This window comes from Prunus mume, linkage group LG5, assembly GCF_029339155.1.
Source record: "Prunus mume cultivar Tortuosa linkage group LG5, ASM2933915v1, whole genome shotgun sequence".
Classification (NCBI taxonomy): Eukaryota; Viridiplantae; Streptophyta; class Magnoliopsida; order Rosales; family Rosaceae; genus Prunus; species Prunus mume.
In genome coordinates this window covers 9,778,872-9,850,960 of record NC_142702.1, presented here as the reverse complement: position 1 = coordinate 9,850,960, position 72,089 = coordinate 9,778,872, and the positions used below count along the sequence as shown (strand labels likewise).

The window sequence follows — 72,089 nt, the reverse complement described above, 5'->3', positions numbered from 1 at the left end:
CCAAGTTTTGGACTCAATCCGATATCGATTGGTCCATGAAAACGGACAATTCAAGTTCGTACGAAATTCGCTCTGAAATGGAGTGGTTGGTGTATTGCATAGTTTTAGCCATTGGATTTCACTCAAAACACACCAAATGACCCCTCCCACAACATTAGGATTTGCCCCAAGTTTTTGACTCAATCCGATATCGATTGGCCCACAAAATTGGACAATTCAGGTTCCTACGAAGTTTGTTTTGAAATGGAGTGGTTGGAGTATTGCATAATTTTAGCCATTGGATTTCACTAAAAACTCACCAAATGACTCCCACAACATGATGATGTTCCCCAAGTTTTGGACTCAATCAGATATCGATTGGTCCATAAAATTGGACAATTCAGGTTCGTATGAAGTTCGTTTTGAAATGGAGCGTTTGGTGTATTGCATAGTTCCAGAGATTGGATTTCACTCAAAACCCACCCAATGACTCCTCTCACCATATTATAATGTTCCCCAAGTTAAGGACTCAATCCGATGTTGATTGGTCCGTGAAATCGGACAATTCAGGTTCGTACGAAGTTCATTCTGAAATGGAGTGGTTGGAGTATTGCATAGTTTTGGCCATTGGATTTCACTCAGAACTCACCCAATGACTCCTCCCACAACATTATGATGTTCCCCAAGTTTAGGACTCAATCCGATATCGATTGGTTCATGAAATTGGACAATTCAGGTTCGTACGAAGTTCGTTCTGAAATGGAGTGGTTGGTGTATTGCATAGTTTTGGCCATTGGATTTCACTCAAAACTCACCAAATGACTCCTCCCAGAACATTTTGATGTTCTCCAAGTTTTGAACTCAATCTGATATCGATTGGTCCATGGAATTGGAAAATTTAGGTTCGCACGAAGTTCGTTCTGAAATGGAGTGGTTGGTGTATTGCATAGTGTTAGTCATTGGATTTCACTCAAAACTCACCAAATGATTGTTCCCACAACATTATGTTGTTCCCCCAGTTTGGGACTCAATCCGATATTGATTGGTCCATGAAATTGGACAATTCTGGTTTGTACGAAGTTCGTTCTGAAATGGAGTGGTTTGTGTATTGCATAGTTTTAGCCATTCGATTTCTCTCAAAACTCACCAAATGACTCCTCCCACAACATTATGATGTTGCTCAAGTTTTGGACTCAATCCGATATCGATTGGTCCATGAAATTGGACAATTCATGTTCGTACGAAGTTCGTTCTGAAATGAAGTGGTTGGTGTTTTCTCATTTAGTATTTGTTTATGTGATGGGCAAAGTTCCCCATTGCCTTTAAAAGCATTGATTGGTCAACAAATCAACTTTCTTTAGTGTGCAAGCATGCCACTGCTAGCAATAGCAATTCTAGCAGAGTTCTTAAAATATATAACTTGCGCCCCAAGTTTCTGATTTCTTAAACAAACGATTGTGAATTTAAGCAAGGAATATCTTCCAAGTAAGTTCTTTTCCTGCCTCAGACTGGTGAGGACTTCACAATTTGTCTCAGTACAAGATTGGTAAAGACTCTACAAAGACAAAAAGGTGGTTGAAATTCCATTTCTGCTGATGAAAGCTTCGATCCGGGGGTATGTCTATCTTTGGTGAGCTATCACAACTTCAATTGCTTAGCTTCACTATAAATCGATACCAAAGTTCAATTTTGCAGAGCTTTCTTATATTTCAAGCCCCGAAGGCTTTTGAGCAGCGATGCGGCTTCTTTGGTCTAAAAGGGTAGAAGTGGTGGACTTGAGGATTATTTAGGAGCTGCGCTATAATGGTACTGTTTTGCTTGATCAGGGATCTCTATAAATTTTTTGAGGTTTTCATATTTGTGAAAACTCAAACTCTGCTTGTCTTGGCTTTTGCTAAACCAAATCTGTAACGAGAGAAGTCTCGTTTTGAATGACTTATTTCTCTAAGTCTGAACTTGGAAGTTCTGATTTATAGCTGGCTTCTCTTATGGCTCAAAATGAGCTTCTGGTTTTTCCAAGTTGTTTTGAAGGTTCTCAGTGATCAAGTGATCATTTTGAGTTTTTACCTTTGGTTGATTTTTGATTGTTTGATTGATTGTTTGATTTTTTGGGGTCCTTTGCTCTGTTCACCCTCTCCTATATTTATAGAAAATGCTTTGGAGTAGGGTTTCTTTCTTTTAATAATGGGCGGCAAATTTCTCAAAGATTTATTTTAAATGTAAAAGAAAAAGGGGTTCTATCAGCTCTCGCAGATAAGCTCTCAATAGTCAGTTTTTAAGACAAATCACTTCTCTGTTTTTGAAAGAGAACCTAACCCCTCTTTAATTCTAACTGCCCTTTATGAGAGCTAAAAAACCGTGATGGCTAGTTTGATTTTCCGGTTTGAACAACTCCTTGTTTTCCTGCTTATCTCTTTTTGAGAACATAGCCTACGTATCCCTTGAAATCCTTGGAGTAAAAACATTATCTCTAAATGTATAAAAGGGTTTTGATGTTCTGATGGTCAGAGATTGAGAGATGTCTCTTCCTAGTTTCCTACATTTGTTAACCTTTCATCAACCCAGTTGAGAATTTTGACTTTTCTAAGTCAGAAACATCACGTGGGTCTGTTCTTGTTTTGGACTTTTTCTCTTTAATCATGCCAAGCCTAAGTTGATAAATGGGCTGACTTCTACCTTTTCTCTATTTTTCCGAGGCCCAAGTTTTATTCTTTTACGTTTTTAGGCAGATCCTGGGCTAGGCTTCCTTTGTTTTGGGCTTTTGACCCCTGTTTATTTCACAAAGTCTGCATGCTTGGGCCTTGTGGCCCCATTCTGGGTTTTTCCGTGTTGGGCAAGGGGCGCAAAATTTTGCCCCAAACAGTTGGTGCATTGCATAGTTTTAGCCATTGGATTACACTTAAAACTCACCAAATGACTCCTCCCACAACATTATGACGTTCCCCAAGTTTTGGACACAATCCGATATCTATTGGTCCATGAAATTGGACAATTCAAGTTCGTACGAAGTTTGTTCTGAAATGGAGTGGTTGGTGTATTGCATAGTTCTAGGGATTGGATTTCACTCAAAACCCACCAAATGACTCCTCCCACCATATTACGATGTTCCCCAAGTTTTGGACTCAATCCGATATCGATTAGTCTATGAAATCGGACAATTTAGGTTCGTACGAAGTTTGTTCTGAAATGGAGCGGTTGGTGTATTTCATAGTTTTGGCCATTGGCTTTCACTCAAAACTCACGAAATGACTCCTCCAACCATATTATCATGTTCCTCAAGTTTTGGGCTCAATTCGATATCGACTGGTCCAAGAAATTGGACTATTCATGTTCGTACGAAGTTCATTCTCTAATGCAATGGTTGGTGTATTACATAGTTTTGGCCATTGGATTTCACTCAAAACTCACCAAACGACTCATCCCACAACATTACTACTGGTCCATGAAATTGGACAATTCAGGTTCGTACGAAGTTCGTTTTGAAATGAAGTGGTTGGTGTATCGCATAGTTTTAGCCATTCGATTTCTCTCAAAACTCACCAAAGACTCCTACCATGATATTATGATGTTCCCCAAGTTTTGGGCTTAATCCAATATCGACTGGTCCAAGAAATTGGACTATTCATGTTCGTACGAAGTTCTTTCTTTAATGCAGTGATTGGTGTATTGCATATTTTTAGCAATTGGATTTCACTAAAAACTCACCAAATGACTCATCCCACAACATTATGATGTTACCCAAGTTTTAGACTCAATCTGATATCGATTGGTCCAAAAAGACAATTCAGGTTCGTACGAAGTTCGTTCTGAAATGGAGTAGTTGGTGTATTGCATAGTTTTAGCCATTCGATTTCTCTCAAAACTCACCAAAGACTCCTACCATGATATTATGTTGTTCACCAAGTTTTGGGCTCAATCCAATATTGACTAGTCCAAGAAATTGGACTATTCATGTTCGTACGAAGTTTGTTCTTCAATGCAGTGGTTGGTGTATTGCATGGTTTTAGCAATTGGATTTCACTAAAAACTCACCAAATGACTCCTCCCACAACATTATGATGTTACCCAAGTTTTAGACACAATCTGATATCGATTGGTCCATGAAGACAATTCAGGTTCGTATGAAGTTCGTTCTGAAATGGAATGGTTGGTGTATTGCATAGTTTTAGCCATTGGATTTCACTAAAACCTCACCAAACGACTCCTCCCACAACATTATGGTGTTCCCCAAGTTATGGACGCAATCCGATATCGATTGGCCCACGAAATCGGACAATTCAAGTTCATACGAAATTCATTCCAAAATGGAGTGGTCGGTGTACTGCATACGTTTAGCCATTGGATTTCTCACTCAAAACTCACCAAATGACTCCTCCCACAACATTATGATGTTCCCCAAGTTTTGGACTCAATCCGATATCGATTGGTACATGAAATTGGACAATTCAGGTTTGTACGAAGTTCGTTCTAAAATGGAGTGTTTGGTGTATTGCATAGTTCTAAAGATTGGATTTCACTGAAAATCCAGCAAATGACTCCTGTCACCATATTATGATGCTCCCCAAGTTTTGGACTCAATCTGATATCGATTGGTCCATGAAATTGGACAATTCAGGTTCGTACGAAGTTCGTTTTGAAATAGAGTGGTTGGTGTATTGCATACTTTTAGCCATTGGATTTCACTCAAAACTCACCAATCACTCCTCCCACAACATTATGATGTTCCCCAAGTTTAGGACTCAATCCGATATTGATTGGTCTATGAAATTGGACAATTCATGCTCGTACGAAGTTCGTTTTGAAATACAGTGGTAGGCGTATTGCATAGTTTTAGCCATTAGATTTCACTCAAGACCTACCAAATGACTCCTCCCACAACATTATGTTGTTCCCCAAGTTTTGGACTTAATTTAATATCGGTTGGTCCACTGAATTGGACAATTTACGTTCGTACGATGTTCGTTCTGAAATGGAATGGTTGGTGTATTGTATAGTTCTAGGAATTGGATTTCACTCAAAACCCACCAAATTATTCCTCTACCCATATTATGATGTTCCCCGTCTTTTGGACACAATCCGATATCGATTAGTCCATGAAATCGGACAATTCAAGTTCGCACGAAATTTGCTTTGACATGGAGCGGATGGTGTTTTGCATAGTTTTGGCCATTCGATTTCACTTAAAACTCCCTAAATGACTCCTCCCACAACATTATGATGTTCCCCAAGTTTTGGACTCAATTCGATATCGATTGGTCTATGAAATTGGACAATTCAGGTTCGTACAAAGTTCATTCAGAAGTGGAGTGGTCGGTGTATTGCATAGTTTTAGAGATTGGATTTCACTCAAAACCCACCAATTGACTCCTCCAATCATATTACGATGTTCCCCAAGTTTTGGACTGAATCCGATATCGATTGGTCTAGTAAATCGGACAATTTAGGTTCATATGAAGTTCGTTATGAAATAGAGTGGTTGGTGTATTGCATAGTTTTAGCCATCGGATTTCACTCAAAACACACCCCTCCCAGAACATTATGATGTGCCCCAAGTTTTGGAATCAATCTAATATCGGTGGATCTATGAAATTGGACAATTCAGGTTCCTTCAAAGTTTGTTCTGAAATGAAATTGTTGGTGTATTGCATACTTCTAGGGATTGGATTTCACTCAAAACCCACCAAATGACTCCTCCCTCCATATTATGATGTTCCGCAAGTTTTGGACTCAGTCCGATATAAATTGGTCCGTGAAATTGGACAATTCAGGTTCGTACGAAGCTCGTTTTGAAATGGAGTGGTTGGTGTATTGCATCGTTCTAGAGATTTGATTTCACTCAGAACCCATCAAATGACTTCTCCCACAACATTATGATCTCCAAGTTTTGAACTCAGTCCGATATCAATTGGTCCATGAAGACAATGGCTCCTCCCACGGTATTATGATGTTTCCTAAGTTTTGGGCTCAATCCGATATCGACTGGTCTAAGAAATTGGACTATTCATGTTCGTACGAAGTTCGTTCTTTAATGCAGTGGTTGGTGTATTGCATAGTTTTAGCAACTGGATTTCCCTAAAAAATCACCAAATGACTCCTTCCACAACATTATGATGTTACCCTAGTTTTGGACTCATTCCAATATCGATTGCTCCATGAAGACAATTCAAGTTCGTATGAAGTTCGTTCAGAAATGGAGTGGTTGGTTTATTGCGTAGTTTTAGCCATTGGATTTCACTAAAAACTCACCAAATGACTCCTCCCAGAACGTTATGATGTTCCCCAAGTTTTGGATTCAATCCGATATCGATTGGTCCATGAAATCGGACAATTCAAGTTCGTACGAAATTCGTTCTGAAATGGAGTGGTTTTTGTATTGCATAGTTTTGGCCATTTGATTTCTCTCAGAACTCACCAAATAACTCCTCCCACGTTTTTACGTTGTTCCCCAAGTTTTGGGCTCAATCAGATATCGATTGGTCTAAGAAATTGGACTGTTCATGTTCGTACGATGTTCATTCGAAAATGGAGTGGTTGGTGTATTGCATACTTTTAGCCACCGGATTTCACTAGAAACTCACCAAATGACTCCTCCCACAACATTATGATAAGTTTTGGACTCAATCCTACATCGATTGGTCCATGAAATTGGACAATTTGGTTTCATACGAAGTTTTTTCTGAAATGCAGTGTTTGGTGTATTGCATAGTTCTAGAAATTGATCCTTGAAATTGGACTATTCATGTTCGAACGGAGTTCGTTCTCTGGAGTGGTTGGTGTATTGCATAGTTCTAGAGATTGGATTTCACTGAAAACTTACCAAATGACTCCTCTCACGATGTTGTGATGTTCTCCAAGTTTTGAACTCAATCCGATATCGATTGGTCCATGAAATTGGACATTTCAGGTTTATACGAAGTTTATTCTGAAATGGAGTGGTTGGTGTATTGCGTAGTTGATGAGAATCTAAAATTACATCTTTTTAATATTATTTTGGAGACTTTGTGATATAATTTTGGCTTAATAAATATAATTTCACTTCTTGTTACATTTTATTCTCACCAACCAGATTTATGAATTTTCTATATTAATTTGGTGAACTTATTAGGTGAATTTATCTTCTATAGGAAGTTAGAAAGCCAAAAGATGAAGACATACATTTGTCCAAGTTCAGGCTAGGTGTGAAGAGAATTGCTGGTGGATTTTATTGAAGAATTGATTGAGGGATTATTGTGATTATAAAGAGAAGTAAAGAGGGAGAAGAGAAGACAAAACCGTTAAAGCTAAACAGCTTATTTCATGTCATTCATTTTTAACGTCCACCTACCTCACCGTTATTTCTTTTCCACTAACTCTCCACCCTCAACACATGTTTAATCCAATTAATCCCTCAATTAAACCATTCATCACCCACCACGAATGTATTAACTTCCCACTCACCTCATTGACTACTATAAATCACCCATCAACTTATTTGGCAGGGGCACCCCTACAACAGATTTCTTTATCCATTTAGTTTATATTTTCCTTTGTAATGAGTTGCTAGAACTCTAGCTAAGGCTAAAGGGAATGTTCTTTGAGTAAGTTTGTGAATTGTTATTTACTCCAATTGTTTGGGCCAAAAGAAATCTCACGATCGGCCCACTTCTTAGAAAGGCCCATGAAACAAAAAGAATAAAAGAGCTGGGCTTGAATTATCAGATCAGGAGTGAGCCCAACCCACGTCTTTTCAGAAGTGGCAGAATTGTAAAAAATTCCAAAATAAATGGCAATTACATTTTAGGCAAATCAAAGAATTAGATTGGGCCAAAATCTACTACCATCTCAAAGGCCTAGGAGCAAATCAACAAACCTTTTTGAAGGAACTATTCCCAAGGGAGCCCACGAGAAGTCCACAAGACTATCTAAAAACCTTTGAAAGTCAACAATATCAACTGAAAGTGAAAAGAGAGCTAAAATTGGGACAAGTACAGAAAGATGACATCTCTGAAAAACTTTGTCAAAACAGAAGATCAATATATATATATATATATATATTCAGAGATATTTCTTCTACTTCGAAGAGGGTGATTCTCCCAAAAAGATAAGCAGGAGAACAGAGAGTTGTTCAAAACTGGAAAATCAAACTAACCATCACGATTTGAGCTCTCACAAGGGGCAGTTGGGATTAGAAAGGGGTTTGGTTCTCTTTCAAAATACAAGGAAGTGATTGCCATAGCAGCTGACCGTTGAAAGCCTATATGCCAGAACTGATAAAATCCCTTTTTCTTTGTATTTAAAATTAAGAGATCTTTTGAGAAATTTTGCCGCCCATTATTAAAATAATTACCCTATTCCTAAGCATTTCTTATAAATATAAGAGGGAGTGAACAGGGGAAAAAAAATCATCAATCAATGAAACAATCAAAATCAACCAAAGGCAAAAACTCAAAATGATCACTTGATCACTGAGAACCTTCAAAGCAAACTGAAGCAACCAAAAGCTCATTTGAACCAAGAAGAAGCCAGCTATAGATCAAGAAACCTCCTGGTTTAGACTTAGAGAAATAAGTCATTCAAAACGAGAATTCTCTCGTTACAAATTTGGTTCAGGAAAAGCCAAAACAAGCAGAGTTCGAGTTTTCACAAATATGAAAACCTCAACAAATTTATGGAGAGCCCTGACCAAACAGAACAAGTACCATAGTGCAATTTCGGCTTAGTAACTCTCAAGTCCAACCATACGCCTGCCTCGGACCAAAGAAGTTGCGATTCTGCTGTTCAAAAAGCCTTCGGGCTCGAAATAGATTGAAGCTCTGCCAAAATCAAACCTTGGTATCGATTTGAGAAGCTTAGCGATTGAAGCTCGAGTTTAGTCCAAAGAGACATGTCTAGTCCAGCCCAAATTAGAAGCTTAAAGCGAAATGGAATTTCAGCCACCTTTTTGTCTTTCTAGAGTTGATTTTTCCGTCTCTAGTTTTGTAAAAGGCAGTTCTGCTTGAAATAGTCCATTTTATTATAATTTATTTTGGCCAGAACTACCAATCTTGTACTGAGATAAATTGTAGTCCTCACCAGATCTGAGGCAGGAAAAGAACTTACTTGGGAGATATTCCTCACCCAAATTCACAATCGTTTGTTTAAGAAATCAATAACTTAGGGCGCAAGTTATCTATTTTAAGAAGTCTGCTAGAATTGTTATTGCTAGCAGTGGCACGCTTGCGCACTAAAGAAAGTTGACTTGTTGACCAGTTAATGATTTTCAAGGCAATAGGAACTTTACCCTACCATAACATGAACAAAAACAAAACGGGTGAACCATTTGACATGCCCAGTAGGACTTCTCAGTAAACGTATTCTTAAAGAAATTTTCTAAAAGTATATGAATATTGGAAGTTCTAGCAGAACCCACGCTACACAATGGAAAGAGATCAAGCAGCTCTCAGAGAAGGTGAGTCGGAAGAAAGTGATTCTAGGCAATCAGCCCATGGCGATGCAGTAGGCGCTCTAGGGTGGCTCCGGGAGGTTAAACCAAATGCAGAAGTGTATTTCGACATGAGGCTACACAAAGAGCCAAGACACTTTGAATAACATAACAGCCATGATGCGGTGGCAAGTTAACAGGCGATTCGGGAAGGACCTTGAAGCGGCTATGGCTAGAATTCCAAACTCGGATGTTGTGGTCCGTGGCTAGACCTCCCTTATGGTCCTCCACCGAGGATTGGCATGGCCATACCAAGAGAATCCCCTCATTGCGCAGATAGATGGAATGCCAAGGCATGGAGAGATCCAAGCTGGGACAGAGGGGAGGAGCCCTTCCTATCCAGAACAGGAGGGTCGATTGGGCAGAGGACCTGCACAGGTCAGTCCAACAAAATCAGCCGAACCTCCACCTATTCCACAAGCTATGGTTCCATGTGATCAGCCCTGGTATACATTTGGCTTGCACGTGTGTTGCCTTCAGACCTAGAAAGATGGATCCTAATCCATTCCCTCCACCAGAAGAGGCGAAGAGGCAGAGGTGGAATCAACCCTTTTGCCAACAATGAGCAGGAACAAAGCTGGGGCAAACTAGAGGAATCATCCGGACTTTCAAGAAGAAGAAGAGCCAGAGAGGAAGCTGCGAGCCATCTTGGATGGAGCATAGGATGGACGGATGCATCCGAATAGGGACAAAATCTGCACCTGTCAATGCTTTAAATGACATGAGGGCACTCAGAGAATGATCGAAATGATGGAGCTGAAGCGAGAAGAGGAGAGAGGCCCACCTACTGAAAGCCTTATCCGGCCTACATTGATCAGATACCTCTATCACCAAGTTTCAAGGTCCCAAACTTCACTTTGTTCAACGGAGAGGACCCCATGCTTCATCATTGAGCATATAGGCAGATTTTCTGTCCTGTGCATAGCCATAGAGAATAACCCTCTGTTAAAGCTCAGGCTTTTGGGAAATTCTCTCTCTGGACAAGCTTTCACTTGGTACACCAGTCTACCAGCCGGTAACTCTATCCAAACTCGGGAGCATATGGAAAAGCGTTTTCATGACTACTATTTCAGATCGGCCAAATGTAAATCACCATAAGTGATCTTGCTTCCCTCAAACAGAGTGAAGATGAATCTGCTCAAGACTTCATAACCAGTTCAGAAAACTCAAGATGAAATGCCGGATCCCTATGGAAGAAAGACACTTTATCCAGATGGCCCAAGCTACCCTTAAAATCTCTCTAAGAAAAAGATTTGATGGGATACTGTTTGGAGACCTGGCAGAACTGGCAAATAAAGCATCTAAATATGAGGAGCTGCTTAGGGAAGAACAACAGAAGAGGAACTCTTCCAAAGGCACGTGCTACAAGACTCCTTCCTCTTCAGTCCATCTGGTTGAGGTAGAATCATAAGAAGATAAAGAAGGCTCAGAGGGAAGAAAAATTGCAGTAGCAGAGATGGCAAAATTGAAACATCCCATGAGCTGCAAGGCTCTTACAAAGCCACCAAAAGACCAAAAATCGCCACCATTCACAGGAGGGTTCATTCCAAACAAACTAACACAGAACAAGGTCTATTCCTTTAATCTGACCAAGGTGGATGCTTTGTTTGATGAAATGCTACTACAAAAGGCAATAGAGACCCTCCACAAGTTGCCCAAGCCAGAAGAACTCAAGGGCAGACAGTATTGTAGGTGGCACAACTCTTGGAACCATTCCACCAATAGTTGTGTTGTTTTTAGGGATGTCATACAGGGGAGAATAACAGCAGGAAGGCTAAAATTGGTAGATAAACCTCCATCAGTTACAACAGACTCCTTTCCCTAGCCACAAGTCAGCATGGTCAACCTAAATTGGTCAGAACAGAAGAAAAGCAAACCAACAACAAAAGCTAGTTCTAGCAGATATAGAAGAGTTTCGAGGGAGACTAATCAAAGGCCAAAGGCAACCATCTTGGTTGGGGTAGTGCTTTGCAGCAAGTGCAAGTGTGAAACTGAGCTAGAAGTAATTATAGATAAGCAGAATTAGCCCACACCTAGTGTTTTTGACATGATTGGAACATCATACCAATAAGCCCCTGTTTCGGCCCTATCTAAAGATAGAACTGCAGACAGAAGGATTACCTAAGACCCGCCCAACATAGCAGAAGAAAGATGGAGCAGCCTAAGAAGGAAATACCAATTAAGATGTCCAGGAATGAAAAGCCCTTGGCAACTATCATAGATGGCAGATGGTATTCTGTGGGGAAAAGTGGTAGACCAACTCTGGAGTTAACTAGAACTCGAAAATGAGGTTCAAAGCGATCTGCACATTCCTAAAAACCAGGGTGATATCTGGGTCTTCCGAGACCAGTTACGCGAAAAGGGAAGAATGCGGAAGTACTCTCTCGAGCAGAATGAACAACACCGCCACAAAAGGCTGGTAAAAGCAGAATCTCAAGCGGATCCTCTATCCATCTTGCCTCATCCTCGGTCAATCGGCAGGCCTTCACAAGCACAAGGTGAATTCGAACCTATTCGGTGGAAGAACAAAAGATTGGGTGAAGAGTATGAAAAGGAGCACTGGACTATGAACCATCTGCAAATGACGAGCGGACTCCTCGAGACACGAGAGCAGGAGGTGAGCAGAAGAATATAGGGAAGAGCAGATGGAGTATGATGGAGAACTAGATGAAGAAAGCGAGGCTTTTGGTGCAGAATTAGATAGCACATTGCAGGGTGATCAGGCATCAACATGGTCTTCATCTTGCTAGAAGAATTGGGCAGCAGAAGGGCAAGAAAACACTGCTGGAAGGAGATGTTTTCTCCTAGGAAAGCTTTGAGTGCAGTTTGGCAGAAGTAGAAGAGGCACCAGAACAACAAGCCCCTATTGCCAAGACAAGTGGATTTGCCATGAAACTGACTGTAGAATAGCTTTGCTTCTCCAAACCAACCAAGGAGATGGCCAATCACCTCAGACCTTTGTTCATAATAGCAAACTTTGGGGGTATTCCTATTCCTAAGGTCTTGGTGGATGGAGGTGCAGCCAGAACAGCAAGCCCCTACTTACCCCACAGATTGTTGAGTAAGATGAGTAGAACAGAGAAGGATTTAATTCCAACACATTTAACTGTCACCAATTTTGATGGGGGCATCACCAAGACTCATGGAATCCTGGATGTGGATGTCATAGTTGGAATCAAGGAATTGAAGATTGCATTTTTCGTGGTAGATACTACTTCTACCACTTACAATGCATTGCTTGGCAAGGACTGGATTCACCAGGGCTTATGTGTTCCTTCCACTCTACATCAACAATTAGCCCTTTGGAATGAAGAAGGTTACATGGAGATAGTAAAGGCTGATGCACGACCATTTCTGCCTTCTGCCATGTGTTTTGAGGCAAGGTATTATCATTATGACCTTGGTCTTTTCACCTTCCTTAGAGTCAACCAGAACGGCCGCCCTCATGGTGTCACAGCCTAGAGACTCATTGAAGATGGTTTAGCCAGTTCTCTAGAAGACTGGAATAGACCTTTTGTTCTGAACCTCCAGAACTCTGATGTTTAGCCCCAATCAACAAGAGGATCAAGCTACAACAATCCGATCCATTACAAAAAGATTGTTGATATATTGGGAAGAAAGGAAGCTCTCTATACAGAATCCAGCAATTAATATGGCGAATTCACCGGAGAGCAATCAAGAGTAGGAAGAGAGTTTGCAGGAGGAAGTACTAGATTTTGCACCAGAAGCACTATATGATTCTTTACTGTAGTGGAAGATCCACTGTAGGAGATAAATTTAGAGACAGAAGAAGATCCTAGACCCACTTTCATTAGTGCATTGTTGGAAGAGCCACTCAAGACTGAAATCATTGCACTTTTGCATGATTTTAGAGACTGTTTTGCTTGGCATTATCATGAGATGCCTGGATTAGGACAGAAAGCTGGTGGAGCACAAGCTGCCAATTAAAGAGGGTTACCTACCAGTTAAACAGGCCAGAAGAAGAATGTCTATGGACACAGAACTGAAGGTTAAGGAAGAAATAGAAAGATTGCTCAAAGCAGGATTCATCAGACCAGACCATTTATGCTGATTGGCTAGCCAATATTGTACCAGTTCTGAAAAGAAAAATAGGGGTAGTTAGAATCTATGTGGATAGTGGCGTGAGAAATAACTAACGCACAAATTAAACCCTATAAATTATGCAATCGTAGTACGCGTAAGTAGGGATCGTTCTATTTCGGGGATTAGGAGGGATGCTAATCAACACAAATTAAACTTATTAAACTGAAAACTAAGTTAAGGGAACAATGATTGGGGGAATTTGGACAATTTAGACTAAAGTAATACTGACAACAGCAAGAAACTATGTTGAGAATGAAATATGGATAAAGGGATAGCTAGAGGATTCTTCTCCACACATGGAACATATGCACACAAATCGATCTCCAGTTACTCTTTCTATAAAGTATGAATGACAAAGCCCCAAATTAATTGTGAATGCACTAATTAACTCTCAGATTTTCCTAAGTTCATTGAATTGGACTCAGTGACGCAATCAAATTATCCTTATCAAGTTCCCTATATGAACAACATGATAGAGATACATATCAAAGATCATTAAGTTCTATGAAAATCATAAGCCTTGACAAGGCATTTGTAACTATGAAAAGCATGATACTCCTGCCAGGAATTTACTTAACGCAATCATGACTAGTGACTTTTACTACTTGTGAATATAAGTTCATAACGATTAGATGAAATTCCCTTATATTCTAGCATCAAATCCCTGCATGAAAACTAAGTATGCATCCTTAATTAACATACAAGAATAAGTCCTCAATAAAACAGAAAAGTAAATCACATTCATACTTTACGAAACCATAACTGGAAGTAATCAATTCATATAAAACATATATCCATGGCTTCGAATTCACCTCTAACTAAGAAGAAATTCTGTCACACATGTTCATAATAATTGAAAAGCAATCTAGAATAAACATTTAAACTAATCAAGGGAAGAACTCTGAAAAACCCAATGGATGCAGCAGGTTCCGGCTCCAAGTTCTTCTTCTCCCTTTTCTCCTTTCTTGCTACGGCACCAAAAGAACTCCCTTCTCCTACAGCAACCCCTCCTTTATATATGTGGTAGATCTAGGGTAAAAGGGCCCAGTGAAACCCACGAAATTAGGGTTTTGTTTGGCAGATTTCTTTAGGAATTATAGGGCCCAATGAAACCCACGAAATTAGGTGTTTAGGTTTCCTAATATGAAATTAATCCCCCTTTTCCAGCTGGAATTTAGGTCGAATAGGATTAAGATAAGGTAAAATAAAATAAAATCAGTTTGGGTTTTTTACTTCCCAGAAGCTGATTCTTGAATTAATTTCCCCATCTTTTTAGCACATTCCTAGCCTCTTCGAACTTCAAAAACGTCCATCTATCTTGGCCCATGCATATGCTATCAATTCCAAGTCCAAAACTGCTTTAAAATGCTCCAAAATTCCCTTTCTTGCCAATCTTGCCATCTGGACCTACAATAGTACGAAAATAAGCTAAATCACTCTAATAAATGGAAATTAACTAAGTAAATGCAAAGAAATAAGATAGCAAAGTCGCATAAATATGCTCCTATCAGATTGCAGGAATCTAAATGAAGCATCTCCCAAGGATGAATATGCTATGCCAATGGCAGATATGCTAGTAGATGGAGCTGCTCATAACCAAATGCTATCTTTCATGGATGGCAATGCAGGATATAACCAGATTATGGTGGCAGAAGAAGACATCCACAAGACAGCCTTCATGTGCCCAGGACATATAGGTGCTTTTGAATATACTACAATGCCTTTTGGCTTGAGAAATGCCGGAGCCACATATCAAAGAGCAATGAATTCTGTTTTCCATGATATGATAGGGCATTCTCTGGAAGTGTATATAGATGATGTGGTAATTAAATCCCTAGAGAAGGGAGATCATGTATCAAATCTGAGAAAGGCATTCCTAAAAATGAGACAACATAAGTTGAAAATGAAACCCAAAAAATGTGTTTTCGGAGTTCAGGCAGGAAATTTCTTAGGTTTCCTAGTCCACCAAAGGGGCATAGGGGTTGACAAAAATAAAGCAAAATCCATCATAGAAGCTCTACCACCCCGGAACAAGAAAGAACTGCAGAGTCTCCTAGGAAAAATTAATTTTCTAAGGAGATTCATATCCAATTCTACAGGAAAGATCCAACCTTTCTCCTCCTTGTTAAGATTAAAGCAAGAGCAGACATTTAAGTGGGAGGAGCAACATCAGCATGCTTTTGAGGAAATCAAGCATTACCTTTCAAATCCACCAGTTCTGTCCCCACCAAAGAGAGGGAGACCGCTCAAACTATATGTTTCTGCATTAGAAGTATCCATTGGGAGTCTGTTAGTCTAAGATAACAAGGAAGGAAAGGAACAGGCAGTCTACTATCGAGCAGAACTCTAGTAGAGAGGAAATATTCTACAATTGAAAGGCTTTGTCTAGCCTTATACTTCACTGCCATGAAACTCAGACACTACATGTTGCCATACACCATCTATATCATAGCCAAGACAGACTTAATCAAATACATGCTATCAAAGGACAAGCTTTAGCACATTTCCTAGCAGATCATCCAGGAGAAGAGATTGAAAACATGGACTCTTTCGACATAGAAAATACAGATCTGCTGACTAGGGCTCATATTTGCCTTAACAGTCCCATTTATTGATTCATCTTACACCTTGGAAGTGTACTTTGATGGATCAAAGACATAGCCACATGGCTGGGGCAGGAATTGTTTTGGAAGAACCACTTGGAATCAGACACTCTTATTCTTTCTAGCTAGATTTCTAGTGCACCAACAACACGGCAGAATACAAAGCTTTAATCATAGGCCTTGAAATGCTGTTGGAACTAGGAATCCAATTCGTGGAAATCCTGGGAGATTCCATGCTTGTGTTGAAGTAGATTGCTGGGGAATACAAATGTCTAAGTCCTTCTTTAGCTATCTATCTAGTGGCAGCTAGAAACCTTCTGATAGAGTTTCGGGACGCTACTTCGGAACATATCCCAAGAGAAGAAAACTTTGCAGCCAATGAATTGGCTCAGGTAGCAACAGGTAGACAAATGCCTAAAGACTATGTGTAAAGGATCATCAAGGTAGGAAAGAAAAGTCTACCATCTGTTCTGACCAGAGGAATGGAGATAGATGTCAATTCTGCCATAATCACTGAAGATGATTGGAGAAATCCTATCCTAAATTACTTACAGTATCCAACCTTGCCTTTTGAGAAAAGAGTCAGAATCATGGCTTTAAACTACCTTATGTGGAATGGAGATTTGGTCCAAAAAAGCAAGGATGAGGTACTTCTGAGGTGCCTTGGGAAGGAAGAATATATGAAGATCATGGGAGAAACTCATGAAGGAATCTGTGGAGCTATGGCTACTTCTGGCTACTTAGGGAACCTCGATTGGGAAATAGACACGCAGCAAATCGGATCATCCGAATGTGCCAGAGCGAGAGATGTTCAATGGACTCTCTAGAGTGGCGCTATGAAGGTTCTTATACAGGTGAGCGAGCGGTGGGGCCAAGTCCCACGTCAACGTGATTGTGCAAAGCCTCTGCGAGGTGCTTGTATTCCAACAGAAGCTGCCGAGGAGCAATTGGGGAAAACGAACCAATTCAATCAGTAGAGCAGAAATAACATGTGTTGCTGGTCCTTGTCCTTTTTAGTGCTGAACTTCTTCAAAAAGTTGGAGAAGGAACAATTCTGGTTGATCGTGGCAGCAAGAATGGTAAAGGGTTTGGCTAATCTCTTTCGATTCTTTCCTCTATGATAGTCACCAACAGCATCAACAGGCCTCCTATGGAGCTTGAATCCAAATATTTGAGCAAGATCCAGCAGGGTTGGACTCATGGGACCCAAGCGGAAGTCGAAGGTGTTACTGGCAGAGTTCCAAAAACACAAGGCAGCAGCAGGTTTCGTCCTATTAACAGAACTCTTGGATAGCAAGATCGCGTCGTAAATTCCAGCCTTCTTCCAATAAGCTCCATGCCTTGGGAGAAGTCTGCATCGATCCAATCTGACCACCTCATTGCACTGTTCCTCACTTCACTTGAAGGACAAGAACGACTCAGGTTCTTGCTAACCCAAGTATGAGAGGACAGAGCCACGGGACTTTGAAGGTATAGAAGGGCCTCAGCATCTTCCTTGAACAGATCAACCATTTCTTTCGGCACGGAGCCAAACCAATGAGGACCCAAGACAAGGGTGTTTTCAAGCAAATGAAGCACATTTTCATCTAGATTCTTCCACGCGTAAGGATGAAGCGTGCTACAGACCTCAATCACATGTTGATCAACCCCATCTCCGGTGAGATAGGCAGGAGAGCATGAAGAAGAGGAGCTCTTAGCACGAGTGTTCAGAGAAGACATTCTTTCCTTCTCTCTTTCGAAACCAGACGAACAAAGGGAGAATTAGAAAGAACGGAATCAAAAGAACAAAGGGTTTCAAAAGGAATAGAGAGCTGAGACAGAGCTGAGACAGAACTAGGGTTTGATGAATCAGTATTGGCGGTGCGATGGAAATTTTATAAAATTGAGCAGGAAGATCATGGCAAGTGGGAAGGAAGGAGTTGATGCTCAGATTTAATTAGCCGTTAGAACCTATTCCCCACGAAGCCTAAAAATTGAATAGGTAGACGTGCCCTAGTGAAATGGTAGGAAATGGCGCGCATTATTGATTGGCCAATCATTAAGTTTGAAACCGTTTTTAAACAGTTCAGACTTAAGGGGGCATTGTTTGGGCCAAAACAAATCTCACGACCGGGCCACTTCTTAGAAAGGCCCATGAAACAAAAATAATAAAAGAGCTGGGCTTCAATTATCAGATCAGGAGTGAGCCCAACCCATATCTTTTCAGAAGTGGCAAAAATGTAAAAAATGCCAAAATAAATGGCAATTACATTTTAGGCAAATCAAAGAATTAGATTGGGCCAAAATCTACTACCATCTCTCTCAAAGGCCCAGGAGCAAATCAACAGATCTTTTTGAAGGAACTATTCTCAAGGGAGCCCACGAGAAGTCCACGTGACCATCTAAAAAACTTTGAAAGTCAACAATATCAACTGAAAGTGATAAGAGAGCTAAAATTGGGACAAGTACAGAAAGATGACATCTCTGAAAAACTCAGCCAAAACAGAAGATCAATTTATATATATATATATATATATTCAGAGATATTTCTTCTACTCCAAAGAGGGGGATTCTCCCAAAAGATAAGCAGGTTATGTTCTGAAAACAGAGATAAGCAGGAGAATAGGGAGTTGTTCAAAATTGGAAAATCAAACTAACCATCACGATTTGAGCTCTCACAAGGGGTAGTTGGGATTAGAAAGGAGTTAGGTTCTCTTTCAAAATACAAGTGATTGCCATAGGAGTTGACCGTTGAAAGCCTATCTGCCAAAACTGATAAAATCCCTTTTTCTTTGTATTTAAAATTAAAAGATCTTTTGAGAAATTTTGCGCCCATTATTAAAAGAATTACCCTATTCCTAAGCATTTCTTATAAATATAAGAGAGAGTGAACAGGGGAAAAAAAAATCATCAATCAATGAAACAATCAAAAATCAACCAAAGGCAAAAACTCAAAATGATCACTTGATCACTGAGAACCTTCAAAGCAAACTGAAGCGACCAAAAGCTCATTTGAGCCATAGAAGAAGCCAGCTATAGATCAAGAAACTTCCAGGTTCAGACTTAGAGAAATAAGTCATTCAAAACGAGACTTCTCTCGTTACAAATTTGGTTCAGCAAAAGCCAAAACAAGCAGAGTTTGAGTTTTCACAAATATGAAAACCTCAACAAATTTATGGAGAGCCCGAACAAGCAGCAGTGTACCGTAGTGCGAGTTCCGGCTCAGTAACCCTCAAGTCCAACCACTTATGCCCCGTTCGGACCAAAGAAGTTGCAGTTCTGCGTTCAAAAAGCCTTCCAGGGCTCAAAATAGATTGAAGCTTTGCCAAAATCAAACTTTGGTATCGATTTATAGCTGAAGCTTAGCAGTTGAAGCTGCTGAAAGTTCAGTCTAGCACAGACATACCTAGTCCGGCTCGGATCAGAAGCTTCTGCCTAGGCAAAAATGGAATTTCAGCCATCTTTTTGTCTTTTTAGAGTTGATTTTTCCCTCTCTAGTTTTGTAAAAGGCAATTGTACCTGAAATAGTCAATTTTATTATCATTTATTATGGCCAGAACTACCAATCTTGTACTGAGAGAAATTGTGAAGTCCTCACCAGTCTGAGGCAGGAGATATTCCTCACCCAAATTCACAATCGTTTGTTTAAGAAATCAGTAACTTGGGGAGCAAGCTATCTATTTTAAGAAGTCTGCTAGAATTGTTATTGGTAGTAGTGGCACGCTCGCACACTAAAGAAAGTTGACTTGTTGACCAGTTAATAGTTTTCAAGGCAATGAGGAATTTTACCCTACCATCACAGGAACAAAAACAAAACGGGTGAACACCAATATACGTTATGAATTGCTAAATTCTTTTATTCTTGGTTGTTCAATATTTTCATATCCTTTTATTTTGATTGATGTTAAGTGCTATTATCTTTTCATGAGTTCAATTATATTTTTCTCATTGTTAAGAACTGACTTGGCATGCTTTTAAATTAAAGGAGTAGATATTAAGCAACTCCATTTTCTGAACAATCATTAATAAAAGATTACATTGAAAAATTAAATTGGTTTTAATTTCTTTATCTTCCCGGTTAAAGTTTCTCAGTGATGATTTTAATCGAGTTATAATTTGGATTAAAGAGCATGAAACATATTTTGTTTAAAGAATTGAACCTTGATGCCTTAGCATTTCCATTATTGATATTTCATTTTTAAACTCAATTTCCACAACAATAAAATCAAATTACTTTTCCATTTTGCTTGTCACTTTTATTGTGGTACGTTTAATTATTTCTTTGTGTGCAGATATTTGCCTACCTGCTCCTTGAGGATACGATACATGGACTTCCAAGATTATTACTACGTGTGACTACTTGCACTTGGGTAGACGCAACAAGTTTTTGGCGCCGTTGCCGGGGAGCGATGAAGCGAAAAGTAGCACAAGGAAATTCATTGTTAAGGTTTGCGGTTTTAGTTTCCAAAGCTAATTCGGTAAGTCTTGTCAAACTCAATTTGTCATTTCTGTTCTTATTTTTGGTGTTTTTTGTTTGTTTTTGTCTTAGTTTTTTTTAATATTAAAAAATTTTAAAAAATTTAGTTTATATTTTATTTATTTATTTGTTGCTTCTTTATTTTGTTTATGAGATATCGTGATAAGTTTGGTAGATTTGCATAGAAACCTCAATTTGACCAAATTTCATCACAAATGGTTGAGAATAATAATAATAATAAGGGAGTTTCACTAAAACACCCAAAATGGGGGTTGAAATTATAAAAAAACCCAAGCACTATTTAAACATATAAACACACCCAAAACTCATCATTACACACACTCAAAACTCATTTATAAACACACCCAAAAAGTTGACTTTGGAGTTAATTTTGGGTGTGTTTCTATGTTTAAATAGTGCTTGGGTTTTTTTATAAATACATGTCTAGGATTGGGTTTATTTATAAATTTGTATAATAATAATGCATTGGAAGGCCCCCAAAATGATGAAGATAATCATAGTGTTCATAATGATGAGAATCCACTTGTTAGGACATTACATGATGCATCCTGCTCTTACAAGTGTGCCATCTTGCATCATTTTTCCGTTGAATGGTCAAACTTTTGATTTTAAACCGGGCATGATACAACTTTTACCAACTTTTCATGGAATGGAATCTGAAAATCCAAACTCACTTCTTCATTGTCAATTCAAGAAATGGGTAAATTCGTTCTCAAGTCCAACCTAATCCACATGCATAGTTAGTGGTAACTACCCCTTCTTCTTCTTCTTTGAATGAAAATAAGCATGAATATGTGAAGGCTGTCACTACTCTTTGTAGTGGAAAAATAATTGGGAAAGATGATTTAGTAACAGTTGAAAATAAAAAGAATTCAGAAAAATCCAAAAATAATGAAAAAGAAAATAATGATTCTGAAATTGTTAAGTGCCCTTTTCCTGCTCCTTTCTCACAAGCACTTAAGGCTGTAAAGAAAAATCAAAATCCTAAAATTTTGGAGGTTTTTAAACAAGTGAAAATCAATATACCTCTTTTGGATGCTATAAAACAAATTCCTTCATATTCAAAATTTTTTAAGTATTTATGCACTATCAAAAGAAAGCACAATGTTGAAAAGACCGCATTTTTAACTGAAAATGTAAGTGCAATTCTTCAAACTAATACTCCACCCAAGTACAAAGATCCAGGTTGTCCCACAATTTCTTGTATTATTGGGAATTTTAGCATTGAACAAGCTTGATTGGATTTGGGTGCTAGTGTTAATTTCTTGCCTTACTCGGTTTATAAGCAATTGGGTCTTGATGAATTAAAACCCACCTCAATAACATTGCAATTGGCTGACCGTTCAGTTAAAATCCCAAGAGGTATGGTGGAAGATGTGCTGGTTCAAGTAGACAAATTTTATTTTCCAGTTGATTTTATAGTTTTGGATACTGAACCAGTTGTGTATTCTAATTCTCAAATTCATGTTATTCTTGGAAGACCATTTCTTGCTATATCTAATGCTCATATAAATTGCAGGAATGGACTTATGTAACTATCATTTGGGAACATGACATTGGAGCTCAACATATTCAACATATGCAAGCAGCCTGCAAACAATGAAGATGTCAACAAAGAAGTTTACATGATCGAGATAATTGTTCAAAATTGCTTTAATTCTTCTTTTTCTTCTGATCCATTGCAAATTTGTTTAGTAAATGGGGATTGTAATTTTGCACAATATTTTGAAGTACAATATCTTTGTTCTTTATTGGATTTTGTGCAGGTACAAGAACATAATGGTTGGGTACCAAAATTTGAGGAGCTGCCAATTGTGAGTGATGAGACAAAATCATCAAGAGAAGAAGCCCCAAAGTGTGAATTGAAGCCTCTTCCTGCTGGACTTAAATATGCTTTTCTGGGAGAAGATGAGACCTATCATGTGGTAATATCTTCTAAACTAGAGCTTTTTCATGAAGGTATGTTACTTAAAGTTTTGAAAGATCATAGGACTGCTATTGGATGGACTTTATCTGATATTAAAGGTATTAGTCCTTTGGTTTGCACACACAAAATTTTTCTTGAAGAAGATGCTAAACCAGTTAGGCAAGCTCAACGTAGACTAAACCTAACAATGAAAGAAGTTGTACAAAAAGAAGTACTTAAACTTTGGGACGCAGGTCTCATATATCCAATTTCTGATAGCAAATGGGTGAGTCCTACACAGGTTGTTCCTAAACAATCAGGAGTCACAGTAGTTGAAAATGATAATGGAGAAATGGTACCAACTAGGATCACTACTGGATCGAGAATGTGTATTGATTATCGTAAATTGAACTCAGTCACAAGAAAGGATCATTTTCCTTTACCATTTCTTGACCAAATATTGGAAAGAGTTGCAGGGCATATGTATTATTGTTTTTTAGATGGCTACTCAGGATATTATCAAATTGAGATTTTATTAGAAGATCAAGGAAAAACAACTTTTACTTGCCCATTTGGAACTTTCACTTTTAGAAAAATGCCTTTTAGTCTTTGCAATGCACCAGCTACATTCCAACGTTGCATGATAAGCATATTTAGTGACATGGTAGAAAAATATTTAGAAGTTTTCATGGATGATATTACTGTGTTTGGTGATTCATTTTCTGATTGTTTATCTAACTTGGAGAATGTTCTTATCAGGTGTAAAGAGAAAAATTTGGTGCTTAACTGGGAGAAATGCCAATTCATGGTCACATCTGGAATTGTACTTGGACACATTGTTTCTCATAAAGGAATTGAAGTGGATAAGTCAAAAATCGATTTAATTGCTAATTTGCCTATTCCTAAAACTGTTAAAGATATTAGATATTTTTTAGGACATGCATGTTTCTACCGGAGATTCATACAAAATTTTAGTGCAATTGCAAGGCCATTGAATAATCTATTGGAGAAAGATGCTAAATTTGATTGGAATTATGCATGTCAAGAAGCATTTGAGAAATTGATTAAAATGCTAACATCAACTCCTGTAATGCAGCCCCCAGATTGGTCCATGCCATTTGAAATAATGTGTGATGCTAGTGATGGTGCTATTAGGGCAGTGCTAGGCCAAAGAAAAGACAAGAAGCCTGTTGTTATCTGCTACGCAAGCAAAACTTTGAATATGCATAGAAAAATTACACTACAACTGAAAAAGAATTGCTTGCTGTAGTTTTTGCATTGGAAAAGTTTAGGTCATATATTTTGGGCTCATAAATTGTTGTTTTTACAGATCATTCGGCCTTAAAGTATTTATTGACAAAGAAGGAAGCCAAATCACGATTGATTAGATGGATTTTGCTTATCCAAAGAATTTGATCTTACAATCAAGGACAAGAAAGGAGTGGAGAATGTTGTTGCAAACCATCTTTCTAGGATATCTTTTGAGGAGCCTTCTGAATATTTGCCTATAAAAGATTCATTTCCTGATGAACAATTGTTTGGTGTTTCTAAATTCCTATGGTTTGCTAACATTGTGAATTTTCTTGCTACAGGTCTTATCCCACCTCATTGGACCTCACAAGAGAAAAAGAAATTTATGGTTGAGGTGAGAAAATTCTTTTGGGATGATCCGTATCTCTTCAAATATTGTCCCGACCAGGTAATCCGTAGATGTGTTCCTGATGATGAAATATTTAGTGTCATATCTTTTTGTCATTCTGAGGCTTGTGGAGGTCACTTTTCTTCCAAAAAGACTTCGGCCAAAATTCTTCAATGTGGTTTTTATTGGCCTCGACTTTTCAAAGATGTGTATGAATTTTGCAAGACTTGTCCAAGTTGTCAAAAGTTGGGAAAAATTACTCGACTAATATGATGCCTCTTAACCCAATTTTAATTATTGAAATTTTTGACTGTTGGGGCATTGATTTTATGGGCCTTTTTCCTCCATCTTTTGGTTACTTATATATCCTTGTTGCTGTGGATTATGTTTCAAAATGGATTGAGGCCATACCATGTCGGAAGAATGATCATAAAACTGTTTTGAAATTTTTGAAAGAAAATGTATTATCCAGGTTTGGTACTCCTAGAGCGATCATCAGTGATGGAGGATCACATTTTTGCAACCGACCATTTGAAGCTTTGATGAAAAAATATGGGATAACCCATAAGATTTCCACTCCATACCATCCACAGACAAATGGCCAAGCAGAACTTGTAAACAGGGAAATCAAGCAAATTTTGGAAAAGACGGTGAATCCAACCCGGAAGGATTGGTCATTGAGACTAACTGATGCATTGTGGGCATACCATACTGCATATAAATCACCTCTTGGTATGTCTCCATATAGGCTAGTTTATGATACTAAAGCATATTGGGCTATCAAATTGCTTAACTTTAGTCTTGGAGATACAGGTACCTTGAGAAAACTCCAATTGAATGAACTTGAGGAAGTCAGGAATGATGCATATGAGAACTCACGAATTTACAAAGAACGTACTAAAGTTTTTCATGATAAAATATTTTGAGGAAAAATTTTGAGCCTTCTCAACTTGTTCTTTTGTATAATTCTAGACTTCATTTTTTTCCTAGAAAATTAAGAACTAAATGGAGAGGGCCTTTCATTGTTAAAAAAGTTTTCCCATATGAGACTGTTGAAGTTGAGGATCCCAAGAATGGAAATATTTTTAAGGTTAATGGCCAACGACTTAAACCTTACTTGGGGAGATGTGTTCCAAAAGATGAGACAGTTTCTTTGAACGAACCTGTTTACCAGGATTGATTGGACTTCCCTTAGTCCATCTGTTATATTTAATTACTTTAGAAATTTTTGTTCACTTGAAAAAAAAAAAAAAATTGACATTTTTGTTTGTTTTATTTTTACACTAACACGTTGCAGGCTTTCACTTTGGATGTCAATTCTTAGGTAACACTACCCTCTTCTTTTTTATGCTTATATGTTTAAACATTGAGGACAATGTCAATCTTTGGTTGGGGTGGAGAAGATGTGCTTATTGTATTATTTTCTTGTTGCAACATGTTAGTTTTTCTTTCATTTTTGTCTTTGTTTTTTTTGGTTTTTTTTTTTTGGGTTTTTTTTTTTTGGTTTTTTTTTATTTCTATTTATTTTCGTCATTTATTTTGAAAAAAAAAAAAATGAAAAGTGTGAAGAAAAAAAAATGTTTATGAGGTTAGTACTGTGTTGTTTGTTTTTCATAGTCTGTCTGTGACAAGATTGCATTGCACTTTGATTTATGAATGATTTTAAGATTGAGAACATATAAACGATATGATAATTATCCCACTTCTATATCTTTTTGTGCGGTATACAGTTAAAAACCAATTGTGCTTAATCTTTTGTCTTTGGTAAACTTGGACGACCTTACTTTTGACTCATCTTGGTTTTAAAAAAAAAAACAGTTCATGAAATAATAGTGTTCTATTCAAGCTTCTACTTAGTAACCGGGCCTCTTGCCTAATCAGCAGTGAGTGTTCGCGTCAAATGGTGAAGTTCTAGGTGTGAATAATTTTGTGTGGCTAGTTTAGTTTCGTAGCTTTTTTAACTCGAGTTAGTAAGCTCTTAGGGGTGTCTCTACACCTAGTGCCTTAAAGCCTTTTTGGTTTGAGAGTCGCTAACCTCACACTCGCTATATAGGTTAATTAGAAAGCTTAATGGAGCTAAGCATTGCACAGCCCACATAAAGAAAAAAATAGTATATTAAATAAAATAAAAAACAAAACAAAACAACAACAAAAAAACCTTGGTTTGTTTCTTGCAAGGGAGTTCGACAACTCTTGAGATCAAAAGGTTGGTGTGATTGGAATTTAGCTAATGCCACTCAATTGTGTTGGTTCACTTTTCACCAAAGGAAATATGTGAAAAGTTTGCTGGCTAATTATAAATGATTTGGACTTCGAGATGGGATTAACTTGAAATGTTAAATAAGTGTTCTCTCTTTTAACGTTGTTTGTGAATTGAAAGTTTGGACTTTGTGCTTTGTCCTTTTTGTTGGTGACAGATATTGAAACTATTTTTCAAAATTTATTTTATTTCATGTTTCTGAATAATTGTGTTAGCCTCGTACTTGATGTTAGTAGGTATCATCCTTGGAAACCTTCATGAGACTACAACTCGTCCTTTAGGGGTAACCATAGGGTTTAAAGGCTTGTTGCATACGCTAAATGCAATCATATCCTGCGAAAATGGCTTAGCTATTTTAGTTGTTTTTATCAATTTTATTTTGTCATTTTTACTTAAATTTGAGTTTCTTTTAGTCGCTTGAATTGCTAGAGACTAGCAATAAGCTGGTTGGGGGTTGTGATGAGAATCTCAAATTACATATTTTAAATATTATTTTGGAGACTTTATGATATAATTTTGGCTTAATAAATATAATTTCACTTGTTGTTACATTTTATTCTCACCAACCGGATTTATGAATTTTCTATATTAATTTGGTGAACTTATTAGGTGAATTTATCTTCTGTAGAAAGTTGGAAAGCAAAAAGATGAAGACATACATTTGTCCAAGTTCAAGCTAGGTGTGAAGAGAATTGCTGGCGGATTTTATTGAAGAATTGATTGAGGGATTATTGTGATTATAAAGAGAAGTAAAGAGGGAGAAGAGAAGACTACAAAACCGTTGAAGCTAAAGAGCCTATTTCATGTCATTCATAGCCATTTAACGCCCGCCTACCTCACCGTTATTTCTTTTCCACTAACCCTCCACCATCAACACATGTATAATCCAATTAATCCCTCAATTAAACCCTTCATCACCCACCACGAATGTATTAACTTCTCACTCACCTCATTGACTACTATAAATCACCCATCAACTTATTTGGCAAGGGCACCCCTACGACAGATTTCTTTATCCATTTAGTTTATGTTTTCCTTTGTAATGAGTTGCTAGAACTCTAGCTAAGGCTAAAGGTAATGTTCTTTGAATAATTTGTGAATTGTTCTTTAATCCAATATATGGTATCAATTGCTAAATTCTTTTATTCTTGTTTGTTCAATATTTTCATATCCTTTTATTTTGATTGATGTTAAGTGCTATTATCTTTTCATGAGTTCAATTATATTTTTCTCATTATTAAGAACTGACTTGGCATGCTTTTAAATCAAAAGAGTAGATATCAAGCAACTCCATTTTCTGAACAATCAATAATAAAAGATTACATTGAAAAATTAAATTGGTTTTAATTTCTTTACCTTCCGGTTAAAGTTTCTCAGTGATGATTTTAATCAAGTTATAATTTCGATTAAAGAGCATGAAACATATTTTGTTTAAAGAATTGAACCTTGGGCGCAATCCGATATCGATTATGATGTTTCCCAAGTTTTGGGCTCAATCCGATATTGATTGGTCCAAGAAATTGGACAATTCAGGTTCGTATGAAGTTCGTTCTAAAATGGAGTGGTTGGTGTATTGCATAGTTTTATCAATTGGATTTCACCCAAACTCACCAAATGACTCCTCCTACAAAATTATGATGTTCCCTAAGTTTTGGACACAATCCGACATTAGTCCATGAAATTGGACAATCAGGTTCGTACGAAGTTCGTTCTCAAATGGAGTGTTTGGTGTATTACACAGTTCTAAAGATTGGATTTCACTCAAAACCCAACAAATGACTCCTCCCACCACATTATGATGTTCCCCAAGTTTAGGAACCCATCCGATATCGATTTGTCCTTGAAATCGGATAATTCAGGTTTGCACGAAGTTCATTCTAAAATGGAGTGGTTGGTGTATTGCACAGTTTTATCCATTGGATTTCACTAAAAACCAACCAAATGACTCCTCCCACAATATTATGTTGTTCCCCAAGTTTTGGACTCAATCCGATATCGATTCGTCCATGAAATTGGACATTTCAAGTTCGTACGAACTTCATTCTAAAATGGAGTGGTTGGTTTATTTCATAGTTTTAGCCATTGGATTTCACTCAAAGCTCACCAAATGACTCCTCCCATAACATTATGATGTTCCCCAAGTTTTGGATTCAATCCGATATCGATTGGTCCATGAAATCAGACAATTCAGGTTCGTACGAAATTCGTTCTGAAATCGAGTGGTTGGTGTATTGCAATGTTTTAGTCGTTGGATTTCATTCAAAATTCACCAATGACTCCTCCCACCATATTATGATGTTTCCCACGTTTTGGGCTAAATCCGATATCGATTGATCCAGGAAATTTGACAATTCAGGTTCGTATGAAGTTCGTTCTAAAATGGAGTGATTAGTGTATTGCATACGTTTAGCCATTGGATTTCGCTCAAAACTCACCAAATGACTCCCACGACATTATGACGTTCCCCAAGTTTAGGACTCAATCCGATATCGATTGGTACATGAAATCAGACAATTCAGGTTCGTACGAAGTTCTTTATGAAATGGAGTGGTTGGTGTATTGCATAGTTTTGTCCATTTGATTTCACTCAAAACTCACCCAATAACTCCTCCCACAACATTATGATGTTCCCCAAGTTTAGGACTCATTCCGATATCGATTGGTCCATGAAATTGGACAATTCAGGTTCATATGAAGTTCGTTCTGAAATGGAGTGGTTGGTGTATTGCATTGTTTTATCCATTGGAATTCACTCAAAACTCACCCAATGACTCCTCCCACAACATTATGATGTTCTCCAAGTTTAGGACTCAATCCGATAGCCATTGGTCCATGAAATTGGGCAATTCAAGATTGTATGAAGTTCGTTCTAAAATGCAGTGGTTGGTGTATTGCATAGTTTTATCCATTGGATTTCACTCAAAACTCACCAAATGACTCCTCCCACAACATTACGATGTTTCCCAAGTTTTGGACTCAATCCGATATCGATTGGTCCATGAAATCGGACAATTCAGGTTCGTACGAAGTTCATTTTGAAATGGAGTGGTTAGTGTAATGTATAGTTTTGGCTATTGGATTTCAGTCAAAACTCGCCAAATGACTCCTCCACCAACATCATGGTGTTCCCCAAGTTTTGGACTCAATCCGATATCGATTGGTTCATCAAATCGTACAATTCAGGCTCGTACGAAACTCGTTCTGAAATGGAGTGGTTGGTGTATTGCATAGTTTTAGCCATTGGATTTCAATCAAAACTCACCAAATGACTCCTCCCACCATATTATGACGTTCCCCAAGTTTTGGGCTCAATCCGATATCTATTGGTCCAAGAAATTGGACAATTCAGGTTCGTACGAAGTTCGTTCTAAAATGGAGTGGTTGATGTATTGCATAGTTTTATCAATTGGATTTCACTAAAACTTACCAAATGACTCCTCCCAAAAAATTGTGATGTTCCCCAAGTTTTGGACTAAATCCTACATCGATTGGTGCATGAAATTGGACAATTCAAGTTCGTATGAAGTTCGTTCTCAAATGGAGTGTTTGGTGTATTGCACAGTTCTAGAGATTGGATTTCACTCAAAACCCAAAAAATGACTTCTTCCACCATATTATGATGTTCCCCAAGTTTAGGAGACCATCCGATATTGATTTGTCCATGAAATTGGATAATTCAGGTTGCTACGAAGTTCATTCTAAAATGGAGTGGTTGGTGTATTGCATAGTTTTATCCATTGGATTTCACCAAAAACTCACCAAATGACTCCTCCCACAATATTATGTTGTTCCCCAAGTTTTGGACTCAATCCGATTTCGATTGGTCCATTAAGTTGGACAATACAGGTTCGTATGAACTTCGTTCTGAAATGGAGGGGTTGGTTTATTTCATAGTTTTAGCCATTGGATTTCACTCAAAACTCAACAAATGACTCCTCCGACAACATTATGATGTTCCCCAAGTTTTGGATTCAATCCGATATCGATTGGTCCATGAAATCATGCAATTCAAGTTTGTACGAAATTCGTTCTTAAATCGAGTGGTTGGGGTATTGCAATGTTTTAGCTGTTGGATTTCACTAAAAAAAATCACCAAATAACTCCTCCCACCATATTATGATGTTTCCCAAGTTTTGGGCTAAATCCAATATCGATTGATCCATGAAATTGGACAAGTCAGGTTCGTACGAAGTTCGTTCTGAAATGGACTGTTTGGTGTAATGCATAGTTTTGGCATTGGATTTCACTCAAACCTCGCCAAATGATTCCTCATACAACATTGTGATGTTCCCCAAGTTTTGGACTCAATCCGATATAGTTTGGTTCATCAAATCGGACAATTCAGGTTCGTACGAAATTCGTTCTGAAATGGAGTGGTTGGTGTATTGCTAAGTTTTAGCTATTGGATTTCACTCAAAACTAAAACATTATGATATTCTCCAAGTTTTGAACTCAATCCGATATCGATTGCGACACAAAATTGGACAATTCAGGTTCGTACGAAGTTCGTTCCGAAATGGAGTTATTGGTGGATTGCATAGTTCTACAGATTGGATTTCACTCAAAACCTGCCAAGTGACTCCTCCCACCACATTATGATGTTTCCCAAGTTTAGGTCTCAATCCAAAGTCGATTGGTCCATTTAATCGGACAATTCAAGCTTGTACGAAGTTAGTTTTGAAATGGAGTGGTTGGTGTAATGCATAGTTTTGGCTATTGAATTTCACTCAAAACTCGCCAAATGACTCCTCCTGCAACATTATGATCATCCCCAAGTTTGCCCCCGGTATGTTCCTGTCATTGATTCCCCCTTTGCCTCTTCTGCCTCTTGCTGGTGGAGGAAATGGATTAAGATCCATCCTTCAGTGCAGTAAGGCAACACACTGGTGCGTCCGTGAACGTGCTAGGGGCTAATCACGTGGAGCCACAGGTTGTGGAATAGGTGGAGGGTCCAGCTAATTTTGTTGGACCTGGACTAGTGCAGGGCCTTCTGGCCAAACTAGAGCCTCCTGCTTTTGGATGGGAGGGCTCCTCCCCTCTGTCGGTTGGATCTCTCCATGCCCTGGTATTCCAGCTATCTGTGTTATGCGAGGATTCTCTTGGTATGGCCATGCCAATCCTGGTGGAGGGCCATAAGGGAGGTTTAGCTACTAGACTACAACATCCGGGTTTGGAATTCTGGCCATAGCAGCCTCACGGTCTTTCCTGAACTGCCTACTAACTTGCCATTGCATCATGGCTGTCATGTTATTCAGAGTGTCCTGGCTCCTTTGTGCTATAGCCTCCTGTCGGAACACAACTTCATGTATTTGATTCAACCTCTTGGAACCAGCCCTAGAGCGTCTACTTCTGGTACTACCATGGGCTGATTGCCTAGAATCACTTTCTTCTGACTCTAGTCATTCTCGAAGAGCTACTTGATCTCTTTCCATTGCGTAGCGTGGGTTCTGGCTAGAACTTCCAATATTCATATACTTTAGCAAATTTCTTTAGGAATATGTACACTGAGAAGTCCCACTAGGCGTGCCAAATTGTTCACCCTTTTAGTGTTTGCTCCTGTGATGGAAGGGCAAAGTTCCCCATTTCCTCGAAAACCATTGAGTGGTTAATAAGCAAACTTTCTTTGGTGTGCGAGCGTGCTACTGCACCTAAAGTTACTGATTTCTAAACAAGCGATTGTGAATTTGGGTGAGGAATATCTCCCAAGTAAGTTATTTTCTTGCCTCAGACTGGTGAGGACTTCACAATTTATCTCAGTACAAGATTGGTAGTTCTGGGCAGAATAAATGATAATGAAGTGAACTATTTTAGGCAGAACTGCCTTTTACAAAACTAGAGAGGGAAAAATCAACTCTAGAAAGACAAAAAGATGGTTGAAATTCCATTTCTGCTTGGATAGAAGCTTTTGATCCGGGCTGGACGGGGTATGTCTGTGCTGGACTGAACTCTCAACAACTTCAACTAGTTAGCTTCAGCTATAAATCGATACCAAAGCTCAATCTTGGCAGAGCTTTAATCTATTTCAAGCCCTGGAAGGCTTTTGAAAAGCGCAACTTCTTTGGTCTAAAAGGGCGAAGTGGCTGGACTTGAGGATTCTTGAGCTGGAATTGCACTATGGTACCTGTTCTGCTTGATCAGGGCTCTTCATAAATTTGTTGAGGTTTTCATATTTGTGAAAACTCAAACTCTGCTTGTCTTGGCTTTTGCTGAACCAAATTTGTAACGAGAGGAGTCTCGTTTTGAATGACTTATTTCTCTAAGTCTGAACTTGGAAGTTCTGATCTATAGCTGGCTTCTCTTGTGGCTCAAATGAGCTTCTGGTTGCTCTAGTTTGTTTTGAAGGTTCTCAGTGATCAAGTGATCATTTTGAGTTTTTGCCTTTGGTTGATTTTTGATTGTTGAATTTTTTGTGTCCCTCGCTCTGTTCACCCTCTCTTATATTTATAAGAAATGTTTTGTAGTAGGGTTTCTTTCTTTTAATAATGGGCGGCAAATTTCTCAAAAGATCTTTCATTTTTCAATGCAAAGAAAAAGGATTTTGATCTTTTAGTTTTAGAGTTTATAGAGAAAATTTTGCAAATGACTTGCGTTGATTTAATTAACAATCACTTCCTCCATGATAGTCGAATTTGTTGACTTTTCTAAGTCAGGTAGTCACTTGAATTCTGAACATAGGCTTTCCAAAAAAGGTCTTTTGATTTAGCACTCCAGGTTTTGAGATCGGAAGCCGGGCCCAATCCAATTTTTCTTTTGAATTTTTATTGATCTGCATCAATGGTTTATTGCCACTCAATATTTTAAAATCAAAACCCAGTCCTCCGTTTCTTCTGTATTGGGGGCCTTTGTGAGAAATGGGCTGGTGTGTGGTTGCCTTTAGCCCAAACAGAACTTGAATTGTCTAATTTCTTAGTTTAATCGATATCGAATTGAGCCCAAAACTGGGTCAAGATCATAATATGGTGGGTGGAGTAATTTGGTGAGTTTTGAGTGAAATCTAGTGGCTAAAACTATGCCATACACCAAGCCCTCCATTTACAGAACGAACTTCGTACGAACTTGAATTGTCCAATTTCTTCGTTTAATCAATATCTGATTGAGTCCAGAACTGGGTCAACAACATAATATGGTGGGGGGAGTCATTTGTTGAGTTTTGGGTGAAATCCAACGGCAAAAACTTTACAATACACCAACCACTCCATTTACTCAAAGAACTTCGTACGTACTTGAATTGTCCAATTTCTTAGTTCAATCAACATCGAATTGAGCTTAAAACTTGGTCAACGTCATAATATGGTGGGAGGAGTCATTTTGGGTGTTTTGCGTGAAATCCAATTGCTAAAACTATACAATACACCAACCACTCCATTTGCGGAACGAACTTCGTAGGAACTTGAATTGTCAAATTTCTTGGATCAATCGATATCGGATTGAGCCCAAAACTTGGTGAACATCATAATATGGAGGGATGAGTCATTTGTTGCGTTTTGAGAGAAATCCATTAGCTAAAACTATGTAATACACCAACCACTCCTTTTGTGGAATGTACTACGTAGGAACATGAATTGTCCAATTTCTTGGATCAATCGATATCGTTTTGAACCCAAAACTTGGCCAACATCATAATATGGTAGGAAGATTAATTTGGTGAGTTTTGAGTGAAATCCAATCGCTAAAACTATGCAATACACATACCACTCCATTTACAGAATGAACTTCGTACGTACTTGAATTGTCCAATTTCTTGGTTCAATTGATATCGAATTTAGCATAAAACTTGGTCAAGATCATAATATGGCGGGCGGAGTCATTTCGTGAGTTTTGAGTGAATTCCAATTACAAAAACATGCATTACACCAACCACTCCACTTACAGAATGAACTTCGTACGAACTTGAAATCTCCAATTTCATGGTTCAATTGATATCGGATAGAGCCCAAAACTTGGTCAACATCATAATATGGTAAAAGGATTCATTTGGTGAATTTTGAGTGAAATCCAAGCGCAAAAACATGCCACACACCAACCACTCCATTTACAGAATCAACATCGTTCAAACTTGAATTGTCCAATTTCTTTGGCCAATCAATATCGGATTGAGCCCAGAACATGGGCAATGTATAATCTGGTGGGAGGAGTGAATTGGTGTGTTTTGAGTGAAATTCAATCACTAAAACTATGCAATACACCAACCACTCCATTTATAGAACGAACTTCGAACGAACTTGAATTGTCCAATTTCTAGGTGCAATCGATATCGGATAGATCCCAAAACTTAGTCAACATCATAATATGGTGGGAGGAGTCTTTTGGTGAGTTTTGAGTGAAATCTAATAGCTAAAATTTTACAATACACCAACCACTCCATTTATAGAGAAAACTTTGTACGTACTTGAATTGTCCAATTTCTTAGTTCAATCGATATCGGATTGAGCCCAAAACTTGGTCAACATCATAATATGGTGGGAGGAGTCATTTTGGGTGTTTTGAGTGAAATCCAATTGCTAAAACTATGCAATACATCAACCACTCCATTTGCAGAACGAACTTCGTAGGAACTTGAATTGTCCAATTTCTTGGATCAATCGATATCGGATTGAGCCCAAAGCTTGGTGAATATCATAATATGGAGTGATGAGTCATTTCGTGTGTTTTGAGAGAAATCCATTTGCTAAAACTTTGCAATACACCAACCACTCCTTTTGTGAAACGTATTTCGTAGGAACATGAATTCTCAAATTTCTTGGATTAATCGATATCGTTTTGAACCCAAAACTTGGTCAACATCATAATATGGTAGGAAGATTAATTTGGTGAGTTTTGAGTGAAATCAAATTGCTAAAACTATGCAATAAACCAACCACTCCATTTACACAACGAACTTCATGCGAACCTGAATTGAACAATTTATTGGGTCAATCGATATTGGATTGATCCCAAAACTTGGTCAACATCATAATATGTTGGGACAAGTCATTTGCTGAGTTTTCAGAGAAATCCAATTGCTAAAACTATGCAATACACCAACCACTCCATTTACATAATGAACTTTGTACGAACTTGAATTGTCCAATTTTTTGGTTCAATTGATATCGGATTGAGCCCAAAATTTGGTCAACATCATAATATGGTGGCAGGAGTCATTTGGTGATTTTTGAGTGAACCCCAATGGCTAAAACTATGCAATAAACCAACCACTCCATTTACATAACGAACTTCGTACGAACTTGAATTGTCCAATTTCTTTGGCCAATAAATATGGGATAGAGCCCAAAACATGGGCAACATCATAATGTGGCGGGAGGAGTTGGTGTGTGTTGAGTGAAATCCAATCTCTAAAACTCTGCAATACACCAACCACTCCATTTACGGAAAGAACTTCGTACGAACTTGAATTGTCCAATTTCTTGGATCCATCGATATCGGATTGAGCCCACAACTTGGTCAACATGATATGGTGGGAGGAGTCATTTGGTGAGTTTTGAGTGAAATCCAATGGCTAAAACTATGTAATACACCTACCACTCCATTTATGGAATGAACTTCGTACGTACTTGAATTGTCCAATTTCTTGGTTCAATCGATATTGAATTTAGCCCAAAACTTGGTCAACATCATAACATGGTGGGAGGAGTCATTTGGTGTGTTTTCTAAAACTATGCAATACATGAACCACTCCATTTACAGAACGAGCTTCGTACGAACTTGAATTGTCCAATTTTTTGGTTTAATCGATCTCGGATTGAGGCCAAAACTTGGTCAACACCATAATATGGTGGGAGGAGACATTTGGTGAGTTTTGAGTGAAATCCAATGGCTAAAACTATGCAATACACCAACCACTGCATTTACGAAAAAAAACTTCGTACGAACTTGAATTGTCCAATTTCTTAGTTCAATCGATATCGGATTGAGCCCAACACTTGGTCAACATCATAATATGGTGGGAGGAGTAATTTGGTGAGTTTTGGGCAAAATACAATGGCTAAAACTATACAATCCACCGAACACTCTGTTTACGGAACGAACTTCGTATGAACTTCAATTGTCTAATTTCTTGGTTCGATTGATATCGGATTGAGCCCATAACTTGGTCAACATCATAGGGGGGAGTCATTTGGTGATTTTTGTCAGAAATTTAGTGGCTAAAACTATGCAATACACCAACCACTCCCTTTCAGAATGAGCTTTGTACGAACCTGAATTGTCCAATTTCTTGGTTCAATCGATATCGGATTAAGCCCAACACTTGGTCAAAATCATAATATGGTGGAAGGAGTCATTTGGAGAGTTTTGAGTAAATCCAATGGCTAAAACTATACAATACACCAACCACTCCATTTACTAAACGAATTTAGTACAAACTTGAATTGTCCAATTTCTTGGTTCAATCAATATCGGATTGAACCCAAGACATGGTCAACATCATAATATGTTGGGCGGAGTCATTTGGTGAGTTTTGAGCGAAATCCAGCAGCTAAAACATGCAATACACAAACCACTCCATTTACGGAACGAAGTTTGTAGGAACTTGAATTGTCTAATTTCTTGGTTCAAGCGATATCGGATTGAGCCCAAAAAATTGGCAACGTCATAATATGGTAAGAGGAGTAAAATGGTCTGTTTAGAGTGAAATTTGATCGCTAAAACTATACAGTACACCAACCACTCCATTTACGGAACTAACTTCGTATGAACTTGAATTGTCCAATTTCTTGGTTCAACCGATATCGGATTTAGCCCAAAACTTTGTCAACATCATAATATAAACTTGGTCAACATCATAATATGGTGGGCGGAGTTGTTTGGTGTGTTTTGAGTGAAATCCAATCGCTAAAACATGCAATACACCCACTCCATTTACGGAACGAAATTCGTAAGAACTTGAATTGTACAATTTCTTGGTTCAATCGATGTCGGATTAAGCCCAAGACTTGGTCAATGTCATACCATGGTGGGAGGAGTCATTTGGTGAGTTTTGAGTAAATCCAATGGCTAAAGCTATACAATACACCAACCACTCCCTTTATGGAATGAACTTAGTACGAACTTGAATTGTCCAATTTATTGGTTCAATCGATATCAGATTCAACCCAAAACTTGGTCGGCACCATAATATGTTGGGAGAAGTCATTTGGTGAGTTTTGAGTGAAATCCAATCCCTAAAACATGCAATACACAAACCACTCCATTTACGGAACGATCTTCGTACGGACTTGAATTGTCAAATTTCTTGGTTCAACCGATATCGGATTGAGCACAAAACATTGGCAACATCGTAATATGGTGGGAGGAGTGAATTACTTTATTTTGAGTGAAATCCAATCGCTAAAACTATGCAATACACCAACCACTCCATTTACAGAACAAACTTCGTACGAACTTGAATTGTCCAATTTCTTGGTTCAATTGATATCGGATTAAGCCCAAAGCTTGGTCAACATTGTCATATGGTGTGCGGAATTGTTTGGTGAGTTATGAGTGAAATCCAATGGCTAAAATTATGCTATACATCAGCCACTCCATTCACGGAACGAACTTTGTACGAACTTGAATTGTCAAATTTATTCGTTCAATCGATATCAAACTGATCCCAAATCTTGGTCAACATCGTAATATGGTGCGAGGAGTCATATGGTGTGTTTTGAGTGAAATCAAACGGCTAAAACTATGCAATACACAAACCACACCATTTACGAAATGAAATACGTACGAACGTGTATTGTCCAATTTCTTCTTTCAATCAATATCGGATTGAGCCCAACACTTGGAAAACATCATAATTTGGTGGGAGGAATCATTTGGTGAGTTTTGAGTGAAATCCAATGGGTAAAACTATGCAATACACCAACCACTCCATTTACGGAACGAACTTCGTGCGAACTTGAATTGTCCAATTACTTAGTTCAATCGAAATTAGATTGAGCCCAAAACTTGGCCAACATCATACCATGGTGGGAGGAGTCATTTGGTGAGTTTTGAGTGAAATCCAATGGCTAAAACTGTGCTATACACTAACCAATCCATTTACGGAATGAACTTCGTACGAACTTGAATTGTCCAATTTCTTGGTTCAATCGATATCTGATTGAGCCCAAAACATGGGCAACGTCATAACATGGTGGAAGGAGTGAATTGGTGTGTGTTGAGTGAAATCCAATAGCTAAAACTACGCAATACACTAACCACTCCACTTACAAAACCAACTTCATAGGAACTTGAATTGTCCTAGTTCAATCGATATTGGACTAAGCCAAAAACTGGGTCAACATCATAATATGGTGGGAGGAGTCATTTGGTGAGTTTTGCGTGAAATCCAATCGCTAAAACTAGGCTATATACCAACCGCTCCATTTACGGAACAAACTTCATACGAACTTGAATTGTCCAATTTCTTATTTCAATCGAAATCAGATTGAGCCCAAAACTTGGTCAACAACATAAGATGGTGGGAGGAGTGATTTGGTGAGTTTTGAGTGAAATCCAATCGGTAAAACATGCAATGCACAAACCACTCCATTTGCGGATCAAACTTCGTACAAACTTAAATTGTCCAATTTCTTGGTTCAACCGATATCGGATTGAGCACAAAACATTGGCAACATCGTAATATGGTGGGAGGAGAGAATTGCTTTGTTTTGATTGAAATCCAATCGTTAAAACTATGCAATACACAAACCACTCAATTTACAGAACAAACTTCGTACGAACTTGATTTGTCCAATTTCTGGGTTCAATTCATATCGGATTGGGCCCAAAGCTTGGTCCACATCGTCATATGGTGTGCGGAGTTGTTTGGTGACTTATGAGTGAAATCCAATGGCTAAAACTATGCTGTACACCAGCTACTACATTTACGGAACAAACTTCGTACGAACTTGAATTGTCAAATTTATTGGTTCAATCGATATCGGGCTGAGCCCAAAACATTAGGAACGTCATAATATGGTGGGAGGAGTCAATTGGTTTGTTTTGAGTGAAATCAAATCCCTAAAACTTTGCAATGCCCCAACCACTCCATTTATGAAACAAACTTCGTACGAACTTGAATTGTCTAATTTATTCGTTCAATCAGTATCGGATTGAGTCCAAAGCTTAGTCAACATCATAGTATGATGGGCGGAGTCGTTTGGTGTGTTTTCAGTGAAATCCAATGGCTAAAACTATGCACTACACCAACCTATCCATTTACGGAACGAACTTTGTACAAACTTGAATTGTTCGATTTCTTGGTTCAATCAATATGGGATTGAGCCCAAAACTTGGTCAACATCATAACATGGTGGGAGGAGTCATTTGGTGAGTTTTGAGTGAAATCCAATCGCTAAAACATGCAATACACCTACCACTCCATTTACGGAACGAACTTCGTACAAACTTTAATTGTCCAATTTTCTTGGTTCAATCGATATTGGATTGAGCCCAAAACTTGGTCAACATCATAATATGGTGGGAGAGGTCATTTTGTGAGTTTTGTGTGAAATCCATTTGCTAAAACTATGCAATACACCAACCACTCCATTTATGGAAAGAACTTCGTACGAACTCGAATTGTCCAATTTCTTGGTTCAATCGATATGGGATTGAGCCCAAGACTTGGTCAACATCATAATATGGTGGGAGAGATCATTTGGTGAGTTTTGTGTGAAATCCATTTGCTAAAACTATGCAATACACCAACCACTCCATTTATGGAAAGAACTTCGTACGAACTCAAATTGTCCAATTTCTTGGTTCAATCGATATCGGATTGAGCCTAGAACTTGATCTACATCATAATATGGCAGGGGGAGTCATTTGGTGAGTTTTGAGTGAAATCCAGTTTCTAAAACTATGCTATAGAGCAACCACTCCATTTACCGAAGAAACTTCGTTCGAACTTGAATTGTCCAATTTCCTGGTTCAATCGATACCGGATTGAGCCCTTAACTTGGTCAACATCATAATATTGCGTGAGTAGTCCTTTGGTGAATTTGGAGTGAAATCCAATCGCTAAAACTTTGCTATACACTAATCACTCCATTTACGGAACGAAGTTCGTACGAACTTGAATTGTCCAATTTCTTAGTTCAACCCAAGACTCGGTGAACATCATAATATGGCGGGATGAGTCATTTGATGATTTTTGAGTGAAATCCAATGGCAAAAACTATGCAATACCCCAACCACTCCATTTACGGAACGAACTTCGTACGAACTTGAATTGTCCAATTTCTTGGCTTAATCGTTCTCGGATTAGGCCCAAAACATGGTCAACATCATAATATGGTGGGAGGAGTCATTTGGTGAGTTTTAAAGTGAAATCGAATGGCTAAATCTTTGCACAACACCAACCAATCCATTTACGGAACGAACTTCATACGAACTTGAATTGTCCAATTTCTAGGTCCAATCGATATCGGATAGATCCCAAAACTTAGTCAACATCATAATATGGTGGGAGGAGTCTTTTGGTGAGTTTTGAGTGAAATCTAATAGCTAAAACTTTACAATACACCAACCACTCCATTTATAGAGAAAACTTTGTACGTACTTGAATTGTCCAATTTCTTAGTTCAATCGATATCGGATTGAGCCCAAAACTTGGTCAACATCATAACATGGTGGGAGGAGTCATTTGGTGAGTTTTGAGTGAAATCCAATCGCTAAAACATGCAATACACCTACCACTCCAATTACGGGAACGAACTTCATACAGACTTTAATTGTCCAATTTTCTTGGTTCAATCGATATCGGATTGAGCCCAAAAATGGTCAACGTCACAATATGGTGGGAGGAGTCATTTTGGGTTTTGAGTGAAATCCAATCGCTAAAACTATGCAATACACCAACCACACCATTTACGGAAAGAATTTCGTACGAACTTGAATTATCCAATTTCATGGTTCAATCGATATCCAATTGAGCTCAAAACTTTGTCAACATCAAAATATGGTGGGAAGAGTCATTTCGTGAGTTTTGAGTGAAATCCAACGCCTAAAACTATGCAACACACCAACCACGCCATTTACGGAAAGAAGTTTGTACGAACTTGGCTTGTCCAATTTCTTGGTTGAATCGATATCGGATTGAGCCCAAAACTTGGTCAACAACATAATATTGTCGGAGGAGTCATTTCGTGATTTTTGAGTGAAATACAATCACTAGAACTATGCAACACACCAACCATTACATTTACGAAACGCACTTCATACGAACTTGAATTGTCCAATTTCTTGGTTCAATCGATATCCGATTGAGCTCAAAACTTTGTCAACATCAAAATATGGTGGGAGGAGTCATTTCGTGAGTTTTGATTGAAATCCAAAGACTAGAACAATGCAATACACCAACCACTCCATTTAAGGAACGAAGTTTGTGCGAACTTGAATTTTCCAATTTCTTGGTTCGATCGATATCCGATTGAGCTCAAAACTTTGTCAACATCAAAATATGGTGGGAGGAGCCATTACGTGAGTTTTGAGTGAAATCCAACACCTAAAACTATGCAATACACCAACCACACCATTTACAGAACGAAGTTCGTACGAACTTGAATTGTCCAATTTCTTGGTTCAATCGATATAGGATTGAGCCCCAAGCTTGGCCAACATCATAATATTGTTGGAGGAGTCATTTCGTGAGTTCTGAGTGAAATCCAATGGCTAGAACTATGCAATACACCAACCACTCCATTTACGGAACTACTTTCGTATGAACTTGAATTGTCCAATTTCATGGTTCAATCGATATCGGATCGGGCCCAAAACTTGGTCAACATCATAATATGGTGGGCGGTGTCATTTTGTGAGTTTTGAGTGAATTCCAATTACAAAAACATGCATTAACCGAATCACTCCATTTACGGAACGAACTTCGTACGAACTTGAATTCTCTAATTTCATTGTTCAATCGATATTGGATCGAGCCCAAAACTTGCTCAATATGATAATATGGTGGGTGGAGTCATTTGGTGAGTTTTGACTGAAATCCAATCGCTAAAAGTATACAATACACCAACCACTCCATTTACGGAACGAACTTCGTATGAACTTGAATTGTCCAGTTTCCAGGTTCAATTGATACCGGATTGAGCCCAAAACTTGGTCAACATCAAAATATGGTGGGAGGAGTCATTTGGTGAGTTTTGAGTGAAATCTAATGCCTAAAACTATGCAATACTCCAACCCCTCAATTTACGGAACGAACTTCATACAAACTTGAATTGTCCAATTTCTTGGTTCAATCGATATCGGATTGAGCTCAAAACATTGGCAATGTCGTAAAATGGTGGGTGGAGTCATTTGGTGAGTTTTGAGTGAAATCCAATCGCTAAAAGTATGCAATACACCAACCACTCTGTTTACGGAAGGAACTTCATACTAACTTGAATTGTCCAATTTGTTGGTCCAATCGATATCGGTTTGAGCCCAAAACTTGGTCAACATCATAACATGGTGGTAGGAGTCATTTGGTGAATTTTGAGTGAAATCCAATTGCTAAGACATGCAATACACCAACCACTCCATTTGCGGAATGAGGTTCGTGCGGACTTGAATTGTCCAATTTCTTGGTTTAATCGATATTCGATTGTGCCCAAAACTTGGTCAAGATCATAATGTGGTGGCAGGAGTCATTTTGTGAGTTTTGAGTGAAATTCATTGGCTAAAACTATGCAATGCACCAACCACTCCATTTACGGAACGAACTTTGTACGAACTTGAATTGTCTAATTTCTTGGTTCAATCGGTATCGGATTGAGCCCAAAACTTGCTCAACAACATAACATGGGGGGAGGAGTCATGTGATGAGTTTTGAGTGAAATCCCATCGCTAAAACATGCAATACACCAACCACTCCATTTACAGAACAAACTTCATACGAACTTGAATTGTCCAATTTCTTTGGCCAATCAATATCGGATTGTGCCCGAAACGCGGGCAACGTCATAATATGGTGAGAGGAGTGAATTGGTGTGTTTTGAGTGAAATTGAATCGCTAAAACTATGCAATACCCCAACCCCTCCATTTACATATCGAACTTCGACTATGCCAAAAAAGGGCTTTAGCAACGGATAAAATCTGTTGCCTATTACCCATAAATAGCTTGGTATTCAAGCCTGTTGCCTATTACGTAGTAATAGGCAATGGATATTATCCGTGGCCTTTTTATAGTTACAACATCAGATATTTGGTAAAATCCGATGCGTAAATGATTTCCGTGTGCCAAAAAAACGTTGCCCTCTGACGCCTAACCTAAAACAACATCAGTAGTTTCAAAAGGGATAAGGCTAAAGAGGTATTACAGCATCAGTGGTATCTGCTATACTGATGCTTATTATCAATTAAAACATCGTAAAAACAAATGGTGTTGTTGTGAATTATGTTATATGTCATTGCCTTTTCTATTTTGCGGACTTGAAAAGTCTCCAATAGTGCTGGTTGTTATATAAATGTTGATGCTACTTCTAGTTTTAGGCATAAGTTATCATAGATGTTTGGTAGTTGTTTTTATCTTTCAACTTCAGTTAACTGAAGTTGTTATGAACTTTAGGCATCACTTATGTAAGGAAAGTGTAGATATTTTGCGTATTTCACAACACACTTTAATTGGTTACTGTCTAAATATATAAAAAAGATGTCATTTCCAAATCATGTTGTGTTGCCATTGCTCATAAAAAAAAAAAACTTGAGCAAAATACTTGAATGATCCATACTTGTCACATCCAAATCACAATTTTTCCAGCCCTACACCACAAATTATCCATACTTGTCTATATATAAGCAAAATACTACCTAGAAAGACATGTAAAATGAAGGAATGTTTAGCTCAATCAAAAAGCCATAATAGGACATGAGTTGCCAATTCTTCTTGCACCTCATCTAATTCCATTTGGGTGTCCGTGTCCTTCTGTCGAGCTCTATAATGAAGAAAAAAAACATGTAGAATGTAAACACAAACAGTGTGTAATATGAACATAAGCTTAAAAAGTATAAGGTACTAAATTTGCATAAGATATGGTTCATTAATTGCATCAATTTCTCGGTCATACCAATCATTTAGTGTGTAAACAAAGGCCAAGGAGTTATTGGAGTATAAAGACCTCATAGATCAAAAGCAAAACCAAACTTCGCCTTCCAAGTAAAGCACACCTGGGTATAGCCAGTGAGAAAAGGGCCAGACATAATAAATCAATGTGAAGTGGCAGTTCTTTATCCTTAATAGATCTCCAAGTTCGAATCCATACCAAATTCATTACAAAAGGAAAATTTCCTGGCAGTTGTAACAACCCGATCCTAAATTAATATTTAATTATTAAAGTATTCAAACAGAAGACAATGTTACCCCGGAATATTTTAATAGGTTTACCTGTTGACTGGGGAGACTTTGGTGGAATTGTTACATCCCGGTTCGAAAGTGTGTTAAAATAACTAAAGTAAGAGAGAATAATTTTAAATGAGGAATAAATTGAAATAAGCAACAAAATAAAATGATTTGAATTAATTAAGGTTTTTGAGAAATTAAAATATTATTTAATATTAAAAAGGGGCAAAAAGGTCATTTTAAGCTCGGGAAGGAACGAGTCCGTAGACATGTAATGGACTCGAATCGGAGTTGTAACAAAGAAATGGCGATCAAAATAAGTTTAGTGGCATAACCGTAAATATTTCGAAGTTCAGTTTTTTTTAAACCCAGAATTTCTGCATTATGGGGAGCGGGAGCAGTCGATTTCAAGAGGTGATTTCTCTCAACTCCGACCACCAATTCAAACAAGACCGGTCCCGTTGGAACCATCACACTTCCCTCCTCCAATCTCGGCCCTTCTCCACGTCGATCCGCCGTAATCGCGAAACAGCCAAGAAACAGGCGGTTATGGATATTTTTTGTAAACTTTCAATAGCTCGTTCTACCTCCTCCGGCCACCGTTTCATGCGAGTGAGGTATGATTTCTCACCTATTTTTCATGATATAGCTGATGGTTGGGTAGAAATTTATCAATTTTGAGCCTAGGTAGTTCGATTTTCGAAGTGGGTTTCAACCGATTTTGGGATCGCCATTCCGGCCACTTCCGGCCACTTTTTAGGGTAGGTCCAAGAACAAAAGTGATTCCAAATAGGGTGTTTTACCTAGAATAGGAAGCTGGGTTTCCAGCGGTTGCCGAAATTTGGTCAAGCCACCCACGCGTTGCTGGCGCGTGTGGCAGCACGTGGGCAGCCTGGTGAGTTCACTCTAGTCCTAGAATGACCCTCGTTTTGTCACGAGCATGTAGGAATTCACAGATCTCAATTTGGACAACGTTTGAACCCCGATCGGATCTCGCATATCATACGATTTTCGGGTTCGATACATTTGAACCGTTGGATCATAGTTATTTTCGTATTTGTTGACCTAAGAAATTCCAGGATCGTATAGGACTCGACGGATCGTAAAATGAGACCCGGATACTCCAAAAATGCCCACCCTAGGGTTAGGTTGTGAACTGTCTGATCGTGTGATCATGATCAATCCGACTGTCCGATTGAGACCAAACTCTCGAGACATGTGTCCTAGGCATGTTAAGACCTCTAGGAACTCTTGGATTGGAATTTTGAGGTCGTGGACCACACGGGGTCCCGGGTTGACTTTTTGGGACTTATCGATTTTTGAGTCCTCAGGCACTTCTAGACCATTCTAGTCATTGGAAAGGCTTACATAGGCTTGAGAATGACTTCAAATACAATGCACGCACTTCTAGGAGCCTAGGGCCAGGACTTTGGATTAAATAATGAGGATGAGCTCCACAGGATATGTTTGAGCTTTTAGAAAGCTCATGTGCATGTGAGTGTTCATTTGGTTTAGTTATGGATTTAATTTCATGATTTTATCACCTGTTCATATATAGGCATATGGTTAATTGTGTTGTAAGATTATAAATATAATATTGGAATGACATGCTAATCAAAGATCGATATGGTTAACAAACTAGCTAAGTATTTGATACATATATTCAGTGGTTGAAAAGGAAGAATTATAGCTTTTGGTTTTTATCAGAATTTGGTATATATATGTATATATTTTAAGTTTAATTGAGAACCAATTTATTGAAAGTTTATATAAATGACGGGTTATAGTTTTCAAACCCACCGCGAGGGTACCCCCCAGTTTCCTTGAGACAATTTGTTATTGATGATAACGCCACGAGTTCGGGGACGCCTGAGCCGTGTGGTGCGAAGATTGCGGCTCAGGCTGACTAATGGTCCTCTGAGGCCTGCAAGGAATGCGGCTCGGATGGACTTGGTGTCTCCGAGACCTACGAAGATTGCGGCTCAGATTGAAGTGTTATCTCTGAGACCTGCGAGGAATGCGGCTCGGTTAACTTTATGGTTCCGAGACCTGCGAGGATGGAATTGACGGACTAACATTGGAATTGACGGATTATTATTGGAATTGACGGCATTAAAGGAATTCATGGATTAGAAATGGGGGTACGCCTAGGTGGAGAGAATTTAAGTTATGAGATGCTTTTAAGCTAAATTGAGGATTTTATAGAGTTACCATTATTTTCTTAAGCGTCACATTTGTTTTACACGCGATAGATGGAAATATATATAGATTCTAATCAAGTTACTGATATATATAAATATATATTTATTTATGAACTTTACGTGAGTTCGATACAAGGGTGTTCGGAGCTTATAAATCTTTAACTTATTTTATTTTATTTTATTATGTTTATTTATCTTTATCTTGCATTATTTTATACAATATTAAATACCTTAAGTTTTCTAGCATATTTGCCCCACGAGTCTTAGAGTGAAATCTAGTGGCTAAAACTACGCAATACACCAACCCCTCCATTTACGGAACGAACTTCGAACGAACTTGTACTGTCCAATTTCATGATTTAATCAATATCGGATTGAGCCCAAAACTTGGTCAACATCATAATATGGTGGGAGGAGTCATTTCTTGAGTTTTGAGGGAAATCCAATCGTTAAAACTATGCAATACACCAACCACTCCATTTACAGAACGAACTTCGCACGAACTTAAATTGTACAATTTCTTTGGCCAATCGATATCAGATTGCACCCAAAACTTGGGCAACATCATAACATGGTGGGAGGGTTCATTTGGTCAGTTTTGAGTGAAATCCAATTGCTAAAATTATGCAATACACCAACCACTCCATTTAGACAATGAACTTCGTACGAACTTGAAGTTTCCAATTACTTTGGCCAATCGATATTGGATTGACCCCAAAACTTGGGCAACATCATAATATGGTGGGAGGATACATTAGGTGAGTTTTCAGTGAAATCCAATCACTAAAACTGTGCAATACACCAACCACTCCATTTACAGAACGAACTTCGCACGAACATGAAGTGTCCAACTTCTTTGGCCAATCGATATCGGACTGAGCCCAAAACTTGCCAAAATCATATAATATTATGGGAGTCATGAATTGGTGAGTTTTGAGTGAAATCCAATCTCGAAAGCTATGCAATACACCAACCACTCCATTTAGGGAATGAACTTCGTACGAACTTGAAGTGTCCAATTTCTTTGGCCAAACAAATTCGGATTGAGCCCAAAACTTGGGCAACATCATAATATGGTAGGAGGATTCATTTGATTAGTTTTGAGTGAAATCCAGTCGCTATTGCAATGCAATACACCAACTACTCCATTTAGAGAACGAACTTCGTACGTATTTGAAGTGTCCAATTTCTTTGACCAATCGACATCGGATTGAGCCCAAAATATGGGCAGCATCGTTATATGGTGGGAGGGGTGAATTGGTGAGTTTTGAGTGAAATCGAATCACTAAAACTATGCAATACACCAATCACTCCATTCACAGAACGATATGAACATCAAGTGTCTAATTTCTTTGTCCAATTGATATTGGATTGAGCCCAAAACTTGGGCAACATCATAATATTATGGGAGGATTCATTTGGTGAGGTTTGAGTGAAATCTAATCGCTAAAACTATGCAATACACCAACCACTCCATTTACAGGGCAAACTTAGCACGAATTGTCCAATTTCTTTGGCCAATCAATATAGCATTGAGCACAAAACTTAGGCAACATCATAATATGCTGGGAGGATTCATTTGGTGGATTGAGCCAGAAAACTTGAAGTTCATTCCGTTAATGGAGTGGTTGGTGTAGTGCATAGTTTTCGCGATTGGATTTCACTCAAAAGCCACCAAATGACTCCTCCCACCATATTACGATGTTTTCCAAGTTTTGGGCTCAATCCGATATTGATTGGCCAAAGCAATTGGACACTTCAATTTCGTACGAAGTTCATTCCGTATATGGAGTGGTTGTTGTATTGCATAGTTTTTGCGATTGGATTTCACTCAAAAGCCACTAAATGACTCATCCCACCATATTACAATGTTTCCCAAGTTTTGGGCTAAATCCAATATTGATTGGCCTAAGAAATTTGACACTTCAACTTCGTTCGAAGTTCGTTCCGTAAAGGGAGTGATTGGTGTATTGCATAGTTTTAGCGATTGGATTTCACAAGAAACTCACCAATTCACTCCTCCCACCATATGATGATGTTGCCCAAGTTTTGGGCTCAATCCGATATTGATTGGCCAAAGAAATTGGACACTGCAAGTACGTACGAGTTCATTACGTAAATAGAGTGGTTGGTGTAATGCATAGTTTTCGCAATTGGATTTCACTCAAAAGCCACCATATTACGATGTTTTCCAAGTTTTGGGCTCAATCCAACATTGAATGGCCAAAGAAATTGGACACTTCAAGTTTGTATGAAGTTTTTTTACATAAATGGAGTTGTTGGTGTATTGCATAGTTTTTGCGATTGAATTTTACTCAAAAGCCACCAAATGACTCCTTCCACCGTATTATGATGTTGCTCAAGTTTTGGGCTCAATCTAGTATTGATTGGCCAAAGAAATTAGACACTTCAATTTCGTACGAAGTTTGTTTCGTGGATGGGGTGGTCTATTGCATAGTTTTAGCGACTGGATTTCACTCAAAACTCACCAATTCACTCCTCACTCAATATTATGTTGTTGTCCAACTTTTTGGTTCAGTCCGAAATCAATAGGTCAAAGAAATTGGACACTTCAAGTACGTATGAAGTTCGTTCCTTAAATGGAGTGGTTGGTGTATTGCATTGGCTATTCGATTTCACTCAAAAGTCAACAAATGACTCCTCTCACCATATTATGATGTTGCCCAAGTTTTGGGCTTTATCCGATATCGATTGGTCAAAGAAAAGGGACACTTCAAGTTCGTACGAAGTTCGTTCCATAAATGGAGTGGTTGGCATATATCACAGTTTTAACAATTCACTATGCCAAATTTCACTTTTAGCAACACTACATAGGCCTTGATGAAATGGAAAATCGATGCTTAGTACATTAGGCATCGATTTTATAAATAATGATGCTAAACAAATACAAAGACATTAGTATAAATTTTTGGTTTTTTATGACGATGCCTTTGATTCCCCTTTAGCATCATCTCTTGTAACCATAGATGCCTAAAGCGATTTGCCTATTTTATTTAAGGGGGACATTTTTTAAAAAAATTTATAAAAAGCCGCTGATGCCTAAAAGGTAGTCAACGCTAGTCCAAAAATTTTCACGTTCTCCCTCTCAAACTCTCACCCTAACATTCATCTCCCTCTCAATTTTTTCAGTCCCTCTCAAACTCTCGCCCTAACTTCCATATCCCTCTCAATTTTTTCAGTCCCCTCTCCCTCTCATTCTTTTTCAGTCCCTCTCAAACTCTCTCTTTCTTCTCTCTCCTTCATCATTGCCTTTTTAGTGTAGTCTTTCTAGTTTCTCTACTGGACACCTTTGGTGTGATGCCAAAAGCCAATCTGAGTCTGGATCTCGTTTTTCTTCCTATATGTTCTTATAAATGTTAAATCTGCTTCTTCACCTTTGGTGTGATGCCATATTATGATGTTGCCTAAGTTTTGGGCTCAATCCTATATCAATTGGCCAAAGAAATTGGACAATTTGTGTGAAGTTTTCCCCTTAAATGGAGTGGTTGGTGTATTGCATAGTTTTAGCGATTGAATTTCACTCAAGACTCACCAAATGAATCCTCCCATAATATTATGATGTTGCCCAAGTTTTGGGCTCAATCCAATATCGATTGGCCAAAGAAATTCGACACTTGATGTTCGCATGAAGTTCGTTCTGTGAATGGAGTGATTGGTGTATTGCATAGTTTTAGTGATTCAATTTCACTCAAAACTCACCAATTCACCCCTCCCACCATATTATGGTGTTGCCCAAGTTTTGGGCTCCATCCGATATCGATTGGCCAAGGAAATTGGACAGTTCAAGTTCGTACGAAGTTCATTCTCTAAATGGAATGGTTGGTGTATTGCATAGTTTTAGCTACTGGATTTCACTCAAAGGTCATCAAATGACTCCTCTAACCATATTATGATGTTGCCCAAGTTTTGGTCTCAATCCGATATTGATAGGCCAAAGAAATTAGAGACGTCAAGTTCGTACAAAGTTCATTTTGTAAATGGAGTGGTTGGTGTGTTGCAAATTTTTAGCGACTGGATTTTGGCTCAAAACCCAAATGACTCCTCCCACCATATTATGATGTTGCCCAAGTTTTGGGCTTAATTCGATATCGATTTGCCAAATAAATTGGACACTTCAAGTTTGCACAAAGTTCATTCCGTAAATGGAGTGGTTGGTGTGTTGCATAGTTTTTGTGATTGGATTTCACTCAAAACTCACGAGTTCAGTCCTCCCACCATATTATGATTTTGCCCAAGCTTTGGGTTCCATCCGAAATCAATCGGTCAAAGAGACCATGCATTTCAAGTTCGTACGAAGTTCGTTCCATAAATGGAGTAATTGGTGTATTGCATATTTTTAGTGGCTGAATTTCACTCAAAACTCATCAAATCACTCCTCCAACCATATTATATGTTTCCCAAGTTTTGGGCTCTATCCAAAATCAATAGGTCAAAGAAATTGGACATCTCAAGTTCGTGCAAAGTTCGTTCCGTAAATAGAGTAGCTGGTGTATTGCATAGTTTTAGTGATTGGATTTCACTCAAAACTCACCAAATCACTCCTCCCACCATATTATGATGCTGCCCAAGTTTTGTGATCAATCCGATATCGATTGGCCAAGGAAATTGGACACTTCAAGTTCGTATGAAGTTTGTTCTGTAAATGGAATGGTTGGTGTATTGCATAGTTTTAGCGATTGGATTTCACTCAAAGGTCACCAAATGACTCCTTTCACCATATTATGATGTTGCCCAAGTTTTGGGCTTTATCCGATTTCGATTGGCCAAAGAAATTGGACACTTCAAGTTCGTACGAAGTTCGTTTCACAAATGGAGTGGTTGGCATATTGCAGAGTTTGAACGATTGGATTTTTCCACTCAAAACTCACGAAATGACTCCTCCCAGCATATTATGATGTAGCCCAAGTTTTGGGATCAATCTGACATCAATTGGCCAAAGAAATTGGACACTTCAAGTTTGTACGAAGTTCGTTCCGCAAATGGAGTGGTTGGCATGTTGCATAGTTTGAGCCATTGGATTTCACTCAAAACTCACCAATTCACTCCTCCCACCAGATTATGATGTTGCCTAAGTTTTGGGCTCGATCCAAAATCAATAGGTCAAAGAAATTGGACATTTGAAGTTTGTACGAAGTTCATTCCGTAAATGGAGTAATTGGTGTATTACATAGTTTTAGCGATTCGATTTCTCTCAAAACTCACCAAATGACTCATCCCAGCATATTATGATGTTGCCCAGGTTTTGGGTTCAATCTGACATTGATTGGCGAAATAAATTGGACACTTCAAGTTCGTACGAAGTTCATTCCATAAGTAGAGCGGTTGGTGTATATCATAGTTTAGTGATTGGATTTCACTCAAAACCAACCAAATGACTCCAAACACCATATTATGATGTTGCTCAAGTTTTGGGCTCGATCCAAAATCAACAGGTCAAAGAAATTGGACATTTCATGTTCGTGTGAAGTTCGGTCCATAAATGGGGTGGTTGGTGTATTGCATAGTTTTAGCGATTGGATTTCACTCAAAGGTCATCAAATGACTCCACTCACCATATTATGATGTTGCCCAAGTTTTAGGCCTTATCCGATATCGATTGGACAAAGAAATTGGAAATTTCAAGTTCATTCCGTAAATGGAGTGATTGACGTATTGCATTGTTTTAGCGATTGGATTTCACTCAAAACTCACCAATTCACTCCTCCCACCATATTATGATGTTGCCTAAGTTTTGGGTTTGATCCAAAATCAATAGGTCAAAGAAATTGGACACTTCAAGTTCGCGCAAATTTCATTCCATAAATGGAGTGGTTGGTGTATTACAGAGTTTTAGCGATTGGATTTCACTCAAAGGTCACCAAATGACTACTCTCACCATATTATGATGTTGCCCAAGTTTTGGGCATTATCCGATATCGATTGGCCAAAAAAATTGGACACTTCAAGTTTGTACGAAGTTCGTTCCGTAAATGGAGTGGTTGGTGTATTGCATAGTTTTAGCGATTGGATTTCATTCAAAACTCACCAATTCACTCCTCCCACGATATTATAATGTTGCCCAAGTTTTGGTCTTGATCCAAAATCAATAGGTCAAAGAAATTGGACATTTCAAGTTCGTCCGAAGTTCGTTCCGTAAATGGTGTGGTTGTGTATTACAGAGTTTTAGCGATTGGATTTCACTCAAAAGTCACGAAATGACTCCTCTCAGCATATTATGATGTTGCCCAAGTTTTGGGATCAATCTGACATTAATTGGCCAAAGAAATTGGACACTTCAAGTTCGTACAAAGTTCGTTCCATAAATACAGTAGTTGGTGTATAGCATAGTTTAGTGATTGGATTTCAATCAAAACTAACCAAATGACTCCTCCCACCGTATTATGATGTAGCCCAAATTTTGGGCTCGATTCAAAATCAATAGGTCAAAGAAATTAGACGTTTCAAGTTCGTGTGAAGTTCGTTCTGTAAATGGGGTAGTTGGTGTATTGCATAGTTTTAGCGATTGGATTTCACTCAATGGTCACCAAGTTTTGGGTTGTATCCGATATCGATTGGTCAAAGAAATGGGACACTTCCAATTTTTAGGCACTGAAAATGTTACCAGCGAGAGTGGCAATTTCTACCGATTTTCCCTTCGATCTTGCCGTCAATTACCGATTTCTGGACGAAGAGAACAGGTGGCCCTAGGAGAGAGTGAGGAAGAGTTTGGAAGTGACGGCATCGAATTTATTGGACCAATTGATTTCGGAAAGGTCCCAAAACTCGGGCAACATCATAATATGGTGGGAGGACTTATGCGGTAAGTTTTTATTGAAATCCAACAACTAAAACTATGCAATGTTCCAACCACGGTACGAACTTCATATGACCTTGAAGTGTCCAATTTCTTTGACCAATTGATTTCGGATCGGGCCCAAAACTTGGGCACCATCATAATATGGTAGGAGGACTCAAGTGGTAAAGGTTTATTGAAATCCAACCACTAAAACTATGCAATGTTCCAACCATGGTACTGTTTGGGCCAAAATTCTGCACACCCAACCCAATGCTAAAAGCCCAGATTAGCGAAAACAAACCACAGGACCCAAGCAGTCTGGACTTTGCAAATAAACAGGAATCAATGACCTAAAAACCAAGAAAGCCCAGTCCAAAATCTGTCAAAACACGACAATGACAGTGGGCTTTGAAAAAGAAGGAAAATGAACCCATAACTCCAAAAACTCAACCTGGGCTTGGCATGATTAAAAGAGAAGAAAGGCCTAAAATTGGAGACAAACCCACGTGACTACCTAAAAACTTTAAAAAGTTAGCAATATCGACTGAGTCGATGGGAATTAATGGAAACATGCCTTTTTTAGTCAAAAGGAGATCAAAGTCCCTTTTTTATATTCAGAAAAATTCTGCTCCAGAGTAGGTACCATTTCCAAAGGATAAGCAGGCTGTATTTTCTAAAAAGATAAGTAAGAAGCAGGGAGTTGTTCATCTGGAAAATCAAACTAACCATCACAATTTGAGCTCTTACAAAGAAGCAGTTAAAATTGGAGAGAGGTTAGGTTTCCTTTCAAGAAAAACAGGGAAGTGATTGCCTTAGAACTAACTATTGACGGTTTTTCTGCCAGAAATAGATAACTTCCCTCTTTCTTTGCATTTAAAAACAAAAGATATTTTGAGAATTTTTGCTGCCCATTATTAAAAGAATTAGAAACCCACTCCAAAACATTTCTTATAAATATAAGATAGGGTGAACAGAGCAAAGAACAACCAAAAAAATCAATCAAAGGCAAAAACTCAAAATGATCACTTAATCTCAAAGAACCTTTAAATAACCTGAAGCAACCAAAAGCTCATTGAGCCACAAGAAAGAAGCCAGCTACAAATCAAAACTGCTAGTTTCAGACTTAGAGAAATTCTACCCATTCAAAAAGCCCCTTTTATACTGAAGAGGCCGCACTCGCCCATTCAAAAAGCCTTCCAGGGCTTGAAATAGATTAAAGCTCTGCCAAACTCGAACGTTGGTATCGATTTATAGCTGAAGCTTAGCATTGAAATTGTTGATCTAGTCCACAGTATACCACTGGATCGAAGCTTCTATCCAAGCAGAAATGGAAGTCCAAACCTTCTTTTGTTTTTCTAGAGTTGGTTTTTTCCTATTGAGTTTTGTAAGAGGCAGTTCCGCCTGAAAAGAGCTTACTTGAGAGATATTCCTCACACAAATTCACAATCGTTTGTTTAGAAATCAATAACTTGGGGCGCAAGTCATCTATTTTAAAGTCTGCTAGGACTTTTTATTGCTAGCAGTGGCACGCTTGCACAAAGAAAGTTGACTTGTTGACCAATCAATGGTTTTCAAGGCAATGGGGAACTTTACCCTGCCATCACAGGAACAAACATAAAAAGGGTGAACAGGTACGACCTTGGCACGAACTTCATACGATCTTAAAGTGTCCAATTTCCTTGACCAATTGATTTCGGATTGAGCCCAAAACTTGGGCAACAGTATAATATGGTGGGAAGACTCGTGTGGTAAATGTTTATTGAAATCCAACCACTAAAACTATGCAATGTTCCAACCACGGGACGAACTTCGTATGAACTTGAAGTGTCCAATTTATTTGACCAATTGATTTAGGAAATGTCCCAAAACTTAGGCAACATCATAATATGGTTGGGAGGACTCATGTGGTAAGTTGTTATTGAAATCCAACAGCTAAAACTATGTAATGTTCCCACCACGGTACAAACTTCGTATGACCTTGAAGTGTCCAATTTCTTTGACCAATTGATTTTGGATCGGGCCCAAAACTTGGGCACTATCATAATATGGTGGGAGGACTCATGTGGTAAGGGTTTATCAACCATGGTACGAACTTGGCACGAACTTCGTACGATCTTAAAGTGTCCAATTTCCTTGACCAATTGATCTCGGATTGAGCCCAAAACTTAGGGAACATTATAATATGGTGGGAGGACTCGTGTGGTAAATTTTTATTGAAATCCAACCACTAAAACTATGCAATGTTCTAACCACGGGATGAACTTCGTATGAACTTGAAGTGTCCAATTTATTTGACCAATTGATTTCAGAAAGGTCTCAAAACTTGGGTAACATCATAATATGTTGGGAAGACTCATGTGGTAAGTTCTTATTGAAATCCAACAACTAAAACTATGCAGTGTTCCAACCACGGTACGAACTTCGTATAACCTTGAAGTGTCCAATTTCTTTGACCAATTGATTCTGGATTGGGCCCAAAACTTGGGCACCATCATAATATGGTGGAAAGACTCATGTGGTAAGGGTTTATTGAAATCCAACCACTAAAACTATGCAATGTTCCAACCATGGTATGAACTTGGCTTGAACTTCGTACGATCTTGAAGTGTCCAATTTCCTTGACCAATTGATTTCGGATCGAGCCCAAAACTTGGGCAACATTATAATATGGTGGGAGGACTCGTGTGGTAAATTTTTATTGAAATCCAACCACTAAAACTATGCAATGTTCCAACCATGGTACGAACTTCGTATGAACTTGAAGTGTCCAATTTATTTGACCAATTGATTTTGGAAAGGTCCCAAAACTTGGGCAACGTCATAATATTGTGGAAGGACTCATGTGGTAAGTTTTTGAAGAAAACCAACCACTAAAACTATGAATGTTCCAACCACGATACGAACTTCGCACGAACTTCGAACGACCTTGAAGTGTCCAATTTCTTTGACCAATTGATTTCAGATTGGGCCCAAAATTTGGGTAACATTATAATATAGTGGGAGGACTCATGTGGTAAGTTTTTAATGAAATCCAACCACTAAAACTATGCAATGTTGGAACCACAATACAAACTTCGCACGAACTTCATATGAACTTGAAGTGTCCAATTTCTTTTGCCAATTGATTTCAGATCGAGCCGAAAACTTGGGAAACATTGTAATATGGCGGGATGACTCATGTGGTAAATGTTGATACTCTTTTTGGGGGGTCAACTTAGAGAAAAGTGAATAGTCTTCAGCAGGGGAGAAGGTGAGAACCTTCATCAAGGGAAGAGCCTGCAGAAGACAAAGTAGAAGAAGCAGTTGTCAAGCTTCGAGCACTTATGTGGTGCCGCCTGAAGGCTCTCCGATGCTTAAGTCAGCAATGAGTGGTAAAATTGGCAGAGTAACAGTATAAGTGAGAGGGAAGTTACCCTTTTTACTTGGGTACTGTTCCCTATTTATAAGAAAGTGAAAGTGGGAGGTTTGCACAAAGTTTCAATGTGGGACTTTATGCAAGTCGCTCTGGTGGTGACACGTATCTTGGACATTAGGTTTGGTAATTGGGAGCTTCAGTAGATGTTTGGTACCTCGGAAGAGTGTCTTCCTTCGGCGGGGAAGAAGGCGTGTCTGCCTTAGTGTTAGTCGTTTTGGGCTGGATATGCTCGGTTGATTATGATGTAAACAGTAGTCCCCCAAGTTCGCGGTCAAGGAATAACTTCAGGTTGGAAGCTTGTGAGTTTTTTGTGTAATCGTGACCGAGCGTTCCAGATTCAGTGGGAGCCATAGGGCATTCCCTAGTCCTCCAAGTTGGCAAGCTAGAAGTTGCGTGAACACTTGGAATGTATGGTAAAAGATGTGTGAGCCTCGAAGCTTCGACAAGGGAGCCTTAGGGAGCATTTTGTGAGAACTTCATTCTTTTTCCATGGCCCTTGCCATTCAGCAAGGTGCTCCACTTTTTTTTGTTTTTTGTTTTTTTGTTTTTAAAGGAGAAGAATTGCGTAGGGCCTCGATTTGTTTTGGCCCGATGCTTACCGTTCGGCAAGCAGGCCCAAGTGGTACTCGTAAGGGCCTTTGGTATAGGCTGTGGTTAAGGGCCAAGAGGGTGCGGGGCTTGGCTCAGGCTTTATGTGTTTCAGAGGCCATGGGCTGGGGTGAGATTGGGCTTTGGCAAGGTGGAAGCTAGGGTTTTGAAGGTGCAGTGTCGCTATCTATTAAACCTACTATTCGGCAAGTCTTTCTCCTTGTGAATTCGAGTCTCTTTGTTGCGTCTTGGTTTAGCTTGAGCATATTGACGGCTTCGGCTAGAAAGGGTCCGCTGTGAACTCGAGTCTCCTCCGCATGTTTCACAGCCCTTGCCGAACGGCAAGGGTGATTTGAAGTCATTTTGGAGCTCCAGAGTTGGGTGGTCTGGATATTCGAGTTGTCGACAATGGTGGTGCAGATATTGTAAGCTGCTATTTTCGTGTTCCGAGCCCTGGTCTAGATATTCGAGTTGCACGGCCCTTGTCGTTCAACAAGGTGTTCCGTGAGTGACCCGCGAGTGGGCCTTTGGTGAGAACACGTTTTTGTGAGCCCCCATTTAGTTATACATGGGCCTTGCCGTTCGGCAAGGCCAGTATGAGTTTTGGTGTGTTGAACCTGATGTGTGCCTTGGTTGTTTTGTCTTTGAGCAGGGCTTGGAAGGAGAATTGGAGCTAGGCTGCAAGGTGAGAGTCGAGCAAGAGAACCTGAGCCCTTGGGCTTTTGTCAAACCTTGGAGCCGGCTCAATCAAGTTTCATCAAGGGCTTGGGTTTGTCAATTCTTGGAGCTGGGTCAGCAAAGCTTGGGCAAGGTAAGAATTTTTTGTTAGTCCCCCATTTCCTTCTACATGGGCTTTGCCGTTCGTCAAGGTCCATTTGAATTCCCTTCTCTTTGTTTTTTGGTTTTGTTTTTTGTTTTTAATTTGAAATTTGAATTTCAAATTGTTGAGCAGGTACAAGGGATTTGGGAGGGAATATGAATGGGTGCTAGGGTTTTCTCGTGAACCGAGGCATTGGTACCATTGGTGCTTTATAAATAGGGGCTCTAGGTGGAGAAGGCAAACATACTTGAGTCTTGAGATAAATTTCTAGAAAGTGAGAAGGAGAAAAGGAGATTTCCGGCAAGATACCTCATGGTGGTGCTGTGGCCAAGGTGATTTCCGGCATCTTAGCGTGATGGTGCAAACAAGTTTAGACCTCATTTCCCTTGAATTTTCGAATTGAAATGTCTGTTTTTGCATGAACATGTTGAAGACTAGGATGAACACCTTGAATATGAGTATGAACATGATGAACACCTTGAACATTGATATGAACTTGTTGAATGTATGCTTCTATCCTTCTTGCATGTGCATTAGTTCCTTTTCCTTGTTTTTGGATATTATAGGTGTCTGAAAGTTCTGATAGAGAAAGTCATGACCCCCCTACCTTTGGTGGGGAAGATACTAAAAGTGAAGAGCCCAGCCAATATGTTTGTTATGAAGATGAGAGTTCCTAGACAAAGGTTGTGGTAGAAGGTATTATAGAAAGTAGGATGGTAGTGCCCGAGGGTGAGAGGGGTGAGCCATCAATAGACTCTGGGTCAGAGGCATATAGGGAGATGCAGAGGAATTACAAAGTGTTAGAGATTGTGGCTGATCAGGTTCAAGCCTTGCCTTATACATCAGAGGTGGGCTCAAGTAATCAGGCATCACCGTCAAGATCTGTGGGTGTAACCGTGGCTTCAGCTTCAGAGGGGGTGGATATCCGTGTTGGTGTCCCTTTATTGAGGCATAATATACTTATAGAGGTGAAACTGGTAGAGTTTCGGACAGAGTTTAATGTTCCCCCTTCGGTGGGCTTGAGGTCACCAGTCTTTGCTGATGTGGTTAGATATCCTCTGGAGGGGTGCGTGTTGATATTTAGATGTGTACCAGCATGGCTTCGGACTACTTGATCCGGGATGTCATCATGGAGAGTAACCAGCTCAAGTTCTTCCACAAGTTCGGCCTGTTGGGTGATAGATTCCTCCCGGGTCTTGGTCGCTCAGTGCCACCGGAGCCTTGGTTCCTGCGAGGGCCTCACCCTATGTTGGCGATTGGTGTATTTGATTGCTGAATCATAACAACCGGGCTCCAAGTTGGTTGCCACGCACCATGCCCGTGCCATGGGGGGTGGGGAACTTTAGCAATAACATATGTGTGGAAATGAAATCCTTCACTTGCACCAATTTGGCGCCCAAGGATGATATTGTGGTGTGGGGGTCGACGATAAAGAAGGGAGTAGTATGTTGCCGCTAAGTCTTGAACCAATAGAGATAGGGAGGTGGATCTGCCAATGGGCTGGACAACATCACCAGAGAAGCTCACAAGGGGTGTGATGCTTCCGTCTAGCAAGTGAGCAGAGGACTTGGAGCTCATTAAAAGCATCGAGCAAACATCACACTGATCGAGCTGCCATTGTCCACTAGAATACGTCCAACATCAAAGTTAGAAATGTCTGCACGAATGATGATTGGGTCGTCATGTGGGAGAATAACACCATGTTCTTCCTCTTCACAGAAGGTGATGGGGGCCCAGCCTGATTTTTGTGTCTTAGGCAAAGGCGTCAGTGCTCGATCTTGAAGACACAGTGCGTATAGGAAGAACAGACATAGTGTTTGACGGAGTGGTTGGAGGTTCCAGCTAACGTGGGGCCACCGCTGATGGTGGAGATCATGTTGATCTGCCTTTGGTGAGGGTTAGGTAGGGGTGGGAGGTTGTGCACATATTTATCCAACTTCCCCTCACCAATAAGTCCTTCAATGATGTTGCGCAAGGCAACACAAGAATTGGTATCGTGGCGCGATGGAAATGGCAGAAGACACCTGTGTTTGGCATAGGCTTGTTGGTCGGTCTCCTAGGGGGAGGCTTGGGTATCATGGGTGCCTTGTGCACTAGGACATTCTCATAAGTAGTGTTCAGGGTGGTGAAGACCTCGAACCTAGGCCTGGGTGTGAAGGAGAGTGGGGCCTAATCACTTGTCCTGGGAGGGTTGCTTCCATTTGGCTGGTGGTGGTTGCCATATTTGCCACACTTGTTGTTGCTGAAGGTATGCTGGTAGCTATCCTTCCTTTTAGGGTGCTGGGTAATCTAGCTACTTGGTGTGGGAGCCGAATGTTGAGGTGGGTTTGGGGTGGGTACTAAAGCAGATAGAGGATTAGCAAAAGTGTTAGTGCAGGGTGGTTGGGCCACGCTTGGAATTGAAGTACTGCCTTGGTGTGAGTGTTACCTACTTCATGAGCTCGGCATATGTGTTCGAAGGGTTCTTTGTGGACCAGTCTTGGAAGTTGGACTCGCAGAGGTCACTCTTGAAAGCACCGAAGCGGCGCGATCATCGGTCTCTACGCAGCGAGAGTACTCATGGCGAAACTAGGCTGCATACTCCCAAAGGGTTCATCCTCACCTGCCGAAGCATGTACAAGTCGTCTGTGGAGTGGTGATCACCCGATCATGAAATGGTCCAGAAGGTCTGGTGTCAAATGTGTTGATAGTGCGGGGTTCAGCCTGCGAACCAGTCAGGGCCGCACTACTAAGGGTGGAAGGGAAAAGGAGGTACATGCCTTCGTCACTAAGGCCCTTGCATCCGAGGCATGGAAGGAGTGGATATGGGTGAGAGGGTCCTCTGTCTGGTGTAGAAGGCGTCTGAAGGGGCTGAATTTCCTTCTCTGGTGATAATTGAGGATACGCTCAGTAAAGAGCCCGAGTCATGGCCGCCCGGAAGAGTGGTAGCTGCGGTGCTACTCACTCTCACGCTCGAAGAAAAGCTTCATGGTCGGGTCGGCATGAGGGAGAGTGTCGAGTCTTTGAAGGCCAGGGTGTGGGTGAGTAGGGGCTAAGTAAGGTTCCCACTCTTCATACGCCTCGGTGTGATAATTTTCCCAATCTTCAATGATAATTTTCCCAATTGTCCGAGTCCCCGCACCTTCTCCGGCAAGTAGGTGGGTAGGCTTCAGTGGGGCCAGTCTGTCACCCTTGGGGCCTGAGATTAACAGGATAAGAATAGGGTGCATCGGCAGTCTAAGAGACGGTCCTGCAATCTCTATAGATCTTGACAGTTCATGGGGCGGTCCTTGGTGGGGAGATGTGAAGGAGCCGCAACTTGGTCGCCCCGGATGGGTGAGGCCTTTACCCTTCTTGAGCCTAGACTGGTGAGACACTATGGTGGGAGTGCACTGGCTGGTTTGGCCGGGTATGCTCAGCATCCTGGGTAAAGTCATGTTGGGAGCCTTGGGCCTGAGTCCTCTCGATTACGCTTGGTGTACAATAGTCATGTTCCAGCAACATTCTTTGTATGAAGATGTTCGTACTTCTCGAACATCTTGGCAACGCTGGCATGGAGGAGCTCTACTTCTACCTAGAGATTGGCATCTGCTGAAGGTTTCCTTTGGGAGGTACCCAGGGGTATGGTGTTGAGTTTCGGCTATCCTCGGTAGGCATAGCAGAATGTGGGGTGAAGAAGAGGCAACGAGGCTTGATGAGAGAAGGAGCCAGATGGGATTGAAGTCGTTTCCACAGATGGCGCCAAACTGTTGATGCTCTTTTTGGGAGGTCAACTTAGAGAGAAGTGAATAGTCTTCAGTAGAGGAGAAGGTGAGGACCTTCAACAAGGGAAGAGCCTGCAAAAGACAAAGTAGGAGAAGCAGTTGTCAAGCTTGCACCGGTGTGGTGCCGGCGAAAGGCTCTCCGATGCTTAAGTCAGCTATGAGTGGTAAAATTCGCAGAGTAATAGTAAAAGTGAGAGAGAAGTTACCCTTTTTACTTGGGTACTGTTCCCTATTTATAGGGAAGTGAAAGTGGGAGGTTTGCACAAAGTTTCGATGTGGGACTTTGTGCAAGTCGCTCTGGTGATAACACGTGTCTTGGAGGCAATTGGGAGCTTTGGCAGTCGGGAGCTTCGACAGATATCTATTACCTCGGAAGAGTGTCTTCCTTCGGCAGGGAAGAAGACGTGTTTGCATTAGTGTTAGTCATTTTGGGGCCGGATATACTCGGTTGATTATGGTGTAAATAGTAAGTTTTTATTGAAATTCAACTACTAAAACTCTGCAATGTTCCAACCAAGGTACGAACTTGAAGTGTCCAATTTCTTTAACCAATTTATTTCGAATTGTGCCCAAAACTTGGGGAACATCATAATATGGTGGGAGGACTCATGTCGTAAGTTTTTAGTGAAATTCAACCATAAAACTATGCAATGTTCCAACCACAATACGAACTTCAAGTGTCCAATTTCTTTGACCAATTGATTTTGGATCGGGCCCAAAACTTGGGTAACGTCATAATATGGTGGGAGGACTCATATGGTAAAGTTGATTGAAATCCAACCACTAAAACTATGCAACGTTCCAACCATGGTATGAACTTTGCACAAACTTCGTACAATCTTGAAGTGTCCAATTTCTTTGACCAATTAATTTCGGATGGGGCCGAAAACATGGGCAACATTATAATATGGTGGGAAGACTCGTGTGGTAACTTTTTGTTGAAATCCAACCACGGTACGAACTTCGCACGAACTTTGAACGACCTTGAAGTGTCCAATTTTTTTGCCAATTTATTTCGGATCGAGCCCAAAACTTGGGAAACATCGTAATATGGTGGGATGACTCATGTGGTAAGTTTTTATTGAAATTCAACTACTAAAACTATTCAATGTTCCAACCACGGTACGAACTTGAAGTGTCCAATTTCTTTGACCAATTGATTTCGGATCGGTCCCAAAACTTGGGCATCATCATAATGTGGTGGGAGGACTCATGTGGTAAGTTTTTATTGAAATCCAACCACTAAAACGGAGCGATGTTCCAACCACGCTACGAACTTCGCACAAACTTCGAACGAACTTGAAGTCTCCAATTGCTTTGACCAATTGATTTTTGGATCGGGCCCAAAATTTGGGCAACATCATAAGTGTTGTATGACAACACAAAATCCACAAGACCCAAGTATGCCCATCCATTATCCATGCCAGCCATGAGAGGTCCCTCTCTATCTCTCTCTCTCTCTCTCTCTCTCTCTCTCTCTCTCTCTCTCTCTCTCTCTTTATGTGCTTTTGCCTATAAATGGAAAAGATGACTCAAACCCTAGTTAGGGGATTTTTGGTGTTCCATGGTGGTGTGATGTGTAGGTGGGACTCTCTCCCTCTCATCTTCCTTAGCCAAAAATTCGGACCAACCTAGAGGAAGTCTAGCATTTAAGTCTTCTCAGTTGTCTTCTCTTCTTCTCTAGTCCATTTGGTATGGTGAGGTAGAAGGATTCTACTTGGAGCCTCTTGGTTGAGGAATCTACATTCAAAGAAGAGATTGAAGGCCTTTCCAACAATGTGATCATTCTTGGTTCTCCGCCGATGCCCCACGATGACAACTTGCCAGCCGAAAGAAAAAGAAAAAGAAAAAATGACGCTACAGCTGCCACCACCGCAGCACCACCATCGTCGCCGACGCAGCCAAGAAGAAAAGATGAAGGAAAAAAATACATGCTTGACTAACCTTGGGATGCACAGAAACTCCTCTCTTCGACAAGCAGCACAAATTCTCCAAGATCTCTCTCAACCTAGAAAGTAAAGAAGACAAGTTTGCAATTTGAAGAACAATGAAGAGGAGCCTTGTAATTATAAAGGTTGGGCATCCTAGGTCAAGGAGGAATCGCAAGCCTATTCCGATTGGGAGCCTAATTTGAAAAAGGAGTCTAACTCACACGAGAAAGCCGAGATAATATTTTTCATCTCCTACATACCTCACAAGTGCCATGCAGAAATTGGGGGGCATGAATCTACTCCGATTGGCAGGCCCATTTGCAAAAGGAGTCCAACTCACACGAGAAAGCCGAGAGAATATTTTTCATCTCCCACATGCCTCACAAGGGCCATGCAGAAACTGGGGGGGGGGCATTTGTAGGAGTGTTTGGGGCAAAATTATGCACGCCAGCCCATTTTTTGGTCAAAGGCCCATGAACGAAACATTTTGGCTTTATATCTAGGGGAATTAGAAATCAAACCAAGATGCTGAAAAAGCCCAGACCTTTTTGAGCAGATTACAAATATAGCCATGATCTAAAGAATAAAATACCATTATTAGCAATTAAAGAACTTACACACACAACTTTAGATAAAAAGCCCAACTTATGAGAAATTTGCATCACTTGATCTCTACCCCAAAAAAGGCAAGTCAGTAGATCTTTTTCTCATGCTCCCCACGTGACTTTCTAACTTTGGAAAAGTTAAAATTTTCAACTATCACAGAAGAAGTGAGGGGGAGTTAATGAAGATAGGTCTTACAGAAGAACTTCTCCACTTTGTAGCTAGGGAAAGAAGATCAAATCCCCTCTCAAATATGCAGAGAAGCTCTGCAGCAAAGCAGGTTATATTTCTAAGAGATAAGCAGGTTACATTTTCAAGATATAAGTAGGGAGCAAGGGAGTTGTTCATCAGGAAAAGCAAACTGACCATCATGACAGATTGTATTTTTACAAGGGACAGACAGACAACAAGAAGAGTTGGTTTTTCTTTCAGAAAAATAAAGGAAAAGACCACCATGGGAACTGACTATTGATAGTTCTTCTCTGCTAGAACAATAACTTCCCTTTTTTGTGGCATTTAAAAAGAAAGATCTTTTTGAAAGATCTGCAGCCCATTATTAAAGATTAAAAACACCACTCCAGCACTTCCTATAAATATGAGAAGAGGTGAACAGATCAAAGGACAACCAAAAAATCAATCAAGACAAAAACTCTCGAAGTCATACTGACAAAATCAAAGGTGAACAAGTTAGACACTGAAGCAACCGAAAGCTCTTTGACCTACAAGAAACAAATCAACTAGAATTCAAATCTCTAGTTTTAGTTCAGTTCAGAGAAACAGTTTTACAAAGCGAGATTTCTCTCGTTACAAATTTGGTTCAACACAAAGCCAAGTCAAGCAGAGTCTGGGTTTTTACAAATATGAAAACCTCAAGAAATTTACAAAAAGCCTTGGTCAAGCGAAACAGTGTCATAGCGCAGCTCGGTGAGTGACCATCAATCCAGCCACTTCTGTCCTCTTCAGACTAAGGAGGCCACAATTCTCCCATTCAACAAGCCTTCCATGGCTCAAAATAAATTGAAGCTCTGCCAAACTCAAACATTGGTATCAATTTCCAGCTAAAACTTATCAGTTGAAGGTGTTGACGATCCAATCCAGCATAGACATATCCATTCCAGCCCAGTTCAGAGGCAACCATCCCGACAAATCGAAGTCCAACGTTCATTGTCTTTTTGAAGTTGGCATTTCTCTTTTGAGTCCTGTAATAGGCATTCTGCTTAAACAATTTGTTTTCTTTTTATCTATTCTGGGCATAACTACTAGTTTTGCAGATGGCACAAAAGAACTTACTTGAGACATATTCCTCACCCAAATTCACAATTGCCCAAGCTAGAGGAACTTAAGGGCAGACAGTATTGCAGATGGCACAACTCTTGGAACCACTCCACCAACAGTTGTGTTGTTTTCAGAGATGTCATACAAGAGAGAATAATGACATGGAGGCTAAAACTAGCTGAGAAACCCTCCCACAGTGACCACAGACCCTTTTCCCCAACCTCAAGTTAACATGGTCAACTTAAACTGGCCAGAATAGGAAAAAGGCAAGCTTATAGCAGAAGTCAACCCCAACATAAACAGAAGAGTTACAAAGGAGGCAATCGGACATCAAAGGCAACCATCTCAGTGGGGTAGTTCTGTGCAACAAATACAACCTACAACTAGTGTCTTTGTGAATTGGAACGTCATAAAAGCAGAGCTCTGTTCCGACCTAAACCAGAGACACCACAGTAAAGAAAGCCTATCAAAGGCCTAACGCATCTAAAAGATGACGAAGCAGCGAAAGAAGGAAATACCAATTAAAATGCCCGAAAATGATAAGCCTTTGGAAACTATCATAGAAGGCAGATGGTATTCTATTGGAAAAAGCAGCGGGCCAACTTTGGAGCTAACCAAAACACAAAAGAGGAGAATCCAGAGGAAACATTGCACCTTCCTCAAGAACAGGGACAAAACATAGATGCTTCCAAATATCAGTTCTGCCAAGAATGAGAAAAAAGCCAAAAGTAGGTTTTCAAACCAAATAGGCAACATACAAACTAGAGGACTGACAGAAACAGAAATCCCAATTAAGTCCTCTATCCACCAGCCTTCATCTTCGAAAAAACAGTTGGAACCTTCACAATCACAAGATCAATTTGGACTTATTCCAGTAGAATACGAGGAAGATTGGACTGAAGAATATGAAGAGGAACAGTTCGATTATGAACCATCTACATACAATCAAACTAGATTCCTCGAAACAGCTGAGCAAGAAGATTGGATAGAGGAATATGGAGAAGAGCAGATGGAATATGACGGAGAACTAGATGATGAAACTCAAGCTTTTGGTGCATAACTGGAAAGCCTGTTATAAGGTGATTTGTGTGACAACCCAGTCCTTAATTAATATTTAATTATTAAAATATTAAGACGAAAGGACAATTTTGCCCTTGGACTAATTTAGTAAAGGAAAGGTTGACCTTTTGACCGAGAAAGAATTTGACCATTCCACTTGCACCGTTGCGTAGAGCGCAATGAAACGAGTCCGTAGACACGTAGTGGGCTCAAGCCCTAGCTACTGGTTGGGTAGGATTTCAGAGATTTCAAGCATAGACAGTTTAATTTACACGTTAGGGTTTGGCCGGTCTTGAGAGTGCGATTCCGACCACTTCCGGTCAGTTTTTAGGGTAGGACCAAGAACAAAAGTAGCTCCAAATAGGGTGTCATACCTAGGGTACGAGTCTTGAGCCGTGGTTTAGAGTTTTTCTGGCGGAGTGTTATCGCTTGAGGCACCATGCGCGCGTGTGGCGGCGCGTGGGCAGCAGGTGGGGACCACAGTCAGTCCTAGAATAATCCCTTAAGTCCCCATGAGCGCATAGGATTTCACAGTCCTAGAATAATCCCTTAGTCCCCATGAGCGCATGAACCCCGAACGGATCTCGCCTAGTGTGTGATTTCCGGGTTCAATACGTTTGAACCGTTGGATCGTAGTTAATTCCAAGTATGTTAATCTTGACTTTCCCAGGATCGTATAGTATTTGATGGATCGTAAAATGGAGTCCCAGATACTCCAGGAATGTCAGCCCTAGAGTGAGGTTTACATAAAACAAACCGATTCTGAGGCGAGAACAGAGGAAAGAACTACATGTGACTTGATCCCTCAAGTAAGGGTACGTAGGCAGCCTACAGTTATCAAGTGCAGCCACGAGTTAGGGGCTCAAGGTTTATGCTATTGTTTATCAGGGTATTTTGGTCATTTACAACCTACAGTCACCAGTGTCAGTTTTAAACGAGATTCGGCCCGGATTCCAAAGTAGAAATTGGGTCGAGTCGTCTCAATTGGTTTCAGAGCATTAGGTTAACTTCCTGTAGACATAGCATCACATGTGCATCCTTATTTTCAGAATTGCTGGACATTTCTTATGTTTGAAAAATTTGTTGATGTTTTCATATGAAAAACATATTATCACATGTCTATATTTGTTTATATGGTTAATTGCGTTGTAAGAGTATAAATATAATATTGGAATGATATGCTAGTCAGAGGTCAATATGGTGCACAAACTAGTTGAGTATTATATATATATTTTCAGTGATTGAAAAGGAAAAATTATAGCTCTTGATTTTTATCAGATTTTGATATATGTATATATGTGTGGATATATATATTTTAAGTTCAGTTGAAAACCGCTTTATTGAAAGTTTATGTAAATAGCAGATTATGATTTTCAAACCCACCACAGGGTACCCCCCAGTTGCCTTGAGACAATTGGTTATTTTACCCCACGAGTTGGGACGCTTTGAGCAACGTGCAGTGCAAAGTTGCGGCTTGGATTGAGGTGTGTCTTGAGACTCGCCAGTTTGCGGATCGAGTTGGCAGCGATCCACGAGTCCTGCCACTTTGCGGCTCAGTTGACTTTGTGTCACCGAGACCTGCCGGAATTGTGATTATCGAGGAATTGTGGATCGGATATAGTACGCCTAGGTGGAGAGAATTTAAGTTATGAGATGTTTTTAAACTAAATTCAGGATTTTATACAGTTACCATTATTTATTTAAACATCACAGTTGTTTTACAAATAATATATGGAATATATATATACTTATGAACTTTACTTATTTTAGTTCAGTTTGCTTTAATTTATCTTAATTTATTTTATTTAAGTTGTTGGCCTTCATCTTTTATTATTGGAAATGGTATTAAACAGCTCCGGTATTTTTAGCATGTTTTCGCCTCACGAGTCTTAGAGTTATCCGACCATGGGAGTCGAGTGCGGATCAGGTTGACCAGATGTCTCCTGAGTCTAGCAAGGATTACAGGGCAGGATGAACTATATATTCAATGTTTTTTAGCAGGATTATTGTTTGTTATGTATAAACAGGAATGCATGAGTTCAATACCTTATTATATGCTTTTAAATATTTTAACTTACATGCTGGCAATTGTGATATAGATATATATTTAAACATATATACTTGTTTTACAGGCAAAATGTTTTTGGGAAATGTTCATTCTGAGGAAAACTCTGCGAATTTTCAGTAGAAGTCGCACATGTATTTCATTTCATTTCAGTTTAAAAAGGGCAAATTAGTCTTTTGTGCCATTAGAAATTCAGCCATTTATCAGATCTTTTCAGAGTTTTATATTTTCTTAAGCCACCTCAGGTATTCAGATATAAATGTGTGGCCTCCGGATTTTATTAATTGCCTTATAGATACAGTTTTTGAGATGCAAGTGGTGAGTGCAGTTTTAAAAGAGCAGACTTGGGAATCCGAGTAACAGATGCAGGCTTAGTACCCTCACCTTTTCGAGTGATGGGTAAGTAAATTTCGAGGACGAAATTTTTATAAGGGGGTAGATTGTGACAACCCAGTCCTTAATTAATATTTAATTATTAAAATATTAAGAAGAAAGGACAATTTTGCCTTTGGACTAATTTAGTAAAGGAATGGTTGACCTTTTGACCGAGAAAGAATTTGACCATTCCACTTGCACCGTTGCGTAGAGTGCGACGAAACGAGTCCGTAGACACGTAGTGGGCTCGAATCGGAATTATAACGAAGAAGTTACGGTCAAACTACTTGAAGGGGAAAAATGGTAATTTGGAAAGTCAGATTTTTTCTTAAACCCTCTCTCCTCTCTCTCCACTCGCAACCCTCCTGTTTTCAGCTCCAATCGGGTCTCTCCACCTAGCCACCGCCGTACCCCACCCCGACCGATCGGACCGGCCAGAAAGGACCGGCGTCACCTCCACAGCCAGCCCATCCCGCCGAGAAACACCATGCCAATCGCCGGAATCACCAAACCGACCGTTTTGGGTCCGGTTTTCATGGCTTCGATCTCTCTCGTATGACCACCAAATTTGACGGGTAAAGTATGGATTTCTAGCTATTTCTCGAGCCCTAGCTGCTGGTTGGGTAGGATTTCAGAGATTTCAAGCGTAGATAGTTTAAGGATTTCAGAGATTTCAAGCGGAGACAGTTTAATTTACACGTTAGGGTTCGGCCGGTTTTGAGAGTGCGATTCCGACCACTTCCGGCCAGTTTTTGGGGTAGGACCAAGAACAAAAGTGGCTCCAAATAGGGTGTTATACCTAGGGTACGAGTCTTTCCGGCGGAGTGTTATCGCTTTAGGCACCACACGCCGCGTGTGTGGCAGGCGTGAAGCAGGTGGGGACCACGATACGATCCTAGAATAATCCCTTAGTCCCCATGAGCGCATAGGATTTCACAGATCTTAATTTGGATAACGTTTGAACCCCGAACGGATCTCGCCTAGTGTGTGATTTCCGGGTTCAATACGTTTGAACCATTGGATCGTAGTTAATTCCAAGTATGTTAATCTTGACTTTCCCAGGATCGTATAGTATTTGATGGATCATAAAACAGAGTCCCAGATACTCCAGGAATGTCAGCCCTAAAGTGAGGTTCTGATAAAACAAACCGATTCTGGGGACAGAAGCAGAGGAAAGAACTACGTGTGGCTTGATCCTCAAGAAGTGCGTGAGGCACCTCGATTATCAGCGTAGCCATAAGTTAGGTGAGGTTTATGTTATTGTTTATCGGTATTTTGGTCATTTACAACCCACAGTCACAGTGTCGATTTAAGTGATTCAGCCCGATTCCAAAGTAGAAATTGGGTCGGGTCGTCTCAATTTGGGCATCGTATGGTGTTTATCCTGCCGAGAAAAGTTTAGAGCAGCAAAAGGACAAGAAAGCACCATGGATGAAGATGTGTTTTCACAAGAAACTTTTGAGTGCAGGTTGATAGAAGTAGAAGAGGGACCAGGACAGCAAAAATTTGCTTACAAGATAGGCGGAACTGCCATGAAATTTTCGGCAGAACAACTGTACTTTTCCAAACCTACCAAGGAAATGGCCAACCATCTTAGGCCTTTGTTCGTCATTGCAAATTTTAGGGGTGTTCCTATCTCTAAAGTGATGGTAGATGGAGGTGTAGCTATCAATCTTCTGCCTCATAGGTTATTGGTCAAAATGGGCAGAACAGAGAAAGATCTAATCCCAACACTCTTAATGGTCATCAATTTTGCTAGAGGCATCACCAAGACTCATGGAATACTAGATGTAGATGTTATAGTAGGAACCAAAAAGCTGAAGATTGCCTTTTTCGTGGTAGACACCACTTCTACCACTTACAATGCATTGCTTGGCAGAGACTGGATTCACCAGAGTCTGTGTGTTCCTTCCACCCTACACCAACAGTTGGCCCTCTGGCATGAAGAGGGTTTCATGGAAATCGTGGAGGCCGACCCATGGCCATTTCTACCATCTACATTATGTTTTGAGGCCAGATATTATCATGATGACCTTGGTCCTTTTACTTTCTTCGGAGTCAACCAGAACGGCCGCCCACATGGTTTCACGGCCCAGAAACTCATTGAAGAATGTCTAGCTAGTTATCTAAAGGATTGGAATAGGCCTTACTTTCTCAACCTCCAGAGTTCTGATGTTTAGCTCAAACCAGAAGAAAGGGATCGAGCTGCAACAATCCGATCCATTACAAATAGATTGTTGGTATATTGGGAAGAAATGAAGCCTTCTATGCATAATTCAGCCATTAACATGGTAGAATTCATGCATGAGAGTATAGAAGTGCAGGAAGGAAATTTGCAAGAGGAAGAATTGGAATTTGCACCAGTAGCACTGGATGATTCTCTACCAGAAATGGAGGATCCTTTGAAAGAAATAAACCTGGGAACAGAAGAGGATCCTAGACCTACTTTCATTAGAAATTGCACTTCTACATGATTTCAAAGATTGTT

General features: G+C 39.5%; 1 pseudogene; it reads left to right on the top strand.

The window, feature by feature from the left end:
- The first annotated feature begins 20,534 nt into the window (after positions 1-20,534).
- Positions 20,535-59,227, top strand: LOC148916863 (uncharacterized; annotated as a pseudogene).
- Positions 59,228-72,089: the final 12,862 nt, after the last annotated feature.